We start from the raw sequence: 60,948 nt of genomic DNA on the forward strand, positions 1-60,948 counted from the left end.
CAATCCTCTTTCATCCTTCCAATTGCATCAACTTTAGTCAGATCTAGTTTTCTTCCGTAAGATCCACATAAATGTCCAACAATCACAACCTCTCGTACTCCAAATACGAACTTCATACCCGATAATGTAAGATGAACTTCTCCAAGCCGAGTTAAAATCTTTTCACAATCTTGTATATGATCAACAACATATTTGCGACACCTCCTCTTATCTAAAGTTTCATCCTTGTCTCCTTCTCTGCACCCTTTTATAGGAACATCATCCAGAAAAGGCATAGTCTTCTCTGGAATAAAATCTCTCAATACCTTATTCATCCCATTCATCATATGCGCAACTGAGTTGGTCGCGTCTTGAGGAAGAGTGCACATTCTAACCAATCCAAGTGGTGTCCTCATCGTTGTCATATCTCTATTTCCTTCGGTAAGTTGAAATTGATCATAACCTGAATACAAGTCACCTATTGAATAGATCACCCTTCCAGCAAACGCCTCAGCAAATTCATCCACAATAGGTCCAATTCCTACATTCCTGACAGTTACTGCATTCACCGATTTCATATCTTGAATAAAATGTAGTGATCCATTCTTCTTAGGTACCATAAATCATCGACTAGAATACGGTGCAAATGAGGGTTCCAATATTTTCATCTTCATCTTTTCTTTTAATAGTTCTACCAATTTAGGTAAATGTGCCCTCGATACTGGAATCAGTCTTAGATTCCAAGGTACATGCGGTACACTGAAGATAACCATAGGTGTTATAATATTCGGATCCACACACCCAATTTCATGAGATTCGAAGGCAAACGATCTACCTTGTTTGGCCAACATCTTTTTGAAGCAAGTAATTTCCTCCGGCAATAAAGAACCATCAGAACCAATCTTCAATTCTTCAAAAGTCTCTTTAGTAAACTGATGTCCAATACTCATTGGATCTCTTAAATTTGCTTCATTTGATACTTCTTCCATTTGTTCCTTAGAATCTTCTGGTAATGGTCAGACAATAGGCTTTACCTTCTTATATGACATTTTATATCTCGTCTTTATAGTGACTTCTGGTGCTTGAAAAGATTCAAGTATGGTATAAACCTCTCTTGAATGAATCTCAACAATCTTATCATTATCCCCTAACCCAATAGATGTAATCTATTCCAATGAATCTTCCAGTCCATTTTCTTCATAAACACCTAAAATCCTCTCATCATCTTGTAATGTACCTAACTTGCGTAATTCTCCTTCAATATTATATAATCTTTTTCTTTCTTTTCTTTTAAAATCATTAATTTTTTTATACATAATATTTCCATTCTCCAAAATATCAATAAAACTCACATCAAAGGCACCTTCATCTCACGAGAGTACCTCCTCTTTTGTACCTCCATAATCTCGCTTTACAGTGGTACCTCCCCAAAATCCTTAAATCCTTCAACAATCTTTGGCAATGGTTTCTCCCTCAACCTATCTCGATTCCGTTCATGGTTAGGAGGTACTGTTAGAAATTGTACAACTTTCCTCCCATCTTCGCTACATACCCTTGCATAAGCAAAACCATCGTCAAGTACTTTTGTTTCCATCCGTGTTGCCGTAATATAAGGTTGTCCTAAAATCAACGGATAAGACGTTGTATCTTGAACAAAGAAATGTTGCTCCGTCGCAACATCCTCAATCCGAATTTTGACATCTGGACAAGCTCCATATAATTTGCCCCGTGTGTTATTAGCTGCTCGTATTGCCCATCCATGTTCCATATCAATTGGCCATTTTTGCTTCTTATAAAGATCTTTAGACATGAGATTTATTTCAGAACCATGGTCGACTAAAGCAACAATTAGTTCTTCTATATCTCCTACTTTCACCAATACCTCTGTAGTTGCCCTTACCCAATGCTTTTGAGTATAATAGCTCAAAGTTTCCATTTCCTTATCACTATAATCTTTGAAATGTATTCGTTGATTATACTCATTCTTTTCATTTGTTGGTTGCTTGTAACCAATATCAACCTCTTCTTCATTTTTATATATTCTTGCATCAATAGCATGACTCATTCCAGTTTTGCCCATTAATTGCCTCTTTCGTTTAATGCTACCAATGATTACATCATAAAACTCCTTCTTTGCAATTCCCAAAACTTCATTCATTGTGAATTCCACCTTAGCATTTAATATATGTTCTTCTAACACCCCTTTCAAATTTGTTGCCACTTCAATGTGAGAAAGTAGTTTATAAGCAATTGATTTGCCCTTATCTTTTGTCTCCCTTGTTTTTTCTTCCAATGATGCTGAGATATCCTTTACAAGCAATTCTTGTGAAGCTGCCTCCCGAGCCTTGTCTCCTCGAGGTTGCCTCTTAGAAGAATTTCCTTCTCTTGCATCATCAAAATTTCCTCGTCTCTTTTCTTCCATCAAAGCTTCATGTTGGCTCTTAGCAATATATGCATGAAATGAAAGAGACTCAACAGGATCCTCTCAACCTGTTGTACCTCGTATTGTAGCTGCAGTCCTCAATAACGCTTCTCGAGGTAATTTCCCTTCTTGCATTGTAGAAATGGCAGAAGCCCAAAACTCAATAGTTTCCGTACTTCCACCAAGGTCATCATCTACTCTAGCACCATAACTTGCACTTTCTCGTGCTGCTGTTTCATACTCTTTTAAGTAATCTTGAACTAATGCTCTCATTCTTCCCTTGCCAAAATTGGTTTGAAGAAGATCCTCTCTATCTTTTAATGCTATCTTCCTATCTTTCCATCAAATAATTCCTTGTCATATCATATTATTAAATTCATTGCAATCTTTCCTATTGTGTGAAGCGTCATCACACCAAATGCATCTTTTTATATATTCTTATTTTGAAATATTCTTCAAATTATTTGTAGAAATAGATCAACTTTGTTCGGCTCTAATGTCAATTTTTCTACCTTCAATAATTGAGAGTACTGCCTCTCAAATTCCCTTAGTAGTTCTGATGCTTGCAAATTCTTAATAGGCCGTTGAATCCATTCCAGAAACAGCTTCTTAGTAATGCGATCAGCATCTTCCAAGAAATATTCGTCTTTCAATGCATGTGAAAATCCCTCCTATGAATTCCCATAACGATCCGTAATCGATGTAATATGGTCTCTTATCTCCAGTATTGTCGCAAGTTCAAATAATTCAACCATTTTCTTCTTAGAAACTCGATTTAATTCCATTTCACGAACATAACATCTTAAATACCTTGAAATATTCCTTCCATCAAATTGATCAATTTTATTGACCACTGCTTGCAATGCTTTGGTTGCCAAAGCTTCTTTTCGATCATTGCTTTGCTGTTGCTGCATTGATAATGAGAAGGCTTTGAAACATACTAGCAATAGATGGATCCATGTGCATACCTTGTCCTTTAGGAGAAACCCTACCTGAAACTCCTCCCAAATATCCTTCAAAATTTTTAAATTCGTTCTCCAGAAAAATAAAAATAAAATCAAACGAAATCCAATACCTTCCATTTCAAGCTTTCACATTGGGTTCACCACTTATGTTGTATTACGTGCTATCTTACTTGAGAACGTGTCGGGTATCTGGCAATAGGAGGTAGTATGGTATTTTGCTAGTACTCAAGTAGTCTATCGGGTTCTTGACTACTCAAATACAATCTATATCGGAATGCAATGTAAAAGCTTAATTCCAATATAAAACGCCTAGAGATCCTATATAACTTCAATCTCTTTTGTTATTTTTATTTTTTATTTTTTATTTTATCTTTATCGTTAATTACCTTAATCATAGACCGTGAACTTCGGCAAGTTGTGATCCTCAATCTGTCCTTCCGACTTGTTGTCAAACATCTATTGTTAGTATCTCTGTAAGCCCTTTCAAATGCTCAAGAAGTTCCAGTTCAACCCCACTTTCAGATTGTGAGGCTATGCTCCAATCCGCACCGATGTCCCTTGGCCGCTCGTCGATATTCCTCTTATCCCTGTCGATAGGTCCCCAGTTATTACGGAAATCCTAAACAACCCCCAATTTGCCAACTGCCAATACCTCTTTAAACTGTTGGTAGATATCCTCTATCCATACAATCAGATTAATACAACCACGCATGCATTCAGCATACTCAACCTTCTAGACAACTTTGAATTTCAACCACAGAAGTATCTCCCATTCCATCAACAATCAAGAGTACCAACCTTTTCTCTCTTCCAGAAAAATCCTGTTCACCAATATAACACTGACTTTCAGCAACCATCCTCATAGTCTCTTCAAAACCCTACATATAAAAAAATTCCAATTCTCCGTCTTTTTTCGAAAGCATGAAGCTAGATCTTCAACCTAAAATCCCGATTCTCAAAAGAAAATTCATTTCTTAACCTACCCTCTCCTTTTACCTTAAGAAGATCCTATTCTTCTGCCTTGGACTCCTCGAATTGGAGCAGCGGACCCCCGCTTTCTCCCCCCCATTTTCACCTTTAAGAGATCCTTTTACAAAAAGGACGTTCTCGGAACGACACAAAGAACGGAACAGCCTGAAATGGAATTGAAGCCCCGTAATTGGACCGCATTGGGTTGCCCGACCAGGTCAGGTCTCATACTAGGTAAGAGGCCCATAATAGGACCTGAATTAGATGTCTTCTGAAATTGGATCCAATTGGCTCTCCGAATCAGGCTCACCTGACGTTGAAGTGGTCTTTTTCCTTCCTACTGACTCCCGTTACTGGAATCGAATGGAGCATTTCGTTATTAGTGAGTATGCCCCGGCTGACTGTAATGGGGTGATTGAACCTGGCCTCTCAATATTTGCACTGGAATTGGCCGCTGCTTCTAACATCCAAGGTAAGTAAATATTAATAAATCTTCTTAATTTATATTTTCATCATATAGATGTGTTATAACATGACAACGGAACCAATGCTCAAGGAATGGTACAAAACGAGCAAGGGTATTCCCAATATCAATCCTTTTAGCAATCAAATTCAGATTCTGTAGTGCCAACTAGACAACCAGGATCATTTACCTATCCGACTTGGAACAGGCTGAGCCGGTACATCCCAATAGATATCCCCAATATTCTTGACGGTGTTGAAAGGAGACCACTTTGATGTTATCGTTGTAGACAGATCGGACATTATGCTTGTGAATGTCCCAATCCAAGAGCAAGCAATGACTATGCTTCCGTGTGTGGAAATTATAAGCAATCAGAACATACTTATCAGCAGTGCAATGCCCCATTTAATTTCAATAACCAAAACCAACAAGTTCAATTGTAGAATAAACCAGAGGAGAATAATCGAGGTCCACAAGATTCATCGGTAAATTGAGTGGAATGCGTGCATACCATATTTACAAGGGCCCAGCAAAAAAGAAAAAATCCAATTCCACAATTGGAGGAATCAATTTCTAAGGGACTCAAATTCAATAATCGTACCTGGATCATCATCAACATTGAAACCTAGATCGTCAAAACAGCCCAATGATAGTTCTAGCATGAGACTATTGATCCAACATGAACCAGTTCTATTATCCTCAAAGGACAAGGAGTGGCCTTACTCACTGAAAGACCCTCTCAGGATGAAAAGGTACGAAATAGCTCGTTCAGTTATTCCGGTGTCAGACTCTATGAAGCAAGATAAGCTATTGAAAGGGATTAAAGTGAAGCCCATGAAAAAGAAAAGGACTTTGCGAATCACTGCAAATATGGAACCGTATGATATATTGAAGGATTTGGATGAAATCAAACTGTCAATCTCAATGAAGCAACTACTAGGAGTTGCACCAAAATGTCGTTCTATGTTGAACTCTTCATTACTACGACGAAGAGCTCAATCTAAGGAAGTTCGGGAAGTCAGTTAGAACCCCGATCCAAGAGCACTGACTATTGATGTATCCATCGATGGAGTCTTTATTTCTGGAGTTCAAGTGGATAGGAGCTCAAGTGTAAATTTAATGATGGCGGAAACAATGGAAAATCTGGGTTTAGCTTAGTTGTAATCCACGTCGTTGGTATTAAGAATGACTGACCACAGTCGAGTCAAGCCTATGGATATTCTTTGTAGTATTGACACTGCTATAGTAGGAATTATATATAAATTTGATTATATCATTTATAGGTTATAAAATTCCACATTATCATATCCAAATTTATTAGGACCACCATGGTTATACGAAGCTAAAGCTAAAAATGGCTGGGGTCGTGGAACACTATCTATCAGATAGGGAAGAGAACGATTGTTTTACAAATGTATCTAGTCCAATATCATAGAGAATCTCAAATTCCTGTCTCGAAAGTGACATCTGATGAGGAGGGTCAATTTGAAGATAACCATGATGAAATTACTAATCCAATGTAAGTCGGCAATGATCCAATTCGCATACGTAAAGAAGAAGTATCCTACCAATATCAAGGACTCGAAGAATATTTTGTTCATCTGGAGGATGCAACAAACTGCGATCATGCTATTGCCAAATGAATGAACAATTTCGCAGTCAATAGAGTCAGCACATTGGAACGAGATTCGATAGTTCCCATATGTCGGATAATATAAGATATTTAGATCATGAGAAGACAATTAAATCAAAGGTTGTCGAAGATCCTGTGTGTCAATCCATTAACCTGGGCACCAACGAAATGCCACAGCTAATTAAAATATATGTCGATATTATAGACACAAAATTGGATGCTTGAAAATAGTTTTTCGTTCGTCTCAAATCTACCTTTGCGTGGTTGTATGCGGATTTGAAAGAGATTCTAGCCAACGTGTGTGAGTACCAGATTATTTTGGAGGAGGATATTATACCAGTTTGTCAAAGACAACACCAGCTTAATCCAAAATATTCCCTTTTAGTCAAAGAAGAAATAGATAAACTTCCTAACGTGGATTTTATTTATCTTTGTTCCGCATACTACATGGGTGTGTCACGGACACAAAAGACAGACTTGAAATCTAACAAGAAGTTCAAGAAGAAGTGGCAGAACTAGATTAAACAGATGAGTACAAGAACAACACCAGAAAGGTGAGCTAGAACTCCAAGAGATGTGTTGTCGAGACTGAAGAATCCTTCAGCCTCGACTCCTATATATACTACTGAATAGGAAGCTTCTCAAGCTACTTCCGCTAACTAGGACGCTTCTTCAACAACTTCTACTAATTAGGAAACTTCTCGAGCAACTTCCTAGAATCTATCAGAATATTCTAGAATCTTCTAAGAATATTCTAGAACCTTCTAAGAGAATCTTTAGGGAATATTCTAAGAATCTTCTAGAACCTTCTAAAGGAATCTTTAGAGAATCTTTAGAGAATATTTGAAGAATCTTCCAATGTATGTCCATGACATCACCTCCTCTTCTAACTTCGAGGTCTCCGAGAAGCAATGTTGTTATCAGTCAATACCAACGCAAGAAAATGAAAATCTGTCGCATCACATCCGCTATGAATTCCAATTGTTGTTCGCGAGGCAAATGATTCATCGGCCCTTGGAGCCAACAGTAGTGACCAACACCTTCAACCTCTGACCAAGCGTGGACTTCTGTGTCTTCATTGTGAAACTGTCCTCCAAACACACCTTCTGGCTGACCGTCGTAGGCAGGCTCGACCTCAAATACAATTACTAGCGATCTGTTGCTCGATATCCTCCGACGTCGTCGTGGTGCAGGCGGTTCTTCATCTCGCGGTCGTCTTCGTGAGCTAGTCGCTTGACATGACATAACAAGTGTAGTATCTTGACTACCCATGTCCAAAGGCTAAAATGATGAGAGCAAACTATAGTTGCTAACAAAGTTCTACACTATCGAACTATGGGTTTTGGAGGTGCCTTCCCCCCTTTTTATGCTACTTGATGAGCAAGCTTCAGCAAGAAGCTATCGTTGAATCGGCTTAGGTTTATGAGGATATCGTTGATGAAATTCTTGTACCTTTTTTGGTGCATTGGCAAGATTTTCGGCACGCTCCCACGTTCGTTCATTGATGTCGTATCCACTCCAATGCACTAAATACTCCAATTTTCTCCTATTACGCCGTGAATCTAGTACCTTTTCCACCTCGTATTCCTCATGGTTTTCAATTTCGATACTTGGTGGCGGACTTTGTACTCTTTGGGGAAAAGCTGACTCTCGATAAGGTTCCAAGAAAGACACGTGAAAGACTGGATGTATCTTCATAGTAGCTGGTAACTCCAGACGATATGCCACCGGATTGATCTGCTTCTCGATAACAAATGGCCCTAATCTCCGATAGTCCAATTTGTCACATAGCCGCTTGGTCTTGATATTCCGTCGAAGAAGCCATACTTTACTTCCAACTTTAAAAGTAGGCGCCTCATTTCGATATTTATCTGCAGATGCCTTGTAACTCTCTTGGGCAGATTGCAATTGAAGCTTCAACGTCGCTTGAAGCTCCGATAGTTGCTTTACAAATCCTTCAGCTGCTGGGTTGTTATTTGCTGAAGAACTCAATAAATCAAGCTTGGGGTGGTATCCGTAGTTGGAGAAGAATGGTGTTTGTTGAGTTGACGCATGAAGAGTGTTGTTGTATGCGAACTCAGCAAGCGGTAGATATGTAGTCCAATCATCTTGTTGATAGTTGATGCTGCATCGTAAATATTGCTCCAAAACTTGATTCACCCGCTCCGTTTGACCGTCAGTTTGAGGATGAAAAGCCGAAGAGAGTTTAATATCCACCTTCAATATCTCAAAGAGGGACCTCCAAAACTTGGATACAAACTGAGTACCTCGATCCGACACGATATCATCTGGTAGGCCATGATAACGATATATGTTATCAAGAAAGAGTCTTGCGGTGTCTTCACTTGACGATGTTTTCTTGCAAGGCACGAAATGCGCCATCTTTGTAAATCGATCCACCACAACAAAGATGCTGTCAAATGAATTCGATGGCGGTAGGTCCGTAATGAAGTCCATAGAAACTGAAGACCATGGTCGGTGCGGAATAGGCAATGGCTGGAGAAGTCCATACGGACGATGTCGAGGGATCTTGGATCTTGAACAAACATCACAAGAAAGGACAAATTCCTTCACATCCTTCCACATTTGGGGCCACCAAAAATCTCGTGAAATGAGCTCCAAAGTCTTGTTGAATCCAAAATGTCCCGCAGTTGGAAAGTCGTGGCGAGATTGAAGTACTCGGAGTCGAGTTGGTCCTTACGGGATATACAACCGCTCCTCAAAATACAGAAGATCTCCCTCCACCTTAAACTTGTCATTATCGACACGTTGTTTGATGTCAAGAGCTATAGAATCCTCAATGGTCGCAGTACGTACCTCGCTGAGGAAGCCGTCATCGATAGTTGCAACAGTAGCAAAAATCCTGAATTTTTCTGGTTTCAACAATGTTGTACATTGTTGATCAAACGCTGCTTCTCCAGCCTTTGGCGCAAGATACGATCTCCTCGATAATGCGTCAGATAATCCTTGCTGTTTTCCAAGGCGGTAGGTGATAATAAAGTCAAATCGTGATAGAGACATATTCCATCGAGCTTGACGACGATTCAAAATTCGAGCTGTCATGAAGTACTCCAAATTCTTGTGGTCCGTATAACCAATCACTGGATGTGCAGCTCCTTCGAGGAAGTGACGCCACTCTTGGAAGGCATCCACTATAGCAAGCAGCTCTTTGTCGTGGATCTCGTAGTTGATCTCAGCAGCAGAGAACTTCCGTGAATAGAATGCAACTGGATGAAGCTTCTTGTCTATGCCCATCTGTGAAAGCACAGCTCCCAAAGCAAAATCTGAAGCATCGGTCTCTAAATAGAAAGCCTTTGCAAAGTCAAGGTGTACCAAGATTGGAGCCGTAGTAAATACCGTCTTGAGATCTTGAAATGCTTTTGCTGCTTGTGATCCCCATTCGAGCTTGTCTTTGCTTGTTAGACGCGTGAGTGGTGCTGCAACTTGAGAATAATTCTTGATGAAGATCCGATAGAAGTTAGCAAATCCAAGAAAACACTGAACATCTCTAACCGTCTTCGGAACTTCCCAAGATATAATTGCTTCTACCTTTTTTGGATCCATCTTCAAGCCCTCTGTAGTCGCAATGAAGCCCAAAAATTCCATCTCATTCTGGTGAAATTGACACTTCTCCAACTTGGCATAGAGTCCTCGTTCGCGTAGTTTTTGAAGAACCAAACAAACGTGTTTCTCATGTTCTTCTTCATTCTTGGAAAATATCAAAATATCATCTAGATAGATGACAACAAAGTCATCGAGGTACTCCCGAAAGATGTCGTTCATCATATGCTGAAAGATCAGTGGAGCATTGGTAAGACCAAAAGGCATGACATTGTACTCAAAATGGTCATACCTTGTACGAAAGGCTGTCTTCCATTCATCTCCTTCTTTGATTCGCACAAGGTTGTAGGCTCCTCTTAAATCAATCTTTGTAAAAATCCTTGCACGTCCAAGTTGATCTAAGAGGCCGGAGATCAAAGGTAAGGGATAGCGATTTTTCTTGGTCACCTTGTTGAGTCCTCGGTAGTCCACGCACATCCGCAGTGAGCCATCCTTTTTCTTCACGAATAGGATTGGTGCTCCAGCTGGCGACTTTGAATGTCGAATAAAATTCTTGGCTAGATTCTCATCGATGTACTTCCGCAATTCTGCCAACTCCGTCTGCGATAGGTTGTATATTGGGCCAAAAGGTGGTTGCCCTCCTTCCTCTAAGTCTATGGCGCAATCATATGGTCGATGTTCCGGCAGTATATCGGCGTTCTTCTTCTGAAACACGTCTTCAAAATCCCTATATTGCTCTGGTATATTCGATGTTGAGATATTCTCGCCGCTAGTTGGAGCTGCATAAATGACAAATGGTGCGCCTTCCTTGGACGATCTTAGGAACGCTCTCGCTCCAATAAACATGGATTTCTTCATGTAGGTTCTACCAACAAGTTTATTATTATTTTTTTCAGGAAATGTTATCCTTCGTAGCCTCCAATCAATGGACAGATTATGATCTTCTAACCAAGAAAGACCAAGGATAACAGGGCTTGATGGGGTTCTAATAATATTAAAAATAACGTGACTACTATGGTCCTTAAACACCACTTCTATAGGTTCTGATTCGTGGGTAACGTTGCCTGACAATAAGGGTCGTCCATCTATCACCTCTACGTGAACAGGTTTGGACTTCTGTACTAAATGGATCTTGTGGCGTTTAGCAAACTCTTCATCTAAAAAACAAGTAGATGCCCCCGAATCCAATAAAGCTAAAGTTTTTTATTTTTGAGGGCCTAAAAACAAAGGAATTATAAAACAACGGGCAGGTTGGACAGAGAAGGAGGAACTTGATTGTTGTCGTGATATTAGATTGTCCAGCCGCACGGTTCCTACTGTGGCTGGGCGTCGTCATTTTCAGGAATCATCGCACTTCTAGTCTTGACAGGGTGCCAATTTTGCTTCTTTGGGCAATTTCCAACCTTGTGACCTTCTTCTCCACAGTACAAACATAACCCTTCCTCCATACGCCGTTTCTTCTCTGTTGGAGTAAGAGATCGGACACGCGCCGTGTCGATTTGCATGTTTGTTGCCTCCGAATGTGAGTTTAAGCTATTTGCAGACATAGTCACGTCGTAACGAGTCATTTGGTGTCTTGGACGTTGGTCTTGGCGACGTTGGAATAGGCGGTTGTCACACTTTACAGCTTGGCTAATAGCTTCGTTGAGCGTTTGAGGATCAGGAAGAGATAACAGCAAGTCCTTCACATCATCCTTCAAGCCCCAATAAAACTGACTCACCAACGCCTCTTCACCCCAATTAATGTCACTTGCCAATTGTCTGAAATCCGAGGCATAGACTGATGCAGAGCGTGTTCCTTCTCGTAGCGATCGGATCTTTGTTGCAGCCCATCGAACTTTATCATGCTCGCCAAATGCTTCTGCAAACGCCTCTAAGAACGTTTCAAAGTTGCTCAGGATTGGCGATCGTTTCTCGAACAAGGGAGTAAACCAAGACAGAGCTTGTGCTGTAAGCAAGGTTCCAACAAGCCCAACACGCGCTTCCTCCATCGGATAACGTTTGGGCTGTAAAATTGTTATCAACCTGATATGGTTGACAAAACCTCGAAACTTGGAACGAGTTCCATCAAACTTATTCGGAAGACTAACTCGAGGCTCCTTTCGTTGTAGGACTACTCGATCTTGTTAAAATGGAGGTAGAACTGCTTCTTCTGGCACAGAAGTTTGAGGCTGATATGCTTTAGATGGCGCTATCCCAGATGCTCCATTGTTATGGAGTCCTACCATGACTCCTTCGATCTCTGTTGTCCTATATGACAACGAGGCAAGAGCATTTATGATGGCGTCTAGTTTGCATTCCAAACTTTCAGCCATTTTAACGTCTTAACCTTCGACTAACCTTCAGAAAGAAGAAAAAAGAGTTTTGACAAGAGGACAATATTGGTTCAGAGGAGAGTACTCCGCAACCTCTAAAACGCCTTAAGACTCCAAGATGAGGGGTAATCCACTCTCTCCAAGAAGAATAAGGCTCCAATATTGAGAAAGAAGAGATATCAGTTTAGAGGAGGGTAATCCGCAACCTCTAAAAACAATAGCACACCTTCAAGAAGAGGGGTAATCCACTCTCTAAGAAGAAGGAACTAGCTCTGATACCAATGAAAATGCAGTCTCGACAAATTGTCACGAACACAAAATACAGACTTGAAATCTAACAAGAAGTTCAAGAAGAAGTGGCAGAACTAGATTAAACAGATGAGTACAAGAACAACACCAGAAAGGTGAGCTAGAACTCCAAGAGATGTGTTGTCGAGACTGAAGAACCCTTCAGCCTTGACTCCTATATATATTACTGAATAGGAAGCTTCTCGAGCTACTTCCGCTAACTAGGACGCTTCTCCAACAACTTCTACTAATTAGGAAACTTCTTGAGCAACTTCCTAGAATCTATCAGAATATTCTAAAATCTTCTAAGAATATTCTAGAACCTTCTAAGAGAATCTTTAGGGAATATTCTAAGAATCTTCTAGAACCTTCTAAAGGAATCTTTAGAGAATCTTTAGAGAATATTCTAGAAGAATATTCGAAGAATCTTCCAATGTATGTCCATGACAGGGTGTCGCTAATTGTGATGGTACCAAAGAAGAATGGAAAAATCACGATATGTTAGGATTTTCAAAAGTTAAATGTGGTTACTAAGAAGGACTATATTCCGTTATCGTTTACAAACAATATTTTGGACGTAGTAGTTGGACATGAATGTTACTCATTTTTGGACGGATTTTTGGGGTATAATCAAATTAAAATTACCGAAGAGGACCAGTTGAAGACTACATTTACCACAGATTAAGATACATTTGCCTATAAAGTAATGTCATTTGGGTTATGTAATACCTCGGCTACTTTTCAATGGGTAATGACACAAGCGTTTCAAGATTACCTACGTTTATCAATGGAGATATTTTTGGACGATTTTTGCACATTTAGCACAACGACTGAACATCTAGCATGTTTGGATATCTCTAAATTTAAAGAAGTGTCAATTTGGCGTACCATCGGGGAAGCTATTATGACACATTGTCTCTATTGAAGGTATCACTATGGACCCCGATAAAGTTACTCGTATATTCGATTTATCAAAGCCAGATACGGTATCGAGCGTGCGTATTTTCATCAGCCATGTCAGCTACTATCAGCGTTTTATTGAATCCTTTGCAGTTATCTGTTGACCGTTAACCAACTTATTAAAGAAACCCCCACCAGACAGATCTAGCCCAATATGGATTGAAGACTGTACTTTCACATTTGACAAATTGAAATCGAAATTGATATTTGCCCCAATTCTTATAACACCTTGTTGGAAAAAACCGTTTCATGTCTATGTGGACGCGTCCAATGTTCCTATTGGATCCATTCTTAGTCAAAAGGATGAAAAAAGATTAGATCATCCCATATATTATGCGAGCCAATAATTCATTGCTGCAAAATAAAATTATAATACTATCAAGCAAGAAGCCCTCAGAATGATCTAATCTGTACATAAATTCTATCACTATCTACTTGGATACCCATTTAAGTTCCATGTTGATCATGATGTACTTAAGTACATGATAAATAAAGCTCAATTGAGCATAAAAATTGCTCGATGGATGTTACTTCTCCAGGAATTCAACTTTACGATTAACGTTTGTCCCGACAAGAAACATGCCAATATAAATCACTTATCCTGTTTATCTCATATATTAGGTAATGAGCCAATAAATGATGCTCTTTTGGACGTCCAACTATTCGTTGTGGATGTCATTACATAATATGGTGAATTGATCCAATATCTAACATTTCAGACTTTTCTAATTTCTTATAATGAAAAATTAAAGAAGCATTTGATTTTAAAAAGTACACCATATACCATGATTGGAGATACCTTGCATAAATAAGGGTGGGATGGAATCTTATGCCATTGCATCTTTCAAAGTGAAGTTCGTATAATTTTGGAAGGATGTCATTTGGACAGTTGTGGAGGATATTTTGCGGGTAATAGCATCGCTCGTAAGGCTTTAATGACTAGATATTGGTGGCCAACAATGTTTTTGGATGCACACCAATATGTTCGTCATTGTGATCCTTGCCAACAAATTGGTTGCCCTACTGGAACTTTTGCAATGCCATTAGTACCAATTTTGGCACAAGCACCATTCGAAAAATGGGGTATTGACTTTGTAGGACCCATTGTATCTGTCTCTTGAAATGGACATAAACATTATATTCTAGTAGCCACCAATTATGTCACCAAATGGGTAGAGGCCATGGCAATGAAAACTGATAATGCCAATATTGTAGCAACATTTTTATATGAGAATATTATCACTGGTTTTGGCTGTCTAAAAGAATTGGTTAGTGATCGCAGAACACATTTTATTAATGCAACAATTGAAGCATTAACAGTGAAGTATGAGGTCAAACACTGCAAAACTATATCTTATCATCTACGAGCCAATGGGCAGATAGAAAAGACCAATGATATCCTATGTAAGATCTTAACAAAGGCTATTTCCGGAGTGGAAACCAATTGGGACACTAAATTGTTTGTAGCTTTATGGGTGTACCATACTGCGTATAAAGTAACTATCAATTCTATCCCATTTCAATTGGTATATGGTGAGGAGGCAATTCTACCAATTGAATTGGAGGTCCAAAGTTTACGAATTGCATTAGATGAACATATGGGAGATAGAGAATCTCTTCAATATAGATTAGTTCAATTGGAGAAATTGGATGAAGCTAGGGCTATGGCTCTCTTGATCATGGAAGCTATACAGTACCGCAGAAAGATTTATTACAATAGTAAGTTACGGTTGAAATATTTTATGCCCAATGATTTGGTGCTATTTTTTGATAGCCACTTTGACAAATTTCTTGGTAAATTTCAAGTACGATGGCATAGGCCATATCGAATGGTGGAAGATTTTCCTAATGGTTCAGTTTAATTGAAAGATTTTCTGAGAATCCAATTCACAACATGTATTAATGGAAACCAATTATATCTGTATTATACATAAAACTGAGATGGATTTACTCAGTGGAGAGAGGGAGTCTCCATAACAATGATTACGTAACAGGATTGAAAAGGTTATGATAGCGAGGAAACGATTGATGGTTAGTTTTGGGTACTGAAGTTGACTAGTCAGGAAATTAAAAATTCTTGATTCGTAAACTTTGGACCTCCAATTAGACGTGAGATTAAGGTACACTGGATTAGACGTTCTTGATTCGGACCCCAAGTAAGCAGTTAAAAGCGAGGCTTTTATAGAAGGTTTCATTGTTGCAAATTTCAGACATTGTGCTTTAAATTGTAAGCTGTAAGACAATAATCAGCAGTAGTGTTAGCGCAAGGAAGTATTGAGAGTTTGATTTTCACAATGCCGATAGAAAGAGCAAAGAGAGTATGGAAATGATTGGAAAGTCACCGCAATGTGAGGTCTAAGTGGGATCTAGGATATCCGTCTCTTGTAGTTATCACCAACATGGAACCGATGAAGTTAGATATCTTTTGGTCATTAAAAAGGCAAAAAGATTTTATAAATGCACAGTTATTTATGTTTTTGTGAAGATTAGATAAACTACTACCAATTGATGTAGAACGAGTAGTGGAATATATAGAAAATTATGATCTAGAGAATGGTTCGAGTGTGATAAGAGGAGTCCTGATTAGGATAGATGAAAATATCTTACACAAGGTCTTGCATTTACCAACCGAAGAGCTTGAGGTAGGAAGAGACACGTCAAATGACTTCGGGCAACGAAGCTACTTCAAAGGAGGAATGTCGTCTCTCGAGCAAAATCAAGGATGGAAGGTACAAGAGGCACTTACGTCCAAACTTATGGAATGGATGCGGTTTGAACAGAAGCGATTAGTATTGAATCGACATACCACCTACATGGCAAAGCGATTACTATTTTCTGCGATAGGAACACTAGAAGGCATGGTATTCAATTAGACAGCTTATGTGGCCACAAGGATACATGCAAAAATTAGAGCTAAGCGGAAGACGGAGAAGTTTGCTTCACTATTATGTTTCAATTATGTAAACTCAGTGATTGAGTATACATTGAAACAGGAATCTCAATTAATAGTTCCAAGTTTACAAACGGGAAGAGTTAGTCTAGGGGTAATGGTGTATGAAGTAGGAGAATCTAGCAGAGCGGTGTCATATTACATGCTTTTCTGCTTGAGAACACTCCAGGCGTCTGGCTATATTAGATAGTATGGAGATTTGCTAATATTCAAGCAGTCTATTAGTTTTTGACTATTGGAATATAAACGACTACAAGAATATACCGTAAATCTATACGGATGTCCTTCGACTGCTTGCCAAAGTCCTTTTTGTTCCAGTCAGTAGGTCTCTAGACGTTACAAAGAGCCCCGAACAGCCCAATCTGCTAATCTCTAATACCGCTTTATACTCAAGATCTTATATCCACAGACTGTCTTATTAGATTAACCCAAAAATTTTCATTCACTCCGCATACTCAATCCTATAGACACCCTTTTGATCCTTCAATCACAGACGTAACTTCGATTTCACAAAACAGTCAAGAGTAATCACACCGACTTCATTAAAATCCAGATTCACCAGTACAACACTTCGACTATTCAGCAACGATTGCCTTAGTCTTCCCAAAATCCTACGAAGAAAAAAAGACCTCCATTCCTTGTCTTTTTTCCCTGCCCCAAGTATGAAGCTCCCCCTCTAATCCTTAAAACTTCTCCTTTAACCCTAATTCTCCCCTCTTTCAAACCCTAGCCTCTGAATTTCTTCAATCTTCCATCTTGGATCTGGAATTGGCTCTTGTCAACAGAGCTTTCTCCTCCATTTTTACCTTTAAGAGATCCTTTTACCGAAAAAAACATTCTTTGAAACGGCACAGAGAACAAGATAGACTGAAACAGAATCGAAACCCCGTAATTGGGACCACATTGAGTCGCCCGACCAATTCAGGTCTCATATTGGATAAGAGGCTCGTAATAGGACCTGAATTGGATTCTTGAAATTGGATCCAATTGGCTCTTCGAACCAGGTTCATCCGTCATTGAATTGATCCTTTTCCTTCCTGCAGACTCCCATTATTGGAATCGAATGGAGCATTTCAGTATGCCCCGGCTGACTGTAATGGGCTGACTAAACCTAACCTCTCAATATTTGCACTAGAATTGGTCGTTGCTCCCAATATTCGAGGTAATTGAACATTAATAAAAGTCCCCTTTCTTAATATTTTCACGGTATACTCGTGTTACAACGCGACATCCACCCCCTCTAAACCTGTGCATCCTCCGGTATGCACCAATTTATCCAATTGCTGTTTGATTTAGAATATATTCTCTACGTCTTTGTCCAGTTCGTCTTCGTCACCTTCATTATCCAAATCACTTTCATCTTCTTGCTGCGGAATCTCTATACCTTTATTAAGGTCTTCCATATTCATCTCCGCGTGTCTTCGTTTAAATATTTTTACTCACTTCCCTGCAATTGGTATTTTCAATTTTGTACCATCTAACTCTCGTAATGAGTAAGTCGTATTATCATGAACAGTTGTTACTACATATGGTCCAAACCAACGTTTTGAAAATTTCCGCAAAGTACTATGTTGATTATCCAGACTATTGTCATAAACAAGTACATAGTCACCTTCCTCGATTGCTTTAGGTCTCAATCGATGTTGCTTATCGAATCGTGCCTTATTATGTAACCTTGTTCTTTTTAACCTTTCCAATGCTATCTGCACATCTTTCGATCTTTGCTCCAATTGTCGAATCCTAATAGCCAAAAGTTCTTCTCTTGTCAATCCATCTTCCCATGGTAGCATATTCCAAGTAAGTACCTTTTCTTCAATCCGTATAATTGGTTTTCGACCTGTCATAAGTTCTACTGGCATATATCCTGTCACCGAACTATGTGTTGTTCGATCAGCCCATAATGCAAATGACAAAAGCCGTGGCCACTCTCTAACTTTCCCATTACAAGCTTTAACTAATGCTTTCACAATCGATGGGTGACCATGTTCGCTTTTTGTATTCCCTTTTGGATTATAAGCAGTAGTCAGTGATAGTTTAATTCCACATCTTTCAAAGAATATACGAGCTTCTTGTGCATTTAATTCTCCACGATCTGCAGTGATTTTTCCTACGCATCCGTAGCGGCAAACGACATCTTCAAGCAAAAATCTACAAATTCTCTCTGTAGATTTTGTCCTCAATGCTCTTCCTTCTACTTGATTTGATAAATCTTCACGAGCTAAAACCAAATATCTCATCTACTATAACCCAACTAGCATAATAACCAAATCAACAACCTATTTAAAATGAATAGCCAAAGGATACGTAGGATGAAGACCATCTCGATGTCGGATATTATAATACGATTGACAGATTTCACATGACTCTACAAATGAAAGCACATCTTGATACATATTTTTCCACCAATATCGTTCCTTGAGTTTAGCAAAAGTAGCCCAGATTCCTCTATGCCCTGCCCATAAACTATCATGAAACTCCTTTAATAATTTTAGTTTTTCTTCTTTTTTGCCTATCACTCGTTGTGGCATCCCAATTCCTTTCTTCGGTCTCTTCCATAAAAATCCATCTCGAAGCAAAAATCCATATGCTTTTTTTCTTATTTGTTTAAATTTTTCTGTAGACCAATTCTCCTGCTTAGTCAAGGTATTCAAGTAATGACCAATATCCAATAATTCTCCTTCATAAGATTCTTCAAGAAATAGCTTGTCTTCTCTGTTGAGATTTGATATTGAATAGAATTTCAATCTGACGTCATGAATGTCTTCAACCATTTCGTCCTCCCTCTCGTATCTTGCTCGAGATAGCATGTCTGCTACTAAATTATCATTCCCAATAACATGCTTAAATTTTGGATTTAGTGACTGAATATAAGCAATCCATCTCAACATTGTAATATCTGGCGTTGAATAGTTAGTAATCATTCCAAGCAATGGCAAGCAATCTGTTTCAATTACTACTACTGCCCCAATCAAATAGTCCTTTTCAGCTTTTATAGCCGAAACAACTCCCCAAAGTTCTATTTTGACTTGCGAATATGCACGGTGACGAATACTTAAAACTTTAGCTCCAAATCGAACTGCAAATCTATTCCCACTTGAATTATCTTGACCCACAGTCCATCCAATGGGAATTGGACTAGCGTCCATAGTAAGAATCACTGGTCTATTGCACTTATAATCAACCTTCCTCAATATTGGAGGTGACATCAATAATTTCTTCAATCTTTGCATTGCCGAAGTATGCCTTTCTTCCCATTTAAATCGGTAGCCCTTGCGTAGCAGTTCATATAATGGATCCGCTATGTGAGCATAATGAGGGATCCAGATTCGATAAAATACACATGCACCTAAAAACCTGTGAACCTCTGTTAAAGAATCACAATCCTCTTTCATCCTTCCAATTGCATCAACTTTAGTCAGATCTAGTTTTCTTCCGTAAGATCCACATAAATGTCCAACAATCACAACCTCTCGTACTCCAAATACGAACTTCATACCCGATAATGTAAGATGAACTTCTCCAAGCCGAGTTAAAATCTTTTCACAATCTTGTATATGATCAACAACATATTTGCGACACCTCCTCTTATCTAAAGTTTCATCCTTGTCTCCTTCTCTGCACCCTTTTATAGGAACATCATCCAGAAAAGGCATAGTCTTCTTTGGAATAAAATCTCTCAATACCTTATTCATCCCATTCATCATATGCGCAACTGAGTTGGTCGCGTCTTGAGGAAGAGTGCACATTCTAACCAATCCAAGTGGTGTCCTCATCGTTGTCATATCTCTATTTCCTTCGGTAAGTTGAAATTGATCATAACCTGAATACAAGTCACCTATTGAATAGATCACCCTTCCAGCAAACGCCTCAGCAAATTCATCCACAATAGGTCCAATTCCTACATTCCTGACAGTTACTGCATTCACCGATTTCATATCTTGAATAAAATGTAGTGATCCATTCTTCTTAGGTACCATAAATCATCGACTAGAATACGGTGCAAATGAGGGTTCCAATATTTTCATCTTCATCTTTTCTTTTAATAGTTCTACCAATTTAGGTAAATGTGCCCTCGATACTGGAATCAGTCTTAGATTCCAAGGTACATGCGGTACACTGAAGATAACCATAGGTGTTATAATATTCGGATCCACACACCCAATTTCATGAGATTCGAAGGCAAACGATCTACCTTGTTTGGCCAACATCTTTTTGAAGCAAGTAATTTCCTCCGGCAATAAAGAACCATCAGAACCAATCTTCAATTCTTCAAAAGTCTCTTTAGTAAACTGATGTCCAATACTCATTGGATCTCTTAAATTTGCTTCATTTGATACTTCTTCCATTTGTTCCTTAGAATCTTCTGGTAATGGTCAGACAATAGGCTTTACCTTCTTATATGACATTTTATATCTCGTCTTTATAGTGACTTCTGGTGCTTGAAAAGATTCAAGTATGGTATAAACCTCTCTTGAATGAATCTCAACAATCTTATCATTATCCCCTAACCCAATAGATGTAATCTATTCCAATGAATCTTCCAGTCCATTTTCTTCATAAACACCTAAAATCCTCTCATCATCTTGTAATGTACCTAACTTGCGTAATTCTCCTTCAATATTATATAATCTTTTTCTTTCTTTTCTTTTAAAATCATTAATTTTTTTATACATAATATTTCCATTCTCCAAAATATCAATAAAACTCACATCAAAGGCACCTTCATCTCGCGAGAGTACCTCCTCTTTTGTACCTCCATAATCTCGCTTTACAGTGGTACCTCCCCAAAATCCTTAAATCCTTCAACAATCTTTGGCAATGGTTTCTCCCTCAACCTATCTCGATTCCGTTCATGGTTAGGAGGTACTGTTAGAAATTGTACAACTTTCCTCCCATCTTCGCTACATACCCTTGCATAAGCAAAACCATCGTCAAGTACTTTTGTTTCCATCCGTGTTGCCGTAATATAAGGTTGTCCTAAAATCAACGGATAAGACGTTGTATCTTGAACAAAGAAATGTTGCTCCGTCGCAACATCCTCAATCCGAATTTTGACATCTGGACAAGCTCCATATAATTTGCCCCGTGTGTTATTAGCTGCTCGTATTGCCCATCCATGTTCCATATCAATTGGCCATTTTTGCTTCTTATAAAGATCTTTAGACATGAGATTTATTTCAGAACCATGGTCGACTAAAGCAACAATTAGTTCTTCTATATCTCCTACTTTCACCAATACCTCTGTAGTTGCCCTTACCCAATGCTTTTGAGTATAATAGCTCAAAGTTTCCATTTCCTTATCACTATAATCTTTGAAATGTATTCGTTGATTATACTCATTCTTTTCATTTGTTGGTTGCTTGTAACCAATATCAACCTCTTCTTCATTTTTATATATTCTTGCATCAATAGCATGACTCATTCCAGTTTTGCCCATTAATTGCCTCTTTCGTTTAATGCTACCAATGATTACATCATAAAACTCCTTCTTTGCAATTCCCAAAACTTCATTCATTGTGAATTCCACCTTAGCATTTAATATATGTTCTTCTAACACCCCTTTCAAATTTGTTGCCACTTCAATGTGAGAAAGTAGTTTATAAGCAATTGATTTGCCCTTATCTTTTGTCTCCCTTGTTTTTTCTTCCAATGATGCTGAGATATCCTTTACAAGCAATTCTTGTGAAGCTGCCTCCCGAGCCTTGTCTCCTCGAGGTTGCCTCTTAGAAGAATTTCCTTCTCTTGCATCATCAAAATTTCCTCGTCTCTTTTCTTCCATCAAAGCTTCATGTTGGCTCTTAGCAATATATGCATGAAATGAAAGAGACTCAACAGGATCCTCTCAACCTGTTGTACCTCGTATTGTAGCTGCAGTCCTCAATAACGCTTCTCGAGGTAATTTCCCTTCTTGCATTGTAGAAATGCCAGAAGCCCAAAACTCACTAGTTTTCGTACTTCCACCAAGGTCATCATCTACTCTAGCACCATAACTTGCACTTTCTCGTGCTGCTGTTTTGCGCTCTTTTAGGTAATCTTGAACCAATGCTCTCATTCCTCCCTTGCCAAAATTGGTTTAAAGAAGATCCTTCCCATCTTATAATGCTATCTTTTCATCTTTCCAGCAAATAATTCCTTGCCGTATCATATTATTAAATTCATTGCAATCTTTTCTAGTGTGTGAAGCATCATCACACCAAATGCATCTTTGCACATATCCTTGTTTTGAAACATTCTTCGAATTATTTGTAGAAGTATTCTCTTCAAGGCTTGCCAATTTGATTTGAAGATCTCGCATTCTTCATATAATTTCTTCTATCTCCATATCTGCTTTCTTTGATAAGGATGTTGAAGGTTGAACTGTAGGCATTGTTGGTGGAGTTGTACGTATTGGAGCTTTGGGTGCTTGTACTGTTTTCGGAATATTGCTCCTATCCTTCCTCCTTTCTCTTTTTGTAAGCAACCCCACCGCATCTTCAACATTCTTCCACTTTGTTGTCAATCTTTCATCTTCTTCTTTGTCTTCAAGAAGGAGTTCTAATTTTCCTTGTAATTCTCCATCAGCAGCTTGAAGAAATAGATCAACTTTGTTCAGCTCCAATGTCAATTTTTCTACCTTTGACAATTGAGAGTACTGCCTCTCAAATTCCTTTAGTAGCTCTGTTGCTTGTAAATTCTTATTAGGCCGTTCAATCCATTCCAAAAACAACTTCTTAGTAACGTAATTAGCATCTTCCAAGAAATATTCGTCTTTCAATGCATGTGAAAAAACCTCCCATGAATTCCCATAACAATCCGTAATCGATGTAATATGGTCTCTTATCTCCGGTATCGTAGCAAGTCCAAATAATTCAACCATTTTCTTCTCAGAAACCCGATTTAATTCCATTTCACGAACATAACATCTTAAATACCTTGAAATATTCTTTCCATCAAATTGATCAATTCTATTGACCACTGCTTGTAATGCTTTGGTTGCCAAAGCTTCCTTTCGATCATTGCTTTGCTGTTGCTGCATTGATAATGAGAAGGCTTGAAACATACTAGCAATAGACAGATCCATGTGCATACCTTGTCCTTTAGAAGAACCTCCACCAGAAACTCCTCCCAAAGATCCTTCAAAATTTTTATTTTCATTTTTTATAAAATAAAAATAAATCAAATGAAATCTAATACCTTCCACCTCAAGCTTTCATGTCAGGTTCACCACTTATGTCGTATTACGTGCTTTTCTGCTCGAGAACGTGCCTGATGTCTGACTATAGAAGATAGTATGGAGATTTGCTAATATTCAAGCAGTCTATCGATTTTTGACTATTGGAATATAAACAACTGCAAGAATACATTGTATATCTATATGGATGTCCTTTGAATGCTTGTCGAAGTCCTTTTTGTCCCAATCGGTAGGTCTCTAGATGTTACAAAGAGCCCCGAACAGCCCAATCTGCTAATCTTTGATACCGCTTTATACTCATGATCTTGTATCCACTGACTGTCTTGTTAGATTAACCCAAAAATTTTCATTCACTCCGCATACTCAATCTTATAGACACTCTTTTGATCCTTCAATCACAGATGTAACTTTGATTTCACAAAACAGTCAAGAGTAATCACACCCACTTCATTAAAATCCGGATTCACCAGTACAACACTTCGACTATTCAGCAACGATTGCCTCAGTCTTTCCAAAATCCTACAAAGAAAAAAAGACCTCCATTCCCTGTCTTTTTTCTCCGCCCCAAGCATGAAGCTCCCCCTCTAACCCTTAAAACTTCCCCTTTAACCCTAATTCTCCCCTCTTTCAAATCCTAGTCTTTGAATTTCTTCAATCTTCCGTCTTAGATCCGGAATTGGCTCCCGTCGTCAGAGCTTTCTCCTCTGTTTTTACCTTTAAGAGATCCTTTTACTGAAAAAAATATTCCCTGAAACGGCACAGAGAACAGGACAGCCTGAAATAAAATCGAAACCCCATAATCGGGACCACATTGAGTCGCCCGACCAATTCAGGTCTCATATTGGATAAGAGGCCCGTAGTAAGACCTGGATGTTCACGCAATTGGGTCACATTGGGTTGCCCGACCAAGTCAGATTGACTAAAAGGCCCGTAGTAAGACCTGGATGTTCCCGTAATTGAACCGCATTGGATTGCCCGACCAAGTCAGGTCTCATATTGGATAAGAGGCCCGTAATAGGACCTGGATTGGATGTCTTGAAATTGGATCCAATTGGCTCTTCGAACCAGGCTCACCTGTCGTTGAATTGGTCCCTTCCCTTTGTGTTGACTCCCGTTATTGGAATCGAACGGAGCATTTCAGTATGCTCCGGCTGACTGTAACGGGGTGACTGAACCTGACCTCTCAGTATTTGTATTGGAATTGGTCGTTGCTTCCAATATTTGAGGTAACTGAATATTAATATAAGCCCCCTTTCTTTATATTTTCACGGTATATTCGTGTTACAACACGACAGCGGTAAAACAAAAAATAAGATTAATATCTACTCCAGAGCAAGTTTCAATTCGGTCGACAATAGAGATGACAACACCAATACCAGTTCTAAGGGAAAGCAACCAATTAGGATTTCAACAGGGTGTAACGAAAGGGTGGAATCTTAAAGAAGTTATGTTGGATCAAATTTCCCAGCTGCAACTTACAATGAGTAAGCTCGAAGAGGAGGTAGCTTAAAAAGGCAAGTAGAAGCGAATAAGAAAACAATATTGGAGCAAAATTATAAAATCAAAAAACAAGAACACGTCATCAAGGTAGAATCAAAATCTAAGATGCGAGTGAAGCGTAAATTGGATGAAAGAGTGGAAAATTGGTCAAAGGAGAAATATAGGATTCAACATATCATGAAAAATCAAAGGTAAGAATTACTACAAATTCACAAATTGTATACATTGAAATAGGAGAAGATAAATGCTCAGTTGAAGATAGAACAAGAGAAGGAGGCATTGGAGCTTGAAAAGAAACAATTAGGTGACCAATATCGAAACAAAACGGATGAGCTACAAGCAAAAATTGTTGTTTTGAAGGAAACAGTAATGAAATTGGAGAGTGATTTGGTGAGTATTGGTCAATCACAGATATCTACCTCAACGGGAGTAAGAATTGGAAAATTGGAGAAAAAATTATAACAGCAAAAGCAACAACTGAAAGCTAAAGATGCCAAAATACTCCAATTGGAAGCTCAAGTTCTAAAATTGGGAGCATATAATGAAGTTTTAACAGCTCAATTAAGGGCAGAGATTCAAGACGTGTCGAAGGAAGAAGATATAGTATTAGAACAAGACTAAATGGAGCCAGCGCCAGAAATTGAAGAGATTGAACAATCCAATTAAAAAAAAAATGATTGGTTTTTATTTATTAATATTATATTTGCGGAGATGCTACATAGTTAGGAGTGGAGCTATATAGAATAGGTAGTTATTTTTAAAATATAGATATCTAGTGTATAGTGTAAATAGAGATAGGTAATTGCTGAAAAGGTGGTTCAGCAGGTAGAATAGATGAATAGTCAGGAAAAGTAATTATCATCCGTAGTATAGGAGTTGGTATCTCGGGGTAGTATAAGGAGGATGGGAGAGAGGAAGAAAACACCAAACTGCGATAGTACTGAGCCGGGATAAGCTTGGTGCTATCTCTTCTTCTTAGTTTTTTTATTTCTTTTGTGTTAGTGTTGATTCTAGTGAAGAGAATCGATTTAATGAATCAATGTTTGATATACGAAGTTGTTTATGGATCACTGTTTATTAATTGTTGTGAAAGATTGATGATGTATGGAAGTTTCCAGTCACTGTTTATTGCAAGGTTGTGAATTCAGTGGAGATGAATTGTAATCGAAGGAATAGTCTCGATCAAATTTTGTGGATTGAAAGTTATTCGTTCCAGGGTTTGGGTTATGTTTGTGTGTTCGTGAATTATACAGGGTACTAAAATTGATGTCATGGTTGTTATCGTATTGATATGAGAGAGTGGACAATAGGAGAAAAAGTTAAATATTCTTCGGTATTGTAAGCATTCAGCAGTAGTGGTTAATTGTGTGACCCTAACAATTGGAGCTCATATACATGGTCTTTCCCTATGTTCGAATTCCCTTATACGGGTTTATTCTGGGAGGTTTCTTCCGGAATAAGTAAAATGACAATCACAATGGTTGATAGTAAGATTAAATTAAAGATAGGATTGGACTAAAAAATCCCTAGGATAAGTTAGATTGATACCTAAGAGTCGACTGTTTATGAGATAGAGTCAAAATCAGACCTCTAAGTATAAAACAATTGCCTAGGATAAAATAGGATTTTTTTCAAAGATTAGTAATTATGATTGAAGAGTTAGCTTGAAGCTTCTTCTAGAGATATAAGATTTAATTTTGTATAGTTGGATTGATTTAGCAATTATTCTTCAAAGTCAAGGTTAATATTAACAACTTTGGAAATTATACAAAATAATTATGACTAGTACTCTCGATTGGTTTGTGAAATTGGTGCTACATCTATAGTTTAAACTTTGACAATTCTTGGTAAATTGAGTATGCTAAGTTTATATGAGTTTTTTTTATAATTTAATGGTGTGATTGAAAGATATCTTTGTTTTGGTACAAGAAGTATCAAAAATTGGTAATTTGGAATTGGGTAGGATTTCTATGATATCTAAAGATCTATTAGTTGGATCAACGTAAAATTTAGAATAGTGTTAGAAGGCTTAAAGATCAAGCTATACACAAATTTTGAGATGAAGTTAATAATTGGAGAAGGAGAAATCACTATTAGTACAAGAAGGAGAAATTACTACAAATCAAGATGGCACATTTCGTACCATGTACAAAAATCTATCATAAGTAAAAAAATGGCTAAGCTTTTTTTTAACAACATCTATCACTATTATAGATTATCTAAAGATATTATATTAGATAGAGGGACTCAATTTGTATCAAGATTTTGAAGAACCCTTTTCAAGATTTTAAAGGTAGATATAAAGCTATCTTTGGCTTTTCATCCTCAAATTGATAAGCAAATAAAACAAGTGAATCAAATTTTGGAGCAATATTTGAAGTGTACCACCAATTATTATCAAGATGATTAGACAACTCTTTTATTATTGGTAAAGTTTGCATATAATGATTTGGTACATTCTTCCACACAATAAACACTTTTCTTTGTCAAATATGGTTATAATGTATAATTTGATACTTTTGACTTTTCAAAAGTTGATAATCTTGTAGCAAAAGATTTCACAAATCATTTATCAAAGCTATATGTAATAATGAAGGCATAGTTAAAAGAGCTCAAAAATGACAAAAAAATAATATAGATGCCTATTACAAGGAACAACCACAATTCAATGTAGGTGATAAGATATGATTACTTTGTCGTAATATCAAGACTACTTTTTCTTATGACAAATTAGACTATGAAAGGCTTTAATCTTTTTCTATTAGTAAACAAGTTAATCTTGTTGCTTATTGATGATATCTATTAAAATCTATGAAGATCCACCCTATATTTTACATGTCCCTTCTTGAGCCATATAAGACAATAAATATCTTGGAAAGAAGATAAATGCCACCTCCTCTTATAGAAATAGATAATAATCAAGAATTTGAGGTGGAATAAGTCTTAGATTTAAGGTAGCTTTAAAATAGGATATAATATCTTATTCATTGGCATAAATATGATATTAGTGAATGCATATAGGAGCCAAGAAAGAATCTTGTAAATACAATAAAGGAAGTTGAAGCTTTTCATTGATGACATCCATCAAAATCAAATTGAAGAATATCAAATCTTTGCTGTAAAAGAAAAAAGATGAAAGAAAGATAACATTCTACTTTCTATCCTTCTTTGTAGCTTTTGTGTATTTGTGATGCTAAAGAGATGGAAAATCAACAACCAGCATATTTAATTCAAGAACTTTTATTTGTAGACTTACTAGACTAAACACTATAACTGTCACAACCTTCAAGACAATGAAATCAAGATGAAGATCTTGAAGAAAGACATCTTTATTCGATTAGATGGCAAGATACAACATATTTGGTATCATGTCCTTGTAAGAAAATTTTAATGTTTGGTGATTTTATTAGAGGTAAAAACAACTCCTGACAGTGTTTCAAATATTTTATTTGAAAAATGTTACAAAAGCCTCAACAATGATCAAATAATAGGATTGTCTTCTCACCTTCGTATGGCATATTATTGATGGTTGAGAAGACTTATCAACCATTGTTGAAGAGAACAAAGATCAAAGTATGTGATAAATACAATTCATTGCATCTTGGATTTCTTCAACCTATGAAGAGTACTTTTTGTGGAACTCATCTATAGAAGGGAGACTAATGTCATGGTATCAAAGTAGAGAAAGTTTGCCTCAAGAAAGCGCTAGGCTTTTGGTTGCCGCTAAATGCTCAATCAATTCTAAGATATTAAAGTTTCAAGTTTATATATATAATATTTTTTTAAAGGCAATTAAAACAATACATAAGCCTAAATACAAAAAATGACATCCAAATATATGATAAAATATCTTTAAACCTTGTATATCATAATAGAATTTTTTTTCTTGAATTTCAACAATTTATATCTCATGATCAGACTGTCCAAAAAAAATTAAAGTTTATATGAAGTATTGATATACTTTTAAAAACTACCAAAACAAATTTTAACTATAAATTCGTTATAAATCTTCAGATATTGCAAAAATCCTAATAGTAGCTTCAAACTCGTGCTTACATATATTTGCATGTAATTTTCTTCATATCTTACAAACTAAGTATTTTAATACTATGAAACTTTAATCTATAGCTTTTTAATCTAATAATACATTTTTGTAGAAATTTTGACCTAAAAATTCATTTAAAAACTCAAAATATGGCTCCAACCATTACTATCAATAAAATAACTCACTAACTATCTTTGAATTATATGTACTATTTTCAATGCCCTATAATACCTTCATCTAGACTTAGAACTTAATAAATAGTATACAAAAAGTATAGCCAAAAAAAGGCTCTCTTCAACCTAAATTGCCGAACTTTTGTTGCTCTTTTTAAGCATATGTTATGCTCAAAGAATGATAGTAGGTACAAAATTAACACCTTAACTTTGAGCGCCTATAACTCTTTCACTAAAACTCCAAATCATATAAAATTTTTATCCAAACCATATCCAAAAACCTAAACTTGATGGTCTTAGCCTTCAAATCTCAAATGGCTACGAAAAAAAACCCTAATTCCAAATAAGGCCTCGGGCAGCCTCCTTGAAGCACATTGAGCATGATATTCGATCAATAGGAATGAAGATCTTCACCCCTTGCCTTCATTAAACCATACCTTGCTTTCATCCTTCTCAATAAGCTTCAAAATAGTTTAGGCTTTCATCTTTGGACTCTAACCTTCTCTTAAGCTTTATACTAAGTATCTAAATCTTACATAATATAAACACTATATTCAAAATAGATCAACCTCCAAATAAATTTTCTTATATCAGCTCTCTTTAAACTTACTTACTAACCATTGTAATCTACATCAAGACTTACAAATATAATATATATTTTATTTAATTTTTTCATACTATAAGCAACTACAATACAATAATGGTTATACATAGGTATTCTAATAAATATCTATATGATTAGGTAGAAATAGATAAAAATAAATAAAAATATGTTAATTTCATAATACCTTCTAGAAAAGCTTTTTAAAAGCTTTGTAGACACTTCTTTGACTTTACATATTTTTTTAGTTGATTAATAGATTAGAAACTTGGTCAACAAGTTAACCACATATTAATAGCTTATGGAACAAACTAACTATGTGGCACACATATTGAAAACTTGCCTTGCAAGTTAAGATATGTATCTTCCAAAGTCAACATGTTTTAGAGGTCCTATAGTACATTGCCACATAGCTCTTAATTAAGATTATATAAGGAGGCAAGAGTGAAGCCTTCTTTACTCTTGTCAATGCCTTTTTAGTCCTTACTCTTGTTTCAAGATTTTTTAGTTTTCTTGTTTTTGGCAATAGCTATTCTAATTCAATATTATATCATCTTTGAGTGACTTTCTAGTTCTTTTCAATGATACAAGAATGTATTCAAGTTTTTCATTATTTAAGTTTCATGTCCTTCATAATAGAAAATAAATTGATTGATTTGTGAATTTGGCTCCAAGCATTAATTCTATTTGAAAGGTGATATGTCAATCTCATAGCATGCTATTAGATAAGTTAGTTGGAAAGACATCTTGATATTCACATATGAGTTTTTTTATCCATTCTGCTCCTTCAACTATCTTTCCCACCATTGAGGCAAGATTTGAAACCACCATATATATCGATTGCTTATAATGTATTTTCTTCTTCATAAAAGTTATCTCTATAAGTAAGTTTTTAGCTATAGATTGTTTTGTTACCTTAATCAATATAGAGGTATGAAGAGTCATTTTGCAGCTACCATCTTTGAAAAAAATCATCCTTGTTAGTCAATCAACCTGCTTATTTTTCACTTCTAGCCATAGCATATTAAGGATAAGGTCATATCTAAGCTTTGTTACATTAAAATTTTCTCTCAAGGTATAAGTATCATTCAACTTTAAGGTTTTTTCTTCACATATCTTACTTAATATATTTTCTTGATCATCAACTAGAAATATAATCTCTCCTTTGATCACCTTGGTTTTAATCCCAAATCGGTTGGCAATCTTTGTTGAGATGTAATTTTTTGTAAAGCCACAATCTACAAGCACTCAACATGGTTGTTCTCTTAGTCAATCCATTAGATACACTAATCAACCTTTTTGATAGTTGTTGAAGGTTATGCCATATGTCTCTAAAAAACAATAGCTATTTCCAATATTAATCCTTGATATTTTTACTAAGGAGCTCTATTTCCTTACTTCACTTCATTATCAACTTGGTGAACCTTGTGATTGTAAATCACCTTGATTTCTTGGTAACTGATTTTGATGCTTCTGTCATGGACATACTCATAACTACATATATAAATATGTAGAAGTAAGTAAAAGTAGGTAAAAATAAGTTAATTCTATAGTATTTGATATAGAAGCTTCCTAGAAGCTTCATAGATAGTGCTTTGACTTCATAGGTGTCATTAATTGACTTTTTGGATTAGAAACGTGGTCAACAAGTTGGCCATATGCCACACATGTTGTTAACTTGAAGACCAAGCTAACTATGTGACCCACACGTAGAAAAACTTACCTTGTAAGTCAAGGCATGTGTCTTATAAAGTCAACACATATTGGAGGTTCAATAGAATGTTGCCACGTAGCCACTAGTTAGATAGTATATAGAGAGACAAGAGTGAAGCCTTCTTCACTCTTGTCAACTCTTTTCTTGCTTCCAGTCTAGTTTCAAGGGTCTCTAGTTTTCTTGTCTTTTGGCAATAGCCATTCCAGTTTTTCTTTCAATACAAATATTTATTTATTTATAGTTTATTATCTTTCTTTGAGTGAAGGCTCACTTGTCTGAATTACTTTTTCATCGAGTTCTTGTCCTTAACAGATTGACAAGAGTATACCTATAATATCAGAGCTTTGTCTAATCTTGATTAAGAATGGATTACCCCTTTTTCTTGATAAGATATAAGCATATTAGAAGTTACGGATTACCCTCTTCTAAACTGATATTGTCCTTAGTATTTTTTTGTTCTCAAGTCCTCTCTTCTATTTTTCTTGAGTGATATTAAACATCTTCTCTTTTCTAAGTGTAATCATGGCAGAACTTGTTGAAATGAAGAGTGCAATGGCACAAATGCAAGAGCAATTGAAGGAGTTAATGCTTGCAATGCATCAAGTCAATTTACCACCACAAGGAGCAACAAGATTGACAGGAAGTGAAGATATAGAAATGGTTGGAGCTGCTTCAACATTTGCACCAAACCATGTCCTTTTTCCTATGGTGGAAGGCCCATCCAGTGTTAGAGAACTAAGAATTATCTTTTTCGAGAAGCTTGATGGCACCAGATCAAACTTAAGAGGATTTATCAATCAAGTACAACTTGTGATTGACCTTCAATCTCAAAGCTATCCAACTCTAAGATCACAAGTTAGATTCATTGATACGCTTCTTTCAGGTTCAATATTATCATAGTTTTCATCTTTTCTTGAACGACAAGATCCAATATTAGATAATCTAGAGGCTTTTTTGGCAGAGTTTCGTTTCATGTATGGAGAACATGATGCAATTCATGTTGCAACTAATAAGATCTGTATTTTACGACAAGGCAATCGATTAGTAACATTGTATGCTTCACAATTTTGACAACTTGTAACTGATATCAAGTGGGATGATGCTGCACTTATTAGCCAATTTCTCTACGGATTACAATATGAGGTAAAAAAATTAATGCTCAACTTACCTGATCCTCAAACATTGAGTCAAGCAATTGACTTTGCTATGAAGTCCGACAATTACCTTTTTGAATTTCGATCTGAGAACCGTATAAGTGGACTTCAACGTTACTATAATTCAATAGCAACACTAAAACCTCTTCAACACATATATTCGGAAGTAGAGGATATACAAATTGATGCAGTACATTTCAAACTTCTTACTGAGCAAGAAAAGACTCGTTGTCGTCAAGAAGGATTATGTTTATATTTTGGAGAACCAAAGCACACTGCTCAACATTGTCCAAAGAAACGATGCAATCACAAAATGAAGAGTATGGCTATGAAAGAAGACAATATGTTGGAAAACGAGTTTGTCCTGCTACAATAGGGACCGTGCGGCTAGAACCTTGCACAACATCTAGTAAAGGTCCTATTCTGTCCTCAAATGCCATCTCCTTGTTTTACATTAAATGTTATTTTAGGACCTAAATATTACAAAGCCTCTGCCTTGTTAGATTCAGGAGCCTCGGTGTGTTTCTTAGATGAAGAATTTACTAAAAGATATAGCATATCTTTGGTAAAGAAAACTAAACCTATTCATGTAGAAGACATAGATGGTCGTCCATTATCTTCTAGAGATATTACTCATGAAACCCTTCCTATAGAAGTAATAATCAATGGTCATAATAGCTTTGTAGTATTTAATATCATTACATCTCTCTCTAATCCAGTCATTTTAGGTTTATCATGGTTAGATAAATACAACCCTCAAATAGATTGGATTTTCTAAACTCTTACTTTCTCTAAAAGTATAGCTAACAGTGTAATTAATCAAGTAGAGAGTCATAAGTCCAGTTCAATTAAACTCGTATTTATAGGTGCAAAAGCTTTCTTGCATGATGCTAAAAAATAATCACCATATATTATTTATGCCACACTTGTTTCCACTGGTGGAAAGACTTCAAGTGGCATTCCAAGTCAATATCAAGAATTTTAAGATGTATTCAAAAAAAAGAATGCGGTGTCATATGGCATGTTTTGCTATCTGGGAATACACTAGGTATCTAGCTGTAGAGAGTGTACCTTAAAGCTTTATATGATTCTTTTTTTGGCTTCCAAAACTCCTTTATTTTTGTATAAAATTCCAAATATAAAAAAATTCCTTCAAAACATATTTTTCCCACAATGGATTTTCTCGACTCTAAACTTTAGAAAATCATAACTATTGATCTAACCGTTCAGTTTGTTTCAAATTTAGAAGATAAGTAGAATTTACCCTTAAATTTTACCACTAAAAAACCAACTGAAAATTCACTCCCAATCTTCTAGCATCGAAGAAACCCCAGCAGACACTCCAAACCCTAATTTACAAGCACCTGAAAACTATTTTCCTTATATCTCAAAAACCCGAACTCCAAATGTCATAAAACTTATGCATAAAGTTTACTAACATGAAATTACACATTTCTTGAAATTTTGAGCCAAAACCTTGTCAAATTGCTCAAGATATAGCTCAAGAGACAAACACTAGTAGATCGGTTTACTTACTACCCTTTAGATTGCATGTGCTGACTTCAAAATCCAATAACTCCTTCATCCCAACTTAGAGTCCAATAAGCAGTATGCAAAAAAAATAGCCGCAAAAGTGCTCTCTCCAGTCGTTGTCGCCGATCCTCAATTGCCGTCTGTACTCGTGCGTTATGTCCAAAAGAACGACAATAGGTCCAAAACTAACACCTTAACTTTGAGCGCCTATAACTTCTTCATAAAAACCCCAAATGACACAAAACTTGCACCAAAACCTTAACCAAAAACCTAAACCTTCTGATCCTAGCCTTTAAAGTTTGAATGCCTCGAGAAACTAATCCTAATCCCTAATATGGCCTCGGGCAGCCTCCTCAAAGCCCATTGGTCATGATTTTTGACCAATAGGAATGGAGATTTTTATTTTTCATCTCCATTCATCTATATTGATGCCCTAATTACTCTCTTTGCTACCAAAATCCTTCTTCAATCCTTTTTCTTATAAGATTTACATAATGTATGCTCTAAACACCAAGTAAAAGAACCAAAATAAGTTTTCAAATGTCACCAATGTCTAACAAAGGTGACTCTAAATATTTAGAAGTTACTATCAATCAAAACCAATCTTAAAAGCCACTATCAAAAGGAAATTAAAGTTATAAAAATTCTATAGTAATCTTTCTAAACAACCTCTTCTCAAAGTAATAATCAAATTATATTCTACAACCAACTAAAATCTATTAATATGGCTCTCACCATGTTACTTAATAAATTATATATTAAGTACATAATTACATTATTTTCATATAGTAGCCGAACCACAACATGACAGTGGATATACTCCCGAAACATCGTTCCTATGATTGCTCAATTGACCTTCAAGAAGGAGCACAACTGCCATTTGGACCAATCTACAGTTTATCACAAAATGAGTTGACTGAACTCAAGGAGTATATTGAAGAAAATCTAGCCAAGAATTTCAAATGCCATTTTAAATCTCCGGGCAAGAGCTCCAATTCTATTTGTGAAGAAAAAAGATGGATCATTGTGGATGTCTGTTGATTATCGAGGACTCAACAAGATTACCATCGAGAATAGGTATCCACTACCTTAAATATCTAGACTTCTTGATCAGCTAAATCAAGCTAAGTTCTATACAAAAATAGATCTCAAAGGAGCATATAATCTAATACACATGAAAGAAGGAGATGAATGGAAGACTGCATTTTGAACTAGGTATGGACATTTTGAATACAACGTTATGCCTTTTGGACTTATAAATGCACCAACAGTTTTTCAACATCTAATGAATGATATTTTTTGAGAGTTTTTGGACGATTTTGTGGTCTGTTATCTAAACGACATCTTGATCTATTCTAAGAATTTAGAAGAACATGGACTTCATGTTCGTCATGTGTTACAAAAATTAAGAGATGCAAGATTCTATGCCAAGATGGAAAAGTAAGTATTCCACACTACTCAAGTCAATTTCTTAGATTACATCATTTCAAATGATGGACTTATGATGGATCCTAAGAAAGTTCAAACTAGTATAGATTGGAAGATCTCAAAAACAATAAGAGATGTTCAATGCTTTTTGGAATTTGACAACTACTATCAGATCTTCATCAAAGACTCCTCTCAAGTTACAGCTCCACTTACACGTTTGACTTGTAAAGACAAACTTCAATGGAATCAAGAAGCGGAAGTTGCTTTTAAATCTTTGAAGACAGCGTTTGTTTCTACACCAATCTTATATCGTGTTGATTTTTCCAAAGCATTCTTTATGGAAACTGATGCATTAGACTTTGCTCTGGGTGCGGTTTTATCACAAATGAGAATACATGACAAACTTCATCCAGTAGCCTTTCATTCAAGAAAATTCTCAGTAGCAGAAATCAATTATGATATCCACAACAAAGAACTTCTTGCAATCGTCGATTCTTTTGAAGAATGGCATCATTATCTAGAAGGCGCTTCCATTCCAGTCACCGTTGTTGTAATACATGAGATTTGGCTTGAAAATGCTCTGGACACTTGGCTGTGGAAGGAAGAATGGAAATTGCAATAACAAAATCCTAATTCTAATAGAATACTAACAATGCTCTAATTAGACTATAATAATGCTAAGAAAGTTTAATCAAATTCAAAAAAACCTCAAAGAAATTTCAAACAAAGAATAAGAATTTTTAAAGAAATATTAGAAAGAACACAAATGTCATTCAAATACATCTCAATTCAATCTTAATTTAATTCTAGTTAAAATCCTATTGAACTTCATTCAAACTTTAAGCCAAACTAATTGAATTTTAAATCCTAATAAAATCCTAAATCCTAAATCAAACCCTAACCAAATCCTAAATGAAATCCTAATCCAAACCCTAAATCCTAAATCAAATCCTAATCCAAACCTTAAATCCTAAACCAAACCCTATCTAAATCCTAAACTGTAAATCAAATCCTAATCCAAATCCTAAACCCTAAACCAAACCCTAATCAAACCCTAATCTCTAAATCAAATCCTAATACAAATTCTAAATCCCAAACCAAATCCTAACCAAACCTTAAACCAAATCCTAATAATTCCTACAATAGAATTAAACCTCAATAACTAATGAATAAACCGTTGATCTTAACTCAAATTTTGCAAACTTCTAAAAAAATAAGTAAAAAATAAGCACAAAAAAAATTGATAAGAATCAGAGTTACGAAATTGACGATATCCTCAAATATGTGCTCGGGTATTGGCCGGCTTCCTTCTTCAATTTTAATGCAAATCTTCTAGAGCCAATATTTCTCTTTTGCACCGTTCAATTGATCTCAAAATTCACATACACATAGAAAAACAAGTCTAATATTGTTTCACGTAAGTTTCACTCCAATACAATCAATAGATTGCAAGAAATCTTAAAAACCCTCACTAGACCTAAAATTCTACTTTCTGAGACCTTGGCCCACTTAAACCTAAATATCCTTTAATTCAACCGTTAGATCAAGCTCAAATTCACAACACATATTAAACACAACTATGAACATAAATCCACAAAATTTCACTTGTAGATCTATAACAAAACTCTTAATATCACCCAAAATATAGACCCTATTTTATTTCATAAAATCTAAGTCATCCGAAACAAACCTTGACTTTGCAAAGCTATTACAAAGTCAATACAGATTCGAATCACCCAAAACTAACACCTATAGAAATCCTATCCAATCTTCTATCAAATCCCACTCTTTGATCTGCCAAAGAGTTCTTGAATCGCCGTCCGAGCACAGTTTTGTGCCTTAGGATCTGATTTCGACCCAGGTTCATAACCGGTCCTCTTCGGGTATCAACTTTTATCTTCATGAGGTAATTTTTACCAATTTGCACTCCTAAATCCTTACATATACCTACATCCTTTTTTTTTCTAATCTACCTTGTTTTGTCTTAGTTATGGCCTTACAAAGTAAATAGAAGCATAATTTGCAAATAGGCAGCATTACCACCTTTACATTTTCTACCTTTTAACTAATATCTATTTTTCCAAGATAATTTGCTACAATATTTTTGAAGTGAGATCCTCAAAACATGATATTTTCTTCATCCTTTCACTTGTTATCCATGTTACATCACGACACCATGTATATGGATCACAAGAACCTCGAGTATTTTATGTTAGCACGCGTATTAAATCGTCGTCAAGCTTGTTGGAGCATGTCTTTATCAAGATTCGAGTTCATCATCACATATCGGCCAAGAAAACAATAAGGTTTGTCCGATGCCTTATCTAAACATTCTTATCTTGCACCAAAAGAAGGAGATGCAGCTTTTGAGCAACAAAGAATGGTTCTCTTGAAGTCGGAGCAATTTCAACTTCGAGTAATAAAATCAGTATTGACTGTTGATTTAAATTTTTTCAAACAAGTCCAGTTAAGTATGTCTTCAGACCTTCTTGTTCATTATATCAAGAATAATTCTTCTAAATCTTATTATCCCTCTAAATTTGAATTCAAAAACAACCTACTCTATTTTGAAGGATGCCTATATGTTCCAAAAAGAAAAGCACGTTTATGTATTCTTCAAGCTCGTCACGACTTCCCAGCAGTACAATATTTTGGATATAATAAGACTTTGGAGTTGATATTTAGGGATTTTTGGTGGCTTCAAATGTGGAAGGCAGTTAAAGATTTTGTACAATCATGTAATGTTTGTTCAAGATCAAAAAATCCTTGTCATTGATCTTTTGGACTTTTTCAGCCATTACCCATTCCAAAACAACCATGGTCTTCTGTTTCTATGGACTTCATCACGGATCTTCTAATCTCATATTCTTATGGCTCTATATTCGTGATAGTAGATCGTTTTACCAAGATGGCTTATTTTGTACCATGTATAAAATCTATCACAAGTGAAGAAATAGCTAAGCTCTTTCTTGACAATATTTATTGCTATCATGGATTATCCAAGGATATTATATTAGATACAAGAACTCAATTTGTATCAAGATTTTGGCAGACTCTTTTCAAGATTCTAAAAGTGGATATAAAACTATCTTCGGTATTCCATCCTCAAACTGATGGACAAACGAAGTATGTTAATGAAGTTTTGGAATAATATTTAAGATGTACCATCAACTACCAACAAGTTGATTGGACAACTCTTTTGCCATTGGCAGAGTTTGCTTACAATAATACAATACATTCTTCTACAAAACAAATAACTTTCTTTACTAATTATGGTTATCATCCATGACTTGATACTTTTGACTTTTCAAAAGTTGATAAACTTGCTACAAAAGATTTGGCGACTCATTTGTCAAAGCTACATGCAATGATGAAGGCGCAATTAAAAGAGGCTCAAGAACAACAAAAGATCAATGCCGATGTCTGTCGAAAGGAATAACTACCATTCCACTTGGATGATAAGGTATGGCTACTTCATCGCAATATCAAGACCACTTATCTTTGTGACATGTTGGACTATCGAAGGCTAGGATAATTTTCTATTTTTACACAAATCAATCCAGTTGCATATGGTTTACATCTATCGGAGTCAATGAAAATCTATCCAGTATTCCATATGTCTCTTTTTGAATCGTACAAGACAGTGGACATACCAAGAAGACGACAAGTTCCACCTCCTTCTATAGAAGTGGACAATAATGAAGAGTTTGAAGTAGAAGAAGTCTTAGATTCAAGGTGGCGTCGAAATAAATTGGAATATCTTATTCATTGACATGGATATCATATTAGTGAACGCACATGGGAGCCAGTAAAGAATCTTGCAAATGCAGGAAAGGCGGTAGAGGCTTTTCATTGAAGACATCCATCAAAATCAAGATGAAAATCTTCTTTATAAAAGAAACAACATCTAGGCAAGATAATATTCTACTTTCAATCCTTGTTTGTAGCTTCTTTGTAGCTAAAATGCTCAGGAGATGGAGAACCAAAAACCAGTGGATTCGACTGAAGAGTCTTCATTTGCTGACTTGCTAGATAAGATATTACGATTGTTACAACCTTCAAGACGACGCAATGGAGATGAAGATCTTCAAGAATGACATATTCTTCCTCGAATAGATGATGAGATACAACGCGTTTGATATCATGACTTGGAAAGAGACTTCCGATGTTAAGTGATTTTGCTAGAGGTAGGAACAACTCCTCATGGTGTTCTAAATGTTCTATTTGAAGAAAGTTATGAAGGCCTCAACAATGATCAAATAACTGGGTGGTTTTTTCGCCCTAGTATGGGACACTACCGATGGTTGAGAGGCCCTATCAAACATCTTCGAAGAGAACAAAGATCAGAGTATGTGGCAAATACAATTCGTTGCATCATAGATTTCTTCATCATATGATGATCGCTCCTCATGAAACTCGTCCCTAGAAGGAGGAGTAATGTCACATACATACTCATAATTACATATATAAATATGTAGAAGTAAGTAAAAATAGGTAAAAGTAAGTTGATTCTATAGTATTTGATATGGTAGCTTCCTAGAAGCTTCATAGATGCTGCTTTGACTTCATAGGTGTCTTTAATTGATTTTTTGGATTAGAAACGTGGTCAAGAAGTTAGCCATGTACCACACATGTTGTTAGCTTGAAGACCAAGTTAACTATGTGGCCCACACGTAAAAAAACTTGCCTTGTAAGTCAAGGCATGTGTCTTACAAAGTCAACACATATTGGAGGTCCTATAGAACATCGCCATGTAGCCACTAGTTAGATAGTATATATAGAGACAAGAATGAAGCCTTCTTCACTCTTGTCAATTCTTTTTTTGCTTCGAGTCTAGTTTCAAGGGTCTCTAGTTTTCTTGTCTTTTGGCAATAGCCATTCCAGTTTCTCTTTCAATACACATACTTGTTTATTTATATTTTGTTACCTTTTTTCTGAGTGAAGGCTCACTTGTCTGAATTACTTTTTCATCGAGTTCTTGTCCTTGACAGCTTCAAAAAATCTCTAATCTGATTATTTGGCTCTCAACAGTAATAACACAATTCTTTCTACGCTAATATTTGTCATCCCTATATTATTAATGGTCCTTGCAAAGCATCAGCATTGATTGTTGTATTATAATATTAGATAGTGGCATAGGATTTTGTACTATAAATCATACTCTATGATTTTTGAAATCTGTAGCATTGTCCCTCTTTGTAATCCTAATTACCTCCTTAAATATTTGTAGATCCCTCAATTCTATTTTTTGCTAAATCATAAGTTTTAATCCTTATACAAATTGATCCATCATCTTCATCTTTGAAACATTGCCTATTTAAAAACATAGGAACTTGAATCAAGAGACATAAACTTGCATTGACATAGATTGTGTAAGATTAGCTAATTCATTGCATGCTAATTTCTTTGTATTTATGGACCAAAATTGATTCCTAAATTTGGTCTCAAACTCCTCTGAATGATAAAATCCACCTTAAATTCTACAATTTTGAGCTTGATGTTGCCACCAAATGATTGCCACATCTCTCAAATAGTTGATTGCATATATAATTCTTTTAATGGTATTTGTCTTAGATAATTAGAAGTATTGTCGCATATTGAAGAGCCATTGGCATACATCTTCTTGTCTTGAAGTTCTAAAATATATATTGGACTTGCTTAATTTCAGCCTAGTAGATGTCAACTCTTTTGTCTAAGAAGCTCCCATTTATTCTTCCAGAGATGCTATCTGATCTAAGAGGTGTTGCACCTAGGCTTCTATTTAGAATGGCTCTACTATATCTCCTATGGTATAATTTTTTTGCCAAACTGCACTACTATAATGCCTTCTTTACTTCCAATTGACTTCTTAAAAATAACTTGTGGTAGCACCAAAATAGTACTTTGTCTGATCTTAAGAAATGATCTTTAAATAGATGGTGGTTATTAACACACTACCAAAGAATAGATTAATACTCGCTCTAATATCCATGAAACAAAACTAAATTCTTTCTAAGATCTATAATCCTTTTAGTCTATAGCAATATAATTTCTATCACAAAATAAGACAAAACGGATCAAAACAAAATTGAATACAACTAAACAGAATAATACATAAAAGTCAAAGTAGAGCAAAAGAAAATAGAATAGAACAGAATAGAAAATGTAATCCAAATTTTACTAAGAAAAAAGAATCAAACCATACATAATCAAATGCTTCAAATGGCCTGAGTCAGTCATATTTATACTTTGTTTCACCATCTTGAAACCTTTTAGAATGTCTCTAAAGATAGGACCTACTAAAATAACCACCTTCCTAGAAGATTTTAGAGGTAGATCTTATTTAAATAACCATCTTAAGTTTTTTTTTAATATTCTATGATAGATCCTACATAAACCACCAACTTGGCCTCAATTCTAAAAACTTTCTAAAAACGGCTCCAATTACCTATCTCTACATATTATCGTAATATAATAAGACTATATAATGAAAGTTTAATCAAAATTAAATTTCTAATTAATACTTAATTATCTTGGTTCAATAATAATTTGAAGCATCTAAATATGGCTTTTATAAAAGCCTCTTAGATTATTTTCTTATCTTAATAGTTAATAGGTTGAAGGTTAGTTAGTAATTTTACCTTCTAGGCTGTAGAGACCTTTTTACTACCTTAGAAAGACCATAAATTAAAATGAGGTTAGAAGACATAAATAATTAGTATAATTGAAACTAGGATTAAGTTGATGGTAGAATTAGGCTAAAAAATCCTTATGATAGATTAGATTGATACCCGAGGGTTGACCATTTGTGAGATAAGATCAAAATCAGATCTCTGGCCACTAAAACAATAGCCTAGGACAAAATATGATATTATTCAAAGATCAAAGATTAGTGTTTGAGTGCTAGGTTGAAGCTTGTTTCAAAAATGTAAGGTTGGAGTTGATAAGATTTGTAGAGACTTTGTAATTGTTGTTGGAAGTTAAGGTTTGTATTAGCAACTTGGGATTTACAGAATGAAATTAGAGCTAGCACTTTGGGCTAGTTCATAAAATTAGTGTCACATTTATAGTTCAAATTTTTGTAGTGCTTGGTTACTTTGGTGTTCTATATGTTTGTAGAATTTTGTGATAATCCAACATTGCAATAAGGAGATATCTAGGTTTTGGTACAAGAATATACCGAAAGTTGGTAGTTTGGAATTGGATAGGATTTTGATGATATCTAGAGATCTATTAGTTGGATCAAGGTAAATTTTGGCCTAGTATTGGAAGACTTGAAGATCAAGCTACACACCAATTTTGAATTAAAATTAATAATTGAAGAGGGATAAATCATTATTGGAACTTTTGCATCACCTTTTAAGTTGGTAGCTAAGTAACATTAGTGCAGTTTTTGGAGGTTTTCTCACAATCTATAAACTGGATTGGGCTGAAATTTCTTAAACGCATAGAAGACTTGTATTATTGACAATTGCATGTAAAATTTTACATTAAGAAGATGATTAAATTAGAAGTTATAGCTTATCAAATCTCACTGATTAGGGTTAGGACTTACAAGAAAAATCTAAATTTCTTAAATATAAATTGTATAGTAATTGCTTAGATAATAAGATCTTAGCTTTAGCTATTGTTTAGTTAGTAGATCTCCCAATTTCTTCTTCTTGATGAAGATTTTTGTTTCAACCTCATTGGGTTCTACAACTCTCTTATTAGTATAAAATTAAGTTGGAAAATTAATCATGCATGATCGTTAGAGGGATATCTTTTGACATTATCATGTTGTCTAGATATCAATCAGAGCCTCATCACAAAATATGACAAACTAAATCAGAATCAAACTAAACGGAACTGAACGAAATAAAACATAAAAGACAAAACTCAGTAAACAAAAATTGAACAAAATTGAACGGAATAGAATATGAAAGACAAAACTAAGCAAACCAAAAGAGAATAGAACTGAACAAAATAAAACATGAAAGACAAAACTGAGCAAATAAAAATAGAACAAAATTGAACTCAGCACAAAGATGCAAAACCAAACTTTATTAAGAGAAAGGATCCAAATTCTAGAAACTTCCACAGTTCTAACTATCTATACAATTATCTTATTAATACCTTGTTATAGGTGCAGATGGACAGATCTCGATAACAATGGTTTTTTTTCTCCATTCCTACATTCAATTTATATTTTTATCAACCTTTTATTGCGAATGATGAATTTTTGTTCACAATCTGTATCCTCTAATACAATTGCAAGACCCAATTTTGCAGCTTTGTTGAGCCGAGTGTGTACCATGCAATGATGTAGATGAAACAAGAATGGAGGCTGACAGGGTCTGAAGTTGGGAGGGTCAAAAATAAGGCTATGACTAGGAACAAGGGAACTGCTGGGAACGGGAATGGGAATAGAAGGGGTGCAATGATGTGGATTGATTTAATAAAAGTTTGGGTCGCTTTAACATTCCCCTATATTCAAGGAGAATCATTAGTTGGTTATGATTTAGAAGAGAAATATATTGCAAGTAAAAATCACAAGTAGTTAGCAAAAACCATTTTTTAAGGAATAAAGTAAGACTTTCTGTAATAAACCTGTAGCTTTTTCCGCCGACTGTGCTGTTGCATTCCTTGAGGACAACGATTCTTTTACGCTTTGGAATCTCTCGAGAGGGTTTGCAAAAAAGTGTTACAAAACTCAAGATCAGTCTAGGTTTTTAGAGGTAGTAATGTCAATGTAGAACGTATCCGATACATACAATACTTCTGAGGAAGAAAAACTTGTGAACAGCATGTCGGCTGAAAGAGCCGTCCGGACTTATCACGACTTCTCGAATAATCTCAACAATGAGGAATTCCTCATTCTACCAGTTACTCCGAATAAAAATATCAGTTTTTGGCAAAAGTTTAGTGAAATCCTTGTCATTACTACGCAGTTTCAAACTCTAGCATTGCACTTGTAGCTTTATTTTTTTCAATCCTTCTTTCTGGCTATTTAAATGTACACATGTTGAAAACATGTCAACTTCACCAGGCGTTCGTGAAGCGATGGTGGATGTTACATAACATGCAGTGTAATGTGGCTCCAACGAACACAAACCCAGTTCGTGATCAGTGTCAGGAAATCCGGAGGAACATGAAGGGGTTTAGTCATAGCATGAGTTCGAGTCGAATGCATTTGAGAATCAGGAATTGAAGAAGTTTGGGACGGACACGTGAAAATCAGCCAGCTGAACTTCGTGTCGCTTCATGTGAAACTCCGTGACTACCCAGGGTCGCCACCCCTTGTTCTTTCTCTCTGTATTCACTTCTCTTTCCCATTAGGTTTGCAATTTCTTAGAGCTGGGTTTAGGAGTGATTTGTTTCGTCAGGAATCACACAACGAACTTTTCTGCGCAAGCATGGGTGTCATCAGTGCGGTGCAAGGCACAAAGCAGACGCAATCGCTCCTTTGAGGTACTTAGAGCACTGTGAGGCGGTACAATTGCAAAGTATTCTGAGCAAAGATAAGTTGCACCAGTATACTTGGGAATATTGAGCAGTATTTTGTGCTTGGGTTCTCACCATTCTTCCAGATTAGGTCGTGATTTGGCCTGTCGGTGCGACTAGTGAAGTCAGGAATCTTTGATTTAGTTTTTCTCTTCCACTTTGTATCTCCAAAGATTTCTCTATACCATAATTCTAGTTCCACATTCATGATTGGTATCTAAAAGTTTTCTAGTTATTTTCCGTTCTTGTGTCATGTGCATCAAAGAAGTGAAAATTGAGTAATCTTAGTGAGGATGAGTCATCAAAACTATCCATGAGCGAAGGTTCAAAAGTGGAAACATGTATCCAGAGCTGGTGCGTCTGTGGCATGCAAATTAAGTAACCGCTTTAGCAGACCCTAATATTGCTTAAAAAATTTAGATACAGCATCAACACCATGGCCGACAAACCTAAATTCACAGATGTATGAAATCCTAATTGTAGACATTCACAGTCAACACGAGTGGGCGGGAGAGGCTCGGACATGTGCATGACAGGCTGGACCCAAGATAACCTTCATGTTTAACTCTGATTCTTACCCATCTTTTCACGACGTCCTAATTCTGATTTGACCAAAACTTTTTTGGATACTTTCTGCATTGCACCCCGTATTTGATCCTGTGGCAAACTCCCTGATGACTACACAACTACAAGGAAAGATCGCGCGCTACCAAAACGGACATCTCAACGTGGGGTTGCAAACTTCCAACAACGCACAGAGAGAAAGAGAGAAAGAAGGGAAAGAGGAGAGCGTCACGGAAATTGGCGAAGCAGAAGTGGCCTCGCAGGCGGCGTTCGACAAGGGAAGGAGGCCGAGCACTGAGGGAGTTCGTTGAGAAGGTTCAGAAGCAGTGGATGGCAGCAGCCATAGACAGCGATTCAGAATTGGACGAAGAGGCAGAGAGTGAAGAAGAACACGCAGAAAGCAGCACAGCGTCACTCAGAAAGACAAACCCAGCATTGATCTGGCTCCAAGAGCATCAAGACGCCGGCAACAGAGCCAAATGCACAGGATTCGGCGTCAAGCATCCAGACCGATCGCCATGGAAGCACTAGTTCAACCACGGCCTTCGCACAGACAGAGGAGACCAGTTTTAGGGTTAGGGTTTCTGATGCTTCTCGAATTCCATGGGGCGAGCTCGATTCCATGCTCTGGTGTCATCTTGTCCAATTCAGCATGTATTCACTTGCATTTGTTTGATTAATCTTTTATTTATTTCTGTGTTGTTTAGATTGTAAAATGAAGTAAAATAAGTGTCCAGACTGTGAAGTTAGAGAAAAATATTTATTTACAAGATTTTTGTTTTGTTTTGTTTTGTTTTTATTTTGGTTTCTTTTGTGTGGGTAATATATCTGAACAAATGTTATGGTTGTATGGTGTTCTTTTTCCATAGAATGAAGAATATACAATTACGTTTGTGTATTTTTATTTACCTATGCTTGTATACAAACAAATTTAATCTGCAACACAGAATTTTATTTACTCTATACGATTGAATTTGAATTTATTTATTTAATTAATATTTAGAGGATTTGTAGGAATTAAAATTGGGTTTTTGCTTGCCTCCGCTATCTTGAATGCGCCGCTTGAAAGCTGTTGTTGTTGTCGATTGATGAGGAGCATGAACCGGGACGATCTCTAGCCTCGTGTGGGGGTGATGCACTTGAGTTGGATCACGCACTCTTCTTCGTCCTGCGTTCTGTTGTGGGTTTTCTTCATGCGTGCTGGCGCGTGCTTGGGATGTAATCGATTTGGAACGACCTAAGACACGGGACTGTCATGAATGTGTCACTCCATGACTTCTATCAAGCCAAGGGGTTGGTGGTTGCCAAACAGCCTTGTTGATGCCCAATTTCTGTTGCGAGTGCGTTGTGAAAGCCTGCGGAGTTAGTGCATCGTCTGCGGCATGGAAATGTCTCCGCTTCGCATTTGACCTTGGGTTCGGGTCGATTACGCACACAGTCTGCTAGTGGAATGCCGATTGAGCGAGATTCTCAATCCCGGCGATGAGAGGATCCACTTCAAACCCGTTTTCAGTGGCCACGTTGTAACCGGAGCCTCGGGTTTGATATGATCAGAGTTTGGTGGTTTTGGTCTTGCTCATCCTTCAGTGGTGATTTCCTTAGCGGTATGGCTCTGACTGGCGTTTTTGTAGCACTGAAATATTGGAATGGCACGTGAGGTTGACCCATGAACCTCGGGGTGAGGATTCGAAGGAGCTCTCACAAAGAGGGCGTGAAGACTACGCTTTGAAAAACATGAAGAGGTATGCGAGGCTTCGGCAGGAATTGTGCGGAATGTGACAATGTGTTGTACAGTGGGAGTCCGGAGGATTACTCTGTCGACTGTGACATTGCGCAGTCTCCATGGAGGCTATCAGAGAGATCTGCCTTGCCTCAACGAGACTCCTCGCCCGATGTGCGGCCCACGCAGCCTGTGGGCTCATCCGCAACTGGCCCGCCTTTCCCCAGCGATTTGACCGAAGCTTTCAAAATGCTGGCCGCGCCTCAAGATTACGGGTCGCGGAGATTTAGCGAGCAGCGTGAAGTTGGGACTGCTAATGACGATATCCGGTCACGATCTTCGACTGAGAGGTGGCCCAACGATGCACAGGACGGCGAGTGTGATTCCCAGGATCCTGAAGGTGAGATGATTTTCCCTCTCGCTTCACTCCTCATCACCAAATTTCGTGGTCGTGTTGGGTACAGCCCTCGAATGTCTTGACTGCTAGCCATTATCACAAGTTTTGCAGTATCAAGCAGGGGAAAGGTCATAGTTTTGAGTCTGCCTCGTCTTCCGCTTTTAAGGATACCATTCAAGTTTGTTACCAGTGGCTTATGTAACATCTTGTGTAAAGAACTCATTGCTCTGAGATTGTTAGGCTTCCAAGACAATAGAGAACTGCGCCGTTTTCCTGGGTTTTCTCAAGGGATTTCTTTAGTTTCACGGGCACTGGAGAACTTCTTACCCCAAGATGCTTGAACGTTCCAGTGTCTCATTCACCAGATAGACTGCTAAGGTTGGGGGAAGCTAGTAGTTGCAATCTAGAGAGAATAAAATTTTCTTATTCGAGCAATTGACATGGTTGGTCCTACCAATGCTGAAGTTTAAAGTTAAAAAAAATCTGCAGGAAGTGGGCGATGGGGGTCAGCGGAAACGGCGTCCTTGTGTGCGCGGTGGGGCTCAGTGAGCACAAACGATCAGTGGGACGAGGCTGAACAGGGTATGGACTCCTTCCGTGATCCTCTCTCCCCATCTCCATCGAGTAGACTGTCGCAGGAGGAGAAGCCGCAGACAGGTTCAACCACTGCACCTTCACATTCAGCGTCCATCGAGAGAAAACCTTCGCTGCGAAACGCTCCCAGTCAAGAGTGGCTAAACGCGCTCACGGGTCACGCATCTCCAACATCTCGTCCGACAGTCCACGCTTTTCCAGACAACGGTAACGACCATCTGCACCTCACCCCTCCGTCAGTTCAACGAAACACCTTCTTGCAAGAGACGCAGGGATGGCTAACATCCGTCATACGCCCCTTGCAATCACGAAAACACAACCCATGGGAGGATCCCAGCGAGTTCAACTGGTGAGCCGCAGCGCCAACAACAACAACCACCACCACCACCCCAACAACATCAGATTCTCCCACGGGGAGACGACGACATCCACTGACTGGTTCCCAATCCATGAGATACAACCGCCTGAGGTCATCAGACCTACTGACAAGCTCCGGCGGCGAAACAGGATTCAACGACGGTGATCACCACCGCATCCACCCTGTGATGAAGAAAGCAGCATCTATGCGAGAGCACAGGCTCCATGGGGGTACTACAACAGCCATAGCAAGAGCATGCAGTGAGAAGTATGGGGTGATGCAAGCAATCCTGGACTGTGTTTCCTGTGGGCGAGCCTCACCACCCATTGTGCAAGACTATTCCTGCCGCCAGCACGGTGTCGGTGACTTGACCCGCAATGCAAGCACCAGATCCGACTGCACCAACTCCAAGCGCGAAGGGGTGATGCATTTCTGCCGCCAGTTTATACGCATTGGGAAGAAGCTGGACAAAACGAGTTGAAGGCATATGAGGGCGGGGATCTCACTCACTCACTGGCTCACTCGCTCACTCTCATCGTGAACTTGTGGCGTGGATCCGAGCGATGGCTCCTCGCACAACAACCATGTCGGTAGCACAAAAATGCGCACTAGAAAAACCACACCTTTGCACAGCTTGCTCGTGTTCTAAATCGTTCACGCTTGTGTGCTGAATCTGTGTGTAGCTCGGTTGGATTGAGATGGGTGCATCCTCATGATTTGAGCATCAGTTTACTTCGGTGGATTCTCAGTTTGCATCGAATTCGTTGTCATGGAACTGCTCAGTGTCAAGAATTGACTGACTCTGGTTGTGGACTCTGGCGTTTTTGGACATGTCGGTAGTCGGTGTTGATGTGTGAAGGTTGCCTTGTGTGAAAATTGATTTACAATTTCCATTAAGAAAATGGACATTTCATTGCAGGTTCTATATTTTGGGTGTCATGTCTGTTTGGTTCGTTACGAAAGTTTGGATTCAGAAGTCCTAAATTATTCTCTGTGTTGCATTTGGACAAGTAGCATTTATTCTTGGTATGTTCTCTTTTGTTTTTTGCTTCTTAACTTTTTTTAACATTACAGGTGTTTATTTATTTATTTATTTCTTCGTTTGCTTTGTATGAATAGATTTTTTCACTACTGGAAAGTGTAACCGCATTTTGGATTTTTGTTCATTTGTTCAGTTTTTAAGAATACAAGTACTTGTCAATGTGAAGTATTAGTTCCCTTATCTTCATCAAGTGTATGGAAAAGTTACCTTAGTTTTGGTTGAGATTATTGACGATAAAAATAATAATAATTGTGTTATTTATTTATTTATTATAAATTGATTAAAACAAACTTATTCAATACTCTCATGAAACTTGCCTTGTTCATCTTTAATTAAGATGTTTATTGAATTTAAACATTCAAGCATTTTAAAGAAGAAGACTCATTTTAAGGTCTTAGCTAAATATACAAATATCCTTAAAATTTTCAAGTTCTTAAGTAATGACTAAATTTTTTTTATTAATACATATATATATATATATATTTAATCACATATCAACTATAAAATCTTTATTTTGTTGCTTGCATTATGTTCTAAATTTTAGCTTTGCTATCATACCATTTTTATACTTATAATGATTTTTTTATAAATGCTACAAAGAATTCGATTTTTTGTTTTTTAATATCAAGTATATCAATATTTCTAATAGTACTGCGAACATTGAATAGTAGTTATTTGATATTAAACCTTTATATGCCATGTGTAAATAGATTTTGTGTCTAATAATTAGTTGATTTTTACAACTACTAAATGGTTTATTATAACCTATTTGTATAATTTATCATAGGTTTAAGATCTTTAGATTACATGATTTTATTTACATAATAATCATATTCTAATTTTATTGTAAATTTATGATCGCTTTTTTATTATAAAAGACATAAATATAGATAAACTCCTCAACATAAAGTTTATATGTATACAAGTAAGTACATTTTGTATAATTCTAATGATATCAAAGTTTATAAATATAAAGATTCCAATAATTCCTAAATGGCCTTGTAGTTTATGAAATATTTTAATAGAAATTTGAAAAAGTCGATAGAAGTAACATCCCTTTTACCAGCTATGTACCAGCTATTGAATTTTATAATTCTCCTCTTCTACAATGACAAAAAAATTCCAAAATTATAATGTATATGATTCATTAATCTATTAACATTTTCAAATCAATGTAGCTTTTGAACTTGTTTCAAATAACTCATGTACGGAATCAACAATAATCTATTTGGCTTATAAATGTGTACATTAAAGAAGCCAATTAAATTAATTCATGTATATTATGACTTATTAAGATATTCCATAATCTCTTCTTACAAAATTTGATATAATATTTGCATATCAAAGCAACAATTGAATTGATGGGACATAGTTTATAAATATTTTTTTTCTAAAGGTGGTAGAACTATGTGAAAACAAATGCTCTCAAATTAGAGTATATTATAACCATGATGATTCAATCAAGTTCTAACAAGTTACTATTAATAATGAAAAGTACTTTAAAAAAACTCTAGAAACAAACAAAAACTTATCAAATGGATTCAGCACAAGATTTTATTACACCTTGTCGAAGCCAGAAGTGCAAAATTACTATACTCGCTTGGAGGGGTCGAACAAACCAGGCCCGACTACGATGTTTGAATCTTTACTCGGAGCCACTCAGGATACACTGATACAGACCGAGGTCTGAACCACTCACAATAGCCTCCTATAACATTCAGTGCCTCGGTAGAGGTCTGGAAGGCACTTGCAAGCGCCGTGAAATTAGAGACCTATTTAGAAATACTCAACCTCAACCCGACATAGTTCTCCTACAGAAAACTGTACCAATAGATGATAGCTCAGATAAAACAGACAATTGGACTTTCGCAAAGGCACAGTATTATGGAACGAAAGCACATACTCAGCTTACGAGGATAGCTACGCAGGAGTAACTGCGATGATCCTCTCTCAAAAAATTACAAACTTATGTGAGCATGGAGTCATAGTGAGAGGACGAGCCCAATTTCTCACTTATCTAAACCCTACAACCGAGAAAATCGGTATCCTCAACATCTATGGCCACAGCTACACTGGACCGAGAGCAAACCTATGGCAGAAAATAGCCAACTACCCCCTCCCGGATTCTGGTTTTCTTACTCCATGCTCACATAAGTTTCTCCCGGAGGTTTTGATCATACATCTCACCAGAACTACAATCACGCGGGGGTATGGTTGGGATCTGGCCAACCCTCAACTCAATATCAGACCACTCTCCCATATTTATAAAAATCAAACCAAGAGGTCCCACACTGCACAGACCACCCCACTTCGACAAGAGTCAGCTACGCACCGATCAAGGGAGAGCGAAACTCACCCTGGCATGGAAAACCGCCATCCAAAACAACCAAGACAAAAACTGGACGTGCAAAACTGTTGCAGCACTCACAGCGGTTCAAAAAAGTAACGCCCAAGAAGCCGCAAAACAAAGGGAAGCCTGGCGAGAAATGTACCAGCAACAAACAGCGGAGATCCTAGCGGCAGAACTACACCTCCAGAATAATTGGAACGACTCGTCTGCTAGAGAGGCCCTCAATGCCACACAAAGCAAACTGCAAACAATCCGACATTCTCGTCTCAGCAATCAAGTTGCTGCCAGGCATTCCTCGCGGGCCAATACATTGTTGTCCACCGAGTCATCTCGACTGTTTAAGCGTTGGTAATAACGCTGTGCGTATTGCGCCATGTCCCCTTGGTGGGTGAGTATTTTCCCTTGATCGTTGAACTCGCGGATTCTGGTTTTCTTACTTTTTGCTTTGAAGTGTTCAAAGAATTCCGCATTGCATCTGTCTCCAACTCTCGTCTACTTCGCAGCTACTGTATCCGGCAAACTCCCACGAGAACTCGACACTAGCCAAATAATCCTGATCCCAAAGCAAGGCGACAGATCCCTCATCAACAACTACAGACCGATCTCCCTTTTGGGCACGGTTTACAAAATCCTGGCCAAAACATTAGCAAACCGACTCCTTTCAAACCTACCACGCTGGATCCGCAGATCCCAAACCGGCTTTGTAGCCGGGCGTTGCATTTTTGACAATGTGTTCCTAGCAGTGGAAGTAATGGAGTGGGCAGAGGAGAGCCATCAGGACCTTGTACTAATGCTGCTGGATTTCGAAAAAGCGTATGATCGTATCAGCTGGGGGTTCTTAGAAGCAGCTTTAGCTAGACTCGGCTTCTTCAACAAATGGATCAACACTATAATGACTCTCAATCGAGAAGCCGCTGCCACCATCAACATTAACGGCCAACAGGGTCCTATCTTTCTCTTAGAACAAACTGTCCGCCAGGGATGCCCCTTGGCACCCTACCTGTTTCTCTTCGCAGCAGATATACTGGGATACATGCTCGAGGATCCACAAAGGAACATACTGGGACTTACATTACCTGACAACACAAAGTTTAACAATCAAATGTTCGCCGATGATACCGCTTTGTACCTAAAAGGCAACCCGGAGAACCTCACGAGAACAATGACCACACTCAATAGATATTGTGAAGCATCGGGAGCCAAGGTCAACTGGCACAAACAAGTGCCATGTGGGCAGCCCCACATGCACGACAATGGCAATGGGGCAACGATCTCAATCTTATCTGGACAACACAAGGCCAAACTGTTAAGTACCTGGGATTTCCTATCGGATACAAGATGCAGGATGAGAACAGGAACAATAAAATCCTCCAACAAATCACGAAGCACCTGGGCCCCAAAAAACTATCACTTGCTGGTAGACTACTAGTTATCAACCAAGTCATTCTAGCATCGATATGGTACCTGGTTTCATGTGCAAATTTTGGAGACAGGATCTTTGCGCAAATCAGGGCATTAATCCGCAACTATTTGTGGGGAGGCATCACAAGTGGAGTGGCCAGAGCAAAGGTCAAATGGGACACCATTACACAGCCAATAAACCACGGGGGACTAAAAATCTTCGATCCAGCAACCCAAACAAAAGCCTCCTCGCCAAACTAATCGTCAGAGGCCTCACACCAGGCCTAGAACCTTGGAAAATCCTCTTAAGACACAGATTGGAAACAACACGAGCCAAGCATTATGGCACCTGGCATCCTAGCGCCCACTGGATCATGGACAATAAACCAGTCATTACAACAGGCTCGCAGCTCTGGAAAAGCACATTCACAGCCTGGCAAAGCATAATGAGCAGTCTTACTCCCCTTGCCCCACAACACCGAGACGAAATACTACGAGAGCCGCTCTACGGAAATCCACGTTTAGTAGATGTCGAAGGAAGAACATGGGGATCAGACAAAGATGATAGACTGATCAACTGGTCACACAAGGTAGTCCACACATTAAACGACATCTGGGACGAAGAAAAAGGTAGCTGGAATAGCTCAGTTGGTCAGAGTAATTTCATTCCAGCTACCTCATAAGTTCCTCACTGATTTTCGTATATATGTAATTTCAACTACCATATGGGGGTTGTGCTATTCCACTGCCGATACGGAATACGTCTAATATCATTCACATTCGTCGAGACACCGTTAAATACGAACAACAAGCTACAACTTCAGTTTCTAAATGGAAAAATTTACTTGAAAATACAGCTTGTGAATCCCAACTGATCAGTTATTTAGCAGGTGCTGTGAAGCTGTCGTGAACCCAAAAATTGGTGCTCATTGAACTTCAAAGCTTTGCCTGAGCGGTCACAAAAAACTGATCATTTTGGAATCTCATCACTAGAAAAGATTGCAGAGGTTACTGTCGAGAGAAGTTGAGCAGCTGGGGCCTCACTGCCTTGGAAGCCAACACTTCTGTGTTCCAGACAGCCAGAGTAATTTCAGCCCACCTCAGGATTTGGAACCAAATTCACGTTCTGTTCTTCGTTTTTGTCGCAAGGTCACGGCTGAGAGATTGCTCCTTCAAGGTCTTAAGATACTCACGCATCAACTGAAACTTGTTTTTACCTAGAGAATGAAGATAGCTCCAAGTGTAGATCCCAGTGTCATGCAAGTCATCAAACGATATTCTGTGATAAGGCATCAATGATATGTTTTAGATGCTTCTGATCACAGGAGGGGTCTGTGTTCAAAAAAGTGCTGAGAAACAGAATAACATTATGATGTGCATGGTGCAAGTACTTCTCAACAACTGTGCACCATAACATCTACAAGATGTCTCCAGGGTTTCAGTTGGGAGAACTTGAGCCTGCCACTTGATGCAAGAGCAGATTCATTGCTTAACATAGAAGAAAAAAGCTGAAGTTTAGTGGGTGAATTCTGCAGTACTCCTGGACAATCAGATTGTAATTTTAATGGAGTTTACCTGATTGCATAATTTCCAGTGGGTTCAACTGATATGATGGCGATATGTCTCCTTCCTGCAACTGCCTGCACATTGTCATTTCCACTCGGTTGGAACATTGCTCGCAATGTAGATCCAGACAGAGGTTTAAAGGAAAAAATTGCGGCGACATCCATCGGCAGAGCAAGGCTTGGAGCTCAAATTCAAAAATGCGAGTAGAAGGTTAGGAGCCTAAATTATTTTTCCATAGTACTAATGAAAACGCCCGCAACATCAGATACAAAAATGAGAAAATACCCTAATTGTTCCTCTCGCTGATCGACGCTGGCTGTCAGCTGCAGGACTTTTGACGCGAAGAAATTCTGCAGAGTAGATGTATCTGTCTCCGTTGTTAAACTCCACTTCCAAAGCCTGCAAATATGAAGAAGTCAAAACATTCTCTCATTGCAGTTACAGGAAAAATGGCACAACTTGATGCAAGCCTAGATGAAGGTAACAATGTCACCAACACAACCGATTAGCGAAACTAACTCTTCAAACCCATGAACCCTAAACCTGGAAGGTAGTCACGTGTCCACGGTAATCGAAACTGTATGTCACAAGCGAATCTATGAAACGAGCTCCTCACAAAAACGCTGCACGAGAAGAAAGCTTATAGAATGCGAAACGAAAGGATGGCAAGTGCATGATGAGACAAGACATTTACTAACGGGGATTGCAAACAGCGTACCTTCAAATTGGGGGTAGAGGGAGGGATAGCTCGCAAAACAATTTTGGTGGCACAGATGGGGGAGGAAGAGGAAGAGGAAGCGAGACCTCGTACAAGAGGCCCGCCTGCCACAGCTAAAGCCTTGAGCATCTCTATTGCAACTGAAAGCTACACATTCTCACGTCGCTCCGCATCAAACGAAGCACCACACTCCAGACGAGCTGTTTGGTGACTTGCCCTTGTGGGGACATCCTCGTTTGGGAACCGTCAGAATCTAAATTTAGGTCATTGGTTTATTAGGTTGTTGCAACTTCTCTCTAATAGAGGTACCCTGTCCGCACGTTTCGTGCATCAATTCCTTCTTATAACTTTGCTCAGCTGTTTAGAAATTAAGTAGACCCTCTTTGAGCAGGTTGAAAGCATCTATCTTCATAATAGAATCAAAATTTTAAACTTTACTTTCATGTCACAAATTTTATGAGCTATTTATTGAAAACAAGGATTTCATGATTCTATGCGGAATAGATGACTGAGATAAAATGCCAGTTTAAGTTTCAAACACCAAATTTGAGCCGTATGCTACCGCTTTTAGCTACAATTCATTCTACAGGTATTGCTTGGTTAACGTTCATTTTTCGGACCTTCACGTGTGTTCTTCCGTTCTGACTGCTGGATTTCAAGCAATCAAAAAAGCCTTCAGAGTACACTACATCAAAGTTGAGCATGGAACTGGTACAATCCAAAGGTTTATCAGTAAATTTGGAGGCTTATGGAGGTGCCTATGAGCTCCAAGAAAAGCTTCCCAAATTTCCTCTGATGTGTGTAACAGAAAGGGTCACGCAAATGTTAACATTCAATCCACCTCCCTATTGCATGACGATCTTACGGCATCACCAAAATTTATTATATTTCAAGAACGGAAGCCGTGTTTTACTCGTACACATCTTGTTCGAGGCTGCACATGAAACCAATCAACTATTAACTCCCCCAACTTGCTCTACACTGAAACTCCAGCACCCTTCTCAGTTACTGACAAAATTCTGTTGATAACTGTGCGGAGGGCTGCGGCGCTGGCACTACAATCCCTGTCACCAAAACATGATCGTCCCTCATCTGCTGCCTTTCCAAGCTTTGGATCCAAAGGAATCCGACCTAAGAATGGAACTTTTATCTGCTTGCACATCTTTTCAGCACCTCCCGCTCCACCATAGAACACCGACGTTGCAACAAAACTTGACAATAAGTGTGGAGCATGACTTTTCAGAACATCTAGCACCTCATTTGTCACATCCTGTTCCTCGCCTTGTGCATCTACGCTTTTGAACTCTGCGCTCTCCAGCTGCTGACGCAGTTCACTCATGTTCTCAACAACACCAAGCACCTTGATCCCTACTTTCTTACAGAAGTTGATTTCTTTCCTCACATCAATAAGCGAGACTTCCTGCGGAGTAGTGACAATTATGGCCCCGTCTACATTGCTGGCCTTCAAATACTGCATTATAGAAATGTGCTCGTCAGAGGTGCCAGGGGGAGCATCAACCACCAGGTAGTCCAGATCACCCCAATCAACATCCTTGACGAACTGTTTAATCAAACCATTCTTCCGGGGTCCTCGCCAAATTACAGCTTCATCTGGGTCTGGCAGCATGAATCCAATGGACATAACCCCAAGATTGTCTTCCACATACACCGGCGACCAGCCCAAGTTACTCTGATGAATCTCTTGACCCTCCAAGCCAAGCATTTTAGGGATACTAGGTCCACATATATCGATGTCAAGAAGCCCTATCTGCTTATCCAAACCAGCTAATGCAAATGATAGCTGTGCAGCAAATGTGCTCTTGCCAACTCCTCCTTTTCCAGACAAAACTAGAATTTTGTGTTTCACAGTACGCATACGCTCCTCAATCGCTACAAGGTCTGAAGAAGCAAAAGTTTCAGGAACGATCACATCACCGGACTCGTGTGTAAGGGTCACAAATTCTAAAAGCTAAACTAGAAGCAAATATCAAACTTTAAACATCATGACCATTACAATTCATCATCTGTTCTTATAGAGTAAGCTAAGCCCAACCAAAATGATTACTACCACCACGAGCTTCAAATGTTATCTTATCAGCATATCTCATTCGAACCAACTGTAATTTACACCTGAAATATGAAAAGAAAATAATCCATAATGGTAGCATCGTTGATTGAGTCACAATTATAACACCTTATCCATCCACGCCCAACCAATTCAACCACAAATGGCACACCTGGATCTGGTCCTTTAGGAGCAGTAGCACATATTTGCTGGTTAGGACACCCCTCGCATGCTGACGCTTTCCCGGCCTGTTCAGCCTCCGTCCCAGGACAATCTGGTTCATGCAAGCAGTTGGAAAACATTAATCTCAGTAGGCACAACTCCAAGACACCACAGTTGCCCAGACTTACCGAGTCTTAATCACTCAAGATAGCTCGAGTGTCAAACAAGACACTTCTTCAAAAAAAACTCAATTTTCTCGCAAGTCCAATCAACCACATACCGCTTTCTTCTCTTTTCCTACAAAAAGACAACTCGTCTAACTCTCTGAATTGACCCCTAGGAACGATTACAAGCACTTGCAGCACGATCGCACAAGATGCCCTCAAAAACTATTTAAAAATCCTTCCACTAAGTCAATTGACGGTAGCCGGCTGCTCAACCAAGATTGAGACACATAACAACAAAACTTACACAATCAAGAACTCCATGACAGCCATCAATTCATCCTCCAGATTCAATGCACAGATTCCTCCAACCAAAACTTTCGCCCACGCACAAACAACAACCGCATCGAAAGCTAAACCACATAGACAGGATTCCACAAGGAAACAAACTTACGTTGATTCGCATCCTCGGGGACCGCTCCAACAGGAGCATCCTCCGTTTTTTCCACCATTTGACTCCTTTTCACAATCAAGCCCCTCACACAAAAACCTCTCACACAATCCTGCACTCTTATACTCTCCTGCACACCAACACAATTACTCCAAGGTTACAAAAACACGCTAATTCAAAGCTTAAAAAACCCTAGGTCAAAAACCCAACTTCCAAAAAACCCAGTTACCACCCAAACCTAACTCACCAACACATAAATCAACTTTTCATAATTCCTTCGCTACAGAATAAAGAGCGTGTACCTAGCAAAATTGAGCAACTGGGTAACGAAACAAGACGTCTCTACAACTCAACAATTGACAAATCCGACGAAGCGGGTTTTATAGTTCCATCACGGAGCTGAAAAACCTCTCGCAATTTCCACCATTAAACCGACCAACCATCAGCAGCAGCTTGACAGACACTTGGGGGAGGACCTAAGGCCGCCCCAAAGCCTTAAAAGCCAAAGAGTCCCGGTTACCGCGGTACCGCGAATACCGTGACCTCTTTATCTAGGAAATGATTACACCTCGCTGGACGTATCTGCGTTTACTCAAAAGAGGACCCTGCTGGTGCTCCTGCTATTGACTCTAAGGTGTGGATGAAAGGAACTTCGTGGATGACATCGTATTGGTATGTATGCGAAACAATTAATCTGCACCCAATTGTCATTGTGAGATCTTACTTGCAATCTCAATTTCATTGGCAAAATTCACTGTTGCAATACATAAATAATGCCAATTTTGTGACGTCTTCTTGTGTTTTCTTACTCAAAGTTGAACTATCTTTGTCCAATCACATTGAACTTGGCACAAACCATTAAACAAAGAGGAGTTTTGAAGATACAATTCTATAAAATATATATATATATATATATATATATATATACAAGTAAAGCAAAAAGAAGAAGAAGAGGATGATAAACCTCTTGTGTTGATTAAGTGCAAATAGTAAGTACAAGTAAGATCCATGGGATTGGTGACACAACACAAAGTGCAAAAAAAATGGTGCTAATTTGAAAAGGATTGTATAACATTAATTTTGCAATCAAAAAAAGAAATTAATTTTAAAGACAACTGTGGATATGATAAAAAAAAAAAAAAAAAAAAAAAAAACATATATAAGCATTTTGTTATTTACTTGATAAAAATGGAAACATGTATCATGATGTTATACTAAAATAAAACTAATTAAAGACAAAATGTGATGGAAAACAGTAAAATTTAAAGGATTGTGTATGTAAGCAACCCTTCCAACCAATCAATTTGTGGTAAAAATTCCAAAAATGATCTTTGATAAAATAAAATAACTGAATATTATAAATCTCAAAACCTATCTCATAATCTATAGAGAAATTAATAAATCATTCAAGATGTTATAAAAAGGTTACAATTTAAATTTTATATACTAATTTCATATTATAAGGGGTCTTTATATCAAACATGATTTTTAAAAGGGCATGGTGCAAAGGTTTTAAAAAAGTCCTCTACTTGGTAAAAGAAAAACGAAATATTTTATGAAAGCCTTGAATTTTAAAGATATTATAAAATTAGTTGAGAGTATGTTATGAAATTGACCATTTCTGTTTTTTTTTTAAAAAAAATATAAGTTTAAATATACCAATATGTATTTTGATTCTAACCATTATAATAAAAAAAATAATAATTTTAATTGAATTTTTGAGAATAATTTTTGTTGAGATCATTAAATGTAGCCAACGCTCTCCATAATATTTATTGTAGACTATAGTAATTACCATAGCTACAGTATTTAGAGCCTAGTGGAGAAGTACTGTTCATCCTCTTATCTTCTCTCTTCTTGTATACGAGACACAACCAGATCAATAGATTTGTATGTGTGAAGCTCTCTCTCTTTAGAAACCCTCTTGTATATATGACTTACTACTACTCTTGTGCGTGTATGACTTACTACTACTCTTGTGTGTGTGTATGACTTACTATTACTCTTGTGTCTTTCTAAACATTCTCAACACATTATCAGCACGATTTTCTTCTACATACTATCACAATTTTTTGCTTTAGTCTTTGACTCTTCAAACCTATTGCTACCC

At 37.4% G+C, this 60,948-nt stretch overlaps 3 protein-coding genes and 1 long non-coding RNA gene across 7 annotated transcripts; 1 reads left to right on the plus strand and 3 right to left on the minus strand.

Moving 5' to 3' along the window:
- Window positions 1-39,626: 39,626 nt before the first annotated feature.
- Window positions 39,627-44,390, minus strand: LOC141045962 (uncharacterized). The gene is made up of 3 exons (XR_012218591.2): window positions 44,097-44,390; window positions 43,919-43,974; window positions 39,627-43,498 (listed from the first exon to the last, which is right to left on the minus strand). It is a non-coding gene; the product is annotated as an uncharacterized LOC141045962 (long non-coding RNA).
- A 287-nt stretch (window positions 44,391-44,677) lies between these two features.
- LOC112288941 (uncharacterized) lies at window positions 44,678-49,842 on the plus strand. 4 transcript variants are annotated; one of them, XM_073537395.1, is made up of 3 exons: window positions 44,678-45,253; window positions 45,707-47,970; window positions 48,457-49,842. In XM_073537395.1, the coding sequence occupies exons 2-3, from the start codon at window positions 47,595-47,597 to the stop codon at window positions 48,912-48,914; spliced, it is 834 nt and encodes a 277-aa protein (XP_073393496.1). In that variant the 5' UTR covers window positions 44,678-45,253; window positions 45,707-47,594; the 3' UTR covers window positions 48,915-49,842. The 4 variants fall into 4 exon arrangements, with proteins under 4 accessions (XP_073393496.1, XP_024389474.1, XP_073393497.1 ...); XM_024533706.2 differs by having other exon boundaries at window positions 45,770-47,970; XM_073537396.1 differs by having other exon boundaries at window positions 45,980-47,970.
- Window positions 49,843-54,326: 4,484 nt separating this feature from the next.
- On the minus strand, window positions 54,327-56,324 carry LOC112288742 (uncharacterized). Its single transcript, XM_024533269.3, has 4 exons — window positions 55,997-56,324; window positions 55,564-55,677; window positions 55,288-55,352; window positions 54,327-54,991 (listed from the first exon to the last, which is right to left on the minus strand). Exons 1-4 carry the CDS (start codon window positions 56,123-56,125, stop codon window positions 54,832-54,834), a joined length of 468 nt encoding a protein of 155 aa, XP_024389037.1. The 5' UTR covers window positions 56,126-56,324; the 3' UTR covers window positions 54,327-54,831.
- Window positions 56,325-56,857: 533 nt separating this feature from the next.
- On the minus strand, window positions 56,858-59,254 carry LOC112288741 (cytosolic Fe-S cluster assembly factor NBP35). The gene is made up of 4 exons (XM_024533268.3): window positions 59,141-59,254; window positions 58,842-58,968; window positions 58,234-58,335; window positions 56,858-57,895 (listed from the first exon to the last, which is right to left on the minus strand). The coding sequence occupies exons 2-4, from the start codon at window positions 58,897-58,899 to the stop codon at window positions 56,973-56,975; spliced, it is 1,083 nt and encodes a 360-aa protein (XP_024389036.1). The 5' UTR covers window positions 58,900-58,968; window positions 59,141-59,254; the 3' UTR covers window positions 56,858-56,972.
- Window positions 59,255-60,948: the final 1,694 nt, after the last annotated feature.

Source organism: Physcomitrium patens, chromosome 11 (assembly GCF_059467195.1).
Source record: "Physcomitrium patens ecotype Gransden chromosome 11, ASM5946719v1, whole genome shotgun sequence".
NCBI classification, from domain to species: domain Eukaryota; kingdom Viridiplantae; phylum Streptophyta; class Bryopsida; order Funariales; family Funariaceae; genus Physcomitrium; species Physcomitrium patens.

Coding starts and splice junctions, on each gene's coding strand:
- LOC112288941 (XM_073537395.1), top strand. CDS start 47,595: ATGCGAGGCTTCGGCAGGAATTGTGCGGAATGTGACAATGTGTTGTAC. Junction 47,971..48,456: donor TGATTCCCAGGATCCTGAAG/GTGAGATGATTT, acceptor AAAAATCTGCAG/GAAGTGGGCGATGGGGGTCA.
- LOC112288742 (XM_024533269.3), bottom strand. CDS start 56,125: ATGCTCAAGGCTTTAGCTGTGGCAGGCGGGCCTCTTGTACGAGGTCTC. Junction 55,678..55,996: donor CCTCTACCCCCAATTTGAAG/GTACGCTGTTTG, acceptor TCATATTTGCAG/GCTTTGGAAGTGGAGTTTAA. Junction 54,992..55,287: donor ACTGGAAATTATGCAATCAG/GTAAACTCCATT, acceptor GCCTTATCACAG/AATATCGTTTGATGACTTGC.
- LOC112288741 (XM_024533268.3), bottom strand. CDS start 58,899: ATGGTGGAAAAAACGGAGGATGCTCCTGTTGGAGCGGTCCCCGAGGAT. Junction 58,336..58,841: donor CCCCGAGGATGCGAATCAAC/GTAAGTTTGTTT, acceptor TGCATGAACCAG/ATTGTCCTGGGACGGAGGCT. Junction 57,896..58,233: donor TCCTAAAGGACCAGATCCAG/GTGTGCCATTTG, acceptor TTGCTTCTTCAG/ACCTTGTAGCGATTGAGGAG.